The sequence below is a fragment of the Taudactylus pleione genome, unplaced genomic scaffold, assembly GCF_031769625.1.
Source record: "Taudactylus pleione unplaced genomic scaffold, aTauple2 ptg000087l, whole genome shotgun sequence".
NCBI lineage: Eukaryota > Metazoa > Chordata > Amphibia > Anura > Myobatrachidae > Taudactylus > Taudactylus pleione.
In genome coordinates, this window is record NW_028284489.1 from 5,298,661 (window position 1) to 5,370,749 (window position 72,089).

The 72,089-nt window shown below is 47.4% G+C and overlaps 1 long non-coding RNA gene and 8 pseudogenes across 1 annotated transcript; all 9 read left to right on the top strand.

The window, feature by feature from the left end:
* The first annotated feature begins 5,335 nt into the window (after nt 1-5,335).
* Nucleotides 5,336-29,770, top strand: LOC148529043 (uncharacterized). The gene is made up of 8 exons (XR_015877857.1): nt 5,336-5,432; nt 9,850-9,943; nt 14,079-14,172; nt 18,307-18,400; nt 22,536-22,629; nt 26,767-26,860; nt 27,984-28,077; nt 29,685-29,770. It is a non-coding gene; the product is annotated as an uncharacterized LOC148529043 (long non-coding RNA).
* LOC148529044 (5S ribosomal RNA) lies at nt 10,901-11,019 on the top strand (annotated as a pseudogene).
* LOC148529045 (5S ribosomal RNA) lies at nt 12,384-12,502 on the top strand (annotated as a pseudogene).
* Nucleotides 15,127-15,245, top strand: LOC148529046 (5S ribosomal RNA; annotated as a pseudogene).
* On the top strand, nt 16,612-16,730 carry LOC148529047 (5S ribosomal RNA; annotated as a pseudogene).
* On the top strand, nt 19,355-19,473 carry LOC148529048 (5S ribosomal RNA; annotated as a pseudogene).
* LOC148529049 (5S ribosomal RNA) lies at nt 20,840-20,958 on the top strand (annotated as a pseudogene).
* Nucleotides 23,586-23,704, top strand: LOC148529050 (5S ribosomal RNA; annotated as a pseudogene).
* Nucleotides 25,070-25,188, top strand: LOC148529051 (5S ribosomal RNA; annotated as a pseudogene).
* Nucleotides 29,771-72,089: the final 42,319 nt, after the last annotated feature.

Genomic DNA, 72,089 nt, shown 5'->3' on the forward strand with positions numbered 1-72,089 from the left:
CTCGCGAGGGCTGACCTTTGGCCTTGCCCTGCGGCCGAAACCCCCGATAGGATGCCCTCCTCAATTTGGACGAGGTTGCTGATGGCAAACCTGCCGTCTTTGAGGCTGCCATGGAGGATACAATTTTGTCCAGTTCTGGACCAAAGAGAACACCTCCTGTGAATGGAAGGAATTCTAGGGCCCTTTTTGGACCCGGCATCTGCCCTCCAATCTTTCAACCAGAGGATCCTACATGCCACCATGGACTCAGCTGAAACTTGAGAGGAAAGGATCCCTGCATCCAAGGCGGCATCACCCAAATAAGAGGCCCCTTCTCTAATAAAGGAGATCATATCCAGTTGCTCCTTAGAGGCATCTGGTAAAGACTCCGTTAGAGTCTTGGCCCACTCCTCAATAGCTCTTGCTACCCAGGCAGTGGCCATAGCTGGGCGGGTGGCCGTTGCTGCCAGCGAAAAAATAGATTTGAAACAAGTCTCCTATCCGTGGTTTCCTTCAGCGAAACTGCTGGGATTAGCAAAGTGGTGCCACATGTGCATCAACTGATGGTGGATTCTCCCACTTGGCACAGTCCTCTGCTGGAAAAGGATATAGAAGCGCCATTCTTTTAGACGAATGGCTTATCTTATCCGGACAGACCCAGGCTTCCTCCATAAGTTCTGATAAATGTTAAGACTTTGGGAATTCTGCCTTAACCACCTTCTGGCGCTTGAACATGGGGGCTTTCCTAAGTGGAAGATCCCCGTCCTCGATATTTAACACCGATTTCACAGCCCTTATCAGAAAGGGGACATCGGCTACTGGGAAATGATCATCACCCCCCTCGGAGCTAGACTCCTGCGAAGAGTCCTGTGCTTGTTCCTCGGAGGAGGCGGCACTGGAGTACTCACCCATGTAAGGCAGTACATGGCGCCTAGATTTAGGCTGCTTTGGCTTGACAGCCTGAGGCTGAAAAACCCCCGAGGATGATGCCATAACCTTACCAGCAGCAGGGTCCATCCAAGGCGGCCACATCATGGGCATAGGATGCATCTGCTGAGGCAAACCCCAAACCGGTGGTACCGGGGCAGCCAGCCGTTCCGCCACCTGAACCATAACCTGAGAAAATTATGCCCAAGGAGGCTCAGGGCCTGAAACAGGCAAACTTAATTGGTGTGGTGGCTGTCTGAAACAGTTCCCACAAAGCCCATTTTGTATAAAGTCCTGTGAGGACAAACTTGCCATGCAGGCTACACAGGATATCAGTAACGGGGCTCCCGCCACCTGACCCTCAGACTCCTTAGATATATCAATTATGCCACTGGTTCTGAGCATATATGTGCTGCTTTCTACTCTCAAACCACACACCTGTAGCAAGGGAAGGGGAAAGACAGTGACAGTATACAGGAATTACAGTTCTTTTACAGAAGAAACAGTATCCATAAACAACAATCACATGTCATGCATAAATACTCTGCGAGCCATATGCATATAAGCTCTCACTACCACAATCAGCCCAAGCTTAGGTAGGATAGAGCCCTGTAAAAACCTAGACCAGCAGTAGGCAAGGTATACAGCAAGACTGCCCAGCGTCCTCTCTTGTAGGAGCAGCGTTCAGAGAGCAACTGACATACACGCTGGCTGCCCTATATGGAGGCAATCCACAATCAACTGTGCCAGAGGACTGAACTAGCGTGTGGACTGGAGGAGGGGCCGCTGGGGAAGCGTACCTCCCCTATGCTGCTTGGACCTGCACGGTAAACTGACCTGGCCGCCGCCACAAGCCCCGGCTGGTCAGGAACATCAAATCCCGGCGGTCTAGGCTAGGAGAACAAGCCGTATGCCTTCTGACTGTAGCGCGCCTCCGGCCAGTCTCACCAGCGGAGGCCGGACCGCCACGTGGTCCCGGCATCAGCGGCCGCCGCAACCACCTGCTTATCTGCCATTCCCTTGATCCAGTTGCGGTCAAGGGCATGAGAGCCCCTGCCGAATCCACAACCATGGACCTGCTAAGGCTAGCGGTGCAGCGCTGGAGGTAGTTGCAGCATGTGGCCGGTGCGCCTCCAATCAGGCGCGAGGCTGCTTCCAGGACAGCTCAGACCACCCGCTGAGATAGAGAGTAAAACTCTCTCTATTTTTTTTTTTCTTACTCGTCTGCAGGACTGCTCCCGCAGTCCCACTGTCTATGTGGTGAGCACACCAAACAGGAAGAACTTGCTACCTGAGGCAGGGGGTGGGGTATATGAGGAGGAGACCCGGTGCATCCTGGGAGCAGAGAGCTCGTTTGTGTTCACACCAAACAGGTAGAACTGGCTACCTGAGGCAGGGGGTGGGGTAAATGAGGAGGAAACCCGGTGCATCCTGGGAGCAGAGAGCTTGTTTGTGTTAACTGTTTGGTGACCGGGATTCATACCCCAACGTAATGGCTGTGGACCCCGAAGAAGAAAAAAAAAAGTTTTAAAAATCTTATTAAATTTTATTACAAACACGCACATAATATCACATACCCCCCCCACCAAAATACATTGCATAGCACCTCTATTCCCCCTCTCCTCCCACATTGCTGGCACATTCTGTCCCTCTCCTCCTCCCCCCCCCCCCCCGCATTGCTGACACATTCTGTCCCTCTCCATCCAGCCACCCCCCAATGCATGTCAGGTATAAACACATAACGCTCTTTTATAGCCAGCCATATGTGCCCCTCAACATTGGTGGTGAGTGGGGGGAGGGGGATACTTACCGTATGAAATAGCTTGTCCGGGTCTCTGCAAGCGCGGGAATGACTGGAGTCCGGTGGGGAGTGTAGTGGGAGGGGCCGTCATTCTTCATTCATTTTGCCAAACATGAACGATTTTCTGAACGAAAACCATTATGTTGGACAGTCAGAATGAACCATGAACACAAGCTACAAACGGGAGCACGCTTGGACGATTTTCATTCAGCCCTAAAAATGAAAAAGGTTTCAACAATATCGTTATAGTTGAATCGTTCATAAAAATTTGATACATGTCGAGAGGGAGAGAGAGAATTTAAAAGACAACAGACCACCAGGTAGCAAAAGTCAGTTTCAAAGCTGGCGCTTTTTCATCATTGCCCTGATGATGCTGCGCCAGCATTGAAACGTTGGCTTTTGCTACCTGGTTGTCTGTTAAGTCCCTGAGTGACTCTGAAGAGAGTGGTTACCATCATCTTCATGGTGGAGGGCAACGGGGTCAGATCGCTGCAGTATGCAGTGAGTGTCAGAAAATATATATATATTTTACACACATATACGAACACACGTGTAAGCATATAGTCACATACATAAATACATAACGATGTAGAAGTTAGCTTCTTATTCAGCCAGCGTCTTATTCGAGCTCCAGCGTCTTATTCAGAACATGTTAAATTAAAATATTTTTATCAAATAGAAACAATAAGCTTACATTGAATAAACAAAATATGGTATCTATTACACAAATTCCAATTGTACTTTGCTTGGCCCACAAAGTTTTTGGGCATTAAATAGGGTGGTAAAGTGGGCAGAGGGACCAGAATTTCTATATTTGAATAAGTAGCTGTAGTTGTGCAAGGGTTAACTAGCCTTGGGCAACAAATTTGACACTTGGAATCCACAGAGGGGGGTCACTTACATATGACCCACTTGCAATTGGCCTTGCCCAACAAGCTTTTTGGCATGAAATAGGGTGGTAAACTGGGCACATGGACAAGATTTTCTATATATGAATAAGTAGCTGTAGTTGTGTATATGATTCTATACCATAAAATTTGGATCACAGAACGGTCACATTTAAGATATGAATTTTGGAGACTGCAGAAAGGTTATTATTCACTAAGAATAGATAAATGGATGTAGTCTGCATCCTGGTGTGCGGTATACCGCCGATCAATATACCAGTGCAAGAACCCCAAAGGTAAGTGTCCGGGAATAGTGGGAGTTTTGGGACTAGGGTAAGGCACCAGGGGCAGGGTTAGGTTTATGGGGGTTGGGTTTAGGCACTAGGGGGAGGGTTAGGCAAAAAGGGAGGATGGTTAGGTTTACGGTGTGGGGAGAGGTAGGTTATGGTACTTACATTATCTTGTCGGTATTCTAACTGTCAAGATGCCGCTGTCGGTACTCTGACCGTCGCCATCCCGACCGATGGAATCCCATACCCAACCCTAGATAAATGTGGTTAAACCCCTGCACACTTATAGCTTCTTATTCAAAATGACAATATCTAGTGCCTGTGCCAGATTTACTGCCCTATACATGCCTAAAATCTTGTTGGGCAAGGCCAATTGCATGTGGGTCATATGTAAGTGACCCCCGTCTGTGGATTCCAAGTGTCAAATTTGTTGGCCAAGGCTCTTTAACCCTTGCACAACTTATTCATATGTATAAATTGGTGCCTGTGCCCACTTTTATGCCCTATTTCATGCCCATAAACTTGTTGGGCAAGGCCACTTGCAAGTGGGTCATATGTAAGTGACCCCCCTCTGTGGATTGCAAGTGTCAAATTTGTTGCCCAAGGCTAGTTAACCCTTGCACAACTACAGCTACTTGTTCAAATATAGAAAATCTGGTCCTTGTGTCCACTGTACCACCCTATTTCATTTCCAAAAACTTTGTGGGCCAAGCGAAGTACAATTGAAATTTGTGTAATAGATACCATATTTTGTTTATTCAATGTAAGCTTATTGTTTCTATTTGATAAAAATGTTTAATATAACATGTTCTGAATAAGAAGCTGGAAACTGAATAAGAAGCTAACTTCAGCCTGGTAATACAGATGGTATATTTCTTGTGAGTGTTGAAACAGTGAAAATGAAACTAGGGCTGGGACACAGCGTGTAAGGAGTGAGAGCGATAACGCATGAAGGAGCCGGGAGCTGCAGTCTGAGACTGACCTCGGCATAGAGAGACACTAACACCGGCACCCCGCGCCTCACTCTCTCCGGTCACTGACAGCAATTACGAACCTCAGTCACCCGGCCCTGGGGGCTCTGTACTTGATACAAAGTATGTGTGCAGCCAATGTCATACAGCTCCATACTGCTCAGCACAGCCACTGCTGCAGCGGCACAGAGGAATCCCAGCGGCGGCAGAGGCAGCCATTAAGGAGAGGCGGGCGTTCTAATCTGGCGCTGCCCCCCAGCAGCCAATAGATGGCAGCCATGGCGGGCCAATCGCGGCCCCGCTGCGTCTCATCTCGCCCCGCCTGCTGCGTCTGACGTCAGACGCGGCCGGAAGGTAGAGCCAATCGGTCGGCGGCAGAGCAAATAAAAACACCACGTGGCAAATGTTCCTGCGCGCGGGAAAGAGACCGGAACTCGTCGCGAGCAACAAGGACGGTGACGCTGGTGGCTGCGTGAAGAAACGGCAGAAGAATGCAAGTGAGGAGCGGAGAGTGCTGCGGGGGCGGGATGCAAAAGAGCTTACGAAGCTCCCCCCCGCAGCCTCTCCCATCGCACAGGTAGTCTCTCTTTCTGTTATTAACGCCTTCCTAGATCATCAGGGTAGTCGGGCACTAGGCCCGTGGCCACAGTCAGGCATTAGGCCTGTGGGGAATTAGGCGGGCACTAGGCCCGTGCTCTGTAGAAGGCCCTAGACCCTTTAGGTTGGTGTTGTCCCCAATTAGGTGTATAACCTGGGTGCTATGCCCAGGTCACAAATTGTGCCATCGTTAGGTGGGCTCTAGGTCTGTGGCCAGAGAGGTGGGCACTAGGCCCAGATAACAATAAGGCCACCTTGTCACTGAACTGGGCACTAGGCGTAGTTCTTATAAGGTACCAGAAGGCAGATTCTAGGCCTGAGCCCATTGAGTGGCTCTGAGCCTTAGACCCTGACCACTACTGTAAGTAGACAGGAGCCTAAGCCCCATTGAATAAAATGACCCCGGCATTAGGCCCAAGTCCCCTTTTTTGTGCACCGCAGTTAGGCCCGAAAGGCCTGAGCCCAGTACATAAAGTGGTCCTGGACATTGGGACCCAGGCCACTAGGTTAAGCTGTAAGTAGGCAAGCCTGAGCCTGTGATTGACTGGGCATTAGGCCCAGGTTACAATATAATTATGATCTTCACTTGAAACCGGGTGTGGGTAAATGCATTGAAAAATCCGGAAACCATGAAGTGTATTGAAAAAGCCGAAAATCTTATTAAATGCAATGAAAAAGCCGGAAACCTTATTAAATGCATTGAAAAAGCCGGAAATCTTATTAATTGCATTGCATAAGCCGGAAATCTTATTAAATGTATTGAAAAAGCCGGAAACCATGAAAAGTGTATTGAAAAAGCCGGAAATCTTATTAAATGTATTGAAAAAGCCAGAAATCTTATTAAATGCATTGAATAAGCCGGAAACCATACTAAATGCTTTGAAAAATCAGAAACCATGAAAAGTGTATTGAAAAAGCCGGAAATCTTATTAAATGCATTGAAAAAGCCGGAAACCATGTAAAGTGTATTGAAAAAAATCTGGAAATCATATTAAGGGCCAGATCCAACTAGGTGTAAAAAGCTGCAGTTTGTCAAAGTTTACAATTGTGCAAACTTTTCACCAAAAATGTGTATCATGCTATCCTATTAGCTGCGGCTTTTCGTACATGCAAACTTTGTAGATTTTTTTAATACATGTGCTATGATTTCCGACTTTTTCAATACATGTAATATGATTTCCGGCTTTTCTAATACATTTATCATGATTTCCAGCTTTTCTAATACATTTACTATGATTACCGGCTTTTGTAATACATTTACTATAGATTTCCGGCTTTTTCGATACATGTAATATAATTTCTGGCTTTTCTAATGCATTTACTATGTTTCCGGCTTTTACCCTCTTCCCTTGGAATCCAAAATTCATTTTCTATTTGGAGTGGTTCTCTGCTGTGGTGTGTTGGTCTGGCACAGGAGGAGGAAGCCTGATTTCCCAAACATCTCTGCTGGGCTGCCAGATGACAGCCATTCCTGGCAGGATCCTTTTTGTGGCATAGGCAGCTCTCTTCAGCTCAAGCACCATGTGTCTCATATACAGTATACTCACTATTTCTGCCAATTTTGGTACATTCTAGGAAAGACATTGCTGCAACACAGCTGTCTGCAAGTATTTTTATTGGAATTAAATTGACTTTAATGAGGCCCCTCCCTCTGTACGGTTACCTGATTGCTTACTTGGCAGTAGATGCACTCTCACTGTCTAATTATTGCAGTTCATATTTCCAAGCACTTGATGGAAAATAGATATTTATAATACAAACTGAAGCCTAGCCAGGAATCCTGTTATTATAATAGAGGTGGGACAGACTATGGTGTCCTTTTATTTAAGGAAGCTGACCCTGGTATCCTGCTGTTATAATAATGTTGCTGCAGGCTGTGGTGTACAAAGCTAGCACATGTTTGTTATAGCAACTACTGTAAAAAACTTATTATATATTGTACTCTCACCAGGTGCTCCCTCTTCCTCTTTCCCCATGTTCGTACCACTTCTGTGCTCTCATGTACTCTGCCCTTCCACCTCTGTGGCACCTGTTTCCCTCTCCCTATGTTTGTACCCCTTCTGCTCTCCTATGCCCCCTCTTACCCTCTCTCCCTGTCTGTGCCCCCTCTTACCCTCTCTCCCTGTCTGTGCCCCCTCTTACCCTCTCTCCCTGTCTGTGCCCCCTCTTACCCTCTCTCCCTGTCTGTGCCCCCTCTTACCCTCTCTCCCTGTCTGTGCCCCCTCTTACCCTCTCTCCCTGTCTGTGCCCCCTCTTACCCTCTCTCCCTGTCTGTGCCCCCTCTTACCCTCTCTCCCTGTCTGTGCCCCCTCTTACCCTCTCTCCCTGTCTGTGCCCCCTCTTACCCTCTCTCCCTGTCTGTGCCCCCTCTTACCCTCTCTCCCTGTCTGTGCCCCCTCTTACCCTCTCTCCCTGTCTGTGCCCCCTCTTACCCTCTCTCCCTGTCTGTGCCCCCTCTTACCCTCTCTCCCTGTCTGTGCCCCCTCTTACCCTCTCTCCCTGTCTGTGCCCCCTCTTACCCTCTCTCCCTGTCTGTGCCCCCTCTTACCCTCTCTCCCTGTCTGTGCCCCCTCTTACCCTCTCTCCCTGTCTGTGCCCCCTCTTACCCTCTCTCCCTGTCTGTGCCCCCTCTTACCCTCTCTCCCTGTCTGTGCCCCCTCTTACCCTCTCTCCCTGTCTGTGCCCCCTCTTACCCTCTCTCCCTGTCTGTGCCCCCTCTTACCCTCTCTCCCTGTCTGTGCCCCCTCTTACCCTCTCTCCCTGTCTGTGCCCCCTCTTACCCTCTCTCCCTGTCTGTGCCCCCTCTTACCCTCTCTCCCTGTCTGTGCCCCCTCTTACCCTCTCTCCCTGTCTGTGCCCCCTCTTACCCTCTCTCCCTGTCTGTGCCCCCTCTTACCCTCTCTCCCTGTCTGTGCCCCCTCTTACCCTCTCTCCCTGTCTGTGCCCCCTCTTACCCTCTCTCCCTGTCTGTGCCCCCTCTTACCCTCTCTCCCTGTCTGTGCCCCCTCTTACCCTCTCTCCCTGTCTGTGCCCCCTCTTACCCTCTCTCCCTGTCTGTGCCCCCTCTTACCCTCTCTCCCTGTCTGTGCCCCCTCTTACCCTCTCTCCCTGTCTGTGCCCCCTCTTACCCTCTCTCCCTGTCTGTGCCCCCTCTTACCCTCTCTCCCTGTCTGTGCCCCCTCTTACCCTCTCTCCCTGTCTGTGCCCCCTCTTACCCTCTCTCCCTGTCTGTGCCCCCTCTTACCCTCTCTCCCTGTCTGTGCCCCCTCTTACCCTCTCTCCCTGTCTGTGCCCCCTCTTACCCTCTCTCCCTGTCTGTGCCCCCTCTTACCCTCTCTCCCTGTCTGTGCCCCCTCTTACCCTCTCTCCCTGTCTGTGCCCCCTCTTACCCTCTCTCCCTGTCTGTGCCCCCTCTTACCCTCTCTCCCTGTCTGTGCCCCCTCTTACCCTCTCTCCCTGTCTGTGCCCCCTCTTACCCTCTCTCCCTGTCTGTGCCCCCTCTTACCCTCTCTCCCTGTCTGTGCCCCCTCTTACCCTCTCTCCCTGTCTGTGCCCCCTCTTACCCTCTCTCCCTGTCTGTGCCCCCTCTTACCCTCTCTCCCTGTCTGTGCCCCCTCTTACCCTGTCTGTGTCTGTGCCCCCTCTTACCCTCTCTCTGTGTCGTCTTACCCTCTGTGTCCCCTCTTACCCTCTCTCCGTGTCTGTGCCCTTTCTGCTTACCCGCTCTCCGTGTCTGTGCCCTTTCTGCTTACCCTCTCTCCATGTCTGTACCCTATCTGCTCACTCTCTCTCTCCATGTCTGTACCCCTTCTGCGCTCCTGTGCCGTCCTTACCCACTCCATGTCTGTATCCCATCTGCTATCCAATGCACTATCCCTTTCCAGCCCTCTGCCCCCCTGTTCCCTTTTCCCTGTGGGATCTATTCACTAAGCCTTAGAGAGAGCCAATCCACTCCGGTCAGTTTACAGGCTGCATTTAAAAAATGAGTGAGGAGCTGATTGGCTGGGACTTATCTTTCTCCATTTTATCTCTCCAAGGTTTAGTAAATAGGCCCTCATGTCATTCTCAGTGCAAAATATGCACTATATCGCATTGCTACACGCTACAGGGAGTGAGGCATAAATTGTGATGGGATCCCAGAAACTGTGGAGCAGGACCCCCATTTTTGCTCGCTCAGCGCAATAACTGCAACCTAAAAGTCTGTCCGCAGACTGGAATATGAGCTTCAATGCGTAGAACGCTGCAGTTGTGTTAATGGTTTAACAGATACAAAATGTTGGTGAGTTTATACTGCCATAAGTCGCCTCTGCCTATTTACATTTATTTTATTAACTCTTTAATGAACTGACAAGTGGTAAGAAGTAAGATCTAAAATAAAAATTGTTCCTCCCCTACAGCCACACCACACTGGACATGCCCAGTCTCGTCGGATCTTGGAAGCTATGCTGTGTTTGACCTGGTTACTACTTGTTACCTGACAGTACTTCAAAGGTTAGTAGCAATTATGTAGGTGGCAAAAGCAATGGTATTTTAATCCGATATATCGTTTTATCCTCTGCAGTGCGTATCTAATTGAGTCCCCTTGTCTTGTATAGATATTAATTTGTTAGGAGTAGCACATAGCAAATTAAGTTAAAAGCATATGTAGCAAGCATGTATATGAGTAACTTTTCTTAGTAAGTTACCACATATACTTTACTTGATCTCCGGTGTTTGAGCGTGGCCACGGCAGCATAAATGCTTGTTGTTCCAGAGATCATGTTTGCTGTATTAGAAAAGCTGTCACTGTATGTGAAGGGGTTAAACGGCTCTGTGTGCTCTCTAGTGTAACGAGCAGCTTGCTTGTTCCAGCTACTGTCAGCGCACCTGCAGCTAAGAGCGTTGGAGTGGAAGTCTGGGGTGCTCCGAGCTGCCCTACATGAGAATTGGGTCTCAGACGGCATACAGAAGGGCTGTGGAGGTAGACGAGCTTGAATACAAACGGCGGGATGGGACGTCACATCCTGCTGTCTTGTGTCCTATCTCGCCTACCACTACAGCCCTTCTGTTTGCCGTCTGAGCCCATTCTCTTTGTTAAGGCAACTTGTAGCAGGCCGGACTTCGCCACGATGCTCGTTGCTGCTGGAGTCCTGACCACGGCTGTAACAAGCAAGCGTCCGCTACAGTTGGGACCTCACAGAGAGAAGCCGTGAACTCTGAAACAATAAGCATTTATGCGCGCAGTGAATCTTTATGTTGTGTTCACCTACAGCCATAACCACACTGGACATGCCCAAGCTATGCAGTGTCGGGACTGGTTAGTACTTGGATGTGAGACCACCTGGGAATACCAGGTGTTGTAGGTAATTATATTCTATAATATTCTTTTCTATGACTATTTACACGGTTTATAGTTAATGAATTTACTGGTGGTGAGTAGTAAAAGAGGTCTATGAATAAGCTTTGATCACCTACGGCCATACTACACTGGACACGCCCAATCTCATCTAATCTTGGAAGCTAAGCAGTGTTGAGCCTGGTTAGTAGTTTTGTGGGAGACCACCGTGGAATACCAGGTACTGTAGGTGATGTTATACTGCCATAACAGTCTATTCTATGACTCTTTACATTCATTATATTACCACCAGTAATGTATTTAATAATCTTAGAAGTAAGGGTTCTAAGACAATTTGTTGCTCACCTACAGTCACGGTAATAACAATTATATGAAAAAAAAGGGAGGGCTGCAGAAACGCCTTTCCCTTGGCGCTATGTATTTAGTTTGTATTTGAAAGAGCGTACCCAGTTGCAAGTGCACAATGCTTGCAAGGCCTTGAATAATAAATACAGAACACAACATAAAGAATCTCTCCGCTATAGTTCAAGGATATAAATATTATAATATATGAATAAATATATATGTGGTTCCTTTTAATATAGTAGAAACTTGGGCATATATATTTTTTACTTGATCAATGTAAATCCAAAAAATATTTAAAACGGGTACATAATATTCCACAGATGTTAAATATTATAATATAATGTAACACTGTCAATAGTAGCAATTATGTAGTTGGCAAAAGCAATGGTTTGTTAATCCCAGATATCGTCTTATCCTCTGCAGTGCATATCTAATTGAGTCCCCTTGTCTTGTATAGTTATTAGTTTGTTAGGAGCAGCACATAGCAAATGAAGTTAAAAGCGTATGTAGCAAGCATGTATATGAGTAACTTTTCTTAGTAAGTTACCACATATGCTTTACTTGATCTCTGGTGTTTGAGCGTGGCCACGCTAGCATAAATGCTTGTTGTTCCAGAGATCATGTTTGCTGTATTAGAAAAGCTGTCACTGTATGTGAAGAGGTTAAGCGGCTCCCAAGTGTAACGAGCAGCTTGCTTGTTCCAGCTGCGGTCAGCGCACGTGCAGCTAAGAGCGTTGTGGTGGAAGTCTGGGGTGCTCCGAGCTGCCCTACACGAGAATTGGGTCTCAGACGGCATACAGAAGGGCTGTGGAGGTAGACGAGCTTGAATACAAACGGCGGGATGGGACGTCACATCCTGCTGTCTTGTGTCCTATCTCGCCTACCACTACAGCCCTTCTGTTTGCCGTCTGAGCCCATTCTCTTTGTAAGGCAACTTGTAGCAGGCCGGACTTCACCACGATGCTCGTTGCTGCTGGTGTCCTGACCATGGCTGTAACAAGCAAGCGTCCGCTACAGCTGGGAGCTCACAGAGAGCAGCTGTGAACTCTGAAACAATAAGCATTTATGTTTTGTAAGCTATGCAGATGCAGTGTTGGGCCTGGTTAGCGGTAGACCACCTGGGAATCCCAGGTGTTGTAGGTAATTTTATGCTACTATAACGTTCTTTTCTATTACTATTTATATTTATTATATTAACTTGATAATTACTGGTGGTGAGTAGTAAAAGAGGTCTATGAATAAGCATTGATCACCTACGGCCATACTACACTGGACACGCCCAATCTCGTCTGATCTTGGAAGCTAAGCAGTGTTGAGCCTGGTTAGTAGTTTTGTGGGAGACCACCGTGGAATACCAGGTACTGTAGGTGATGTTATGCTGCCATACAGTCTATTCTATGACTTTTTACATTCATTATATTACCACCAGTAATGTATTTAATAAGCTTAGAAGTAAGGGTTCTAAGAGAATTTGTTGCTCACCTACAGCCACGGTATTAACAATTATATGAAAAAAAAGGGAGGGTCGCAGAAACTCCTTTCCCTTGGCGCTATGTATTTAGTTTGTATTTGAAAGAGCGTACCCAGTTGCAAGTGCACAATGCTTGCAAGGCCTTGAATAATAAATACAGAACACAACATAAAGAATCTCTGCGCTATAGTTCGCAAGGATATAAATATTGTATGAATAAATATATATGTGGTTCCTTTTAATATAGTGGAAACTTGGACATATATATTTTTTACTTGATCAATGGAAATCCTAAAAATATTTAATATGGGTACATAATATTCCACAGATGTTAAATATTATAATATAATGTAACACCGTCAATAGTTAGTAGCAATTATGTAGTTGGCAAAAGCAATGGTTTGTTAATCCCAGATATAGTCTTATCCTCTGCAGTGCGTATCTGAGTCCCCTTGTCTTGTATAGATATAAGTTTGTTAGGAGTAGCACATAGCAAATGAAGTTAAAAGCATATGTAGCAAACATGTATATGAGTAACTTTACTTAGTAAGTTACCACATATACTTTACTTGATCTCTGGTGTTTGAGCGTGGCCACGCTAGCATAAATGCTTGTTGTTCCAGAGATCATGTTTGCTGTATTAGAAAAGCTGTCACTGTATGTGAAGAGGTTAAGCGGCTCCCAAGTGTAACGAGCAGCTTGCTTGTTCCAGCTACGGTCAGCGCACCTGCAGCTAAGAGCGTTGGGGTGGAAGTCTGGGGTGCTCCGAGCTGCCCTACATGAGAATTGGGTCTCAGACGGCATACAGAAGGGCTGTGGAGGTAGACGAGCTTGAATACAAACGGCGGGATGGGACGTCACATCCTGCTGTCTTGTGTCCTATCTCGCCTACCACTACAGCCCTTCTGTTTGCCGTCTGAGCCCATTCTCTTTGTAAGGCAACTTGTAGCAGGCCGGACTTCGCCACGATGCTCGTTGCTGCTGGTGTCCTGACCATGGCTGTAACAAGCAAGCGTCCGCTACAGCTGGGAGCTCACAGAGAGCAGCCGTGAACTCTGAAACAATAAGCATTTATGTTTTGTAAGCTATGCAGTGTTGGGCCTGGTTAGTGGTAGACCACCTGGGAATCCCAGGTGTTGTAGGTAATTTTGTGCTACTAAAACGTTCTTTTCTATTACTATTATATTAACTTGATAATTACTGGTGGTGAGTAGTAAAAGAGGTCTAAGAAGAAGATTGATCACCTACGGCCATACCACACTGGACATTTACCAATCTCATCTTGTAAGCTATGCAGTGTCGGGCTTGGTTAGTACTTGGATGGGAGATCACCTGGGAATACCAGGTGTTGTAGGTGATTTTATACTGCCATAACAGTCTCCTCTGACTTATTTACATTTATTTTATTAACTCTTTAATGAACTGACAAGCGGTAAGAAGTAAGATCTGTAATAAAAATTGTTCCTCCCCTACAGCCACACCACACTGGACATGCCCAATCTCGTCGGATCTTGGAAGCTATGCTGTGTTTGACCTGGTTACTACTTGTTACCTGACAGTACTTCAAAGGTTAGTAGCAATTATGTAGTTGGCAAAAACAATGGTTTGTTAATCCGATAGATCGTCTTATCCTCTGCAGTGCATATCTAATTGAGTCCCCTTGCCTTGTATAGATATTAATTTGTTAGGAGTAGCACATAGCAAATTAAGTTAAAAGCATATGTAGCAAGCATGTATATGAGTAACTATTCTTAGTACGTTACCACATATACTTTACTTGATCTCCGGTGTTTGAGCGTGGCCACGCTAGCATAAATGCTTGTTGTTCCAGAGATCATGTTTGCTGTATTAGAAAAGCTGTCACTGTATGTGAAGGGGTTAAACGGCTCTGTGTGCTCTCTAGTGTAACGAGCAGCTTGCTTGTTCCAGCTACGGTCAGCGCACCTGCAGCTAAGAGCGTTGGGGTGGAAGTCTGGCGTGCTCCGAGCTGCCCTACACGAGAATTGGGTCTCAGACGGCATACAGAAGGGCTGTGGAAGTAGACGAGCTTGAATACAAACGGCGGGATGGGACGTCACATCCTGCTGTCTTGTGTCCTATCTCGCCTACCACTACAGCCCTTCTGTTTGCCGTCTGAGCCCATTCTCTTTGTAAGGCAACTTGTAGCAGGCCGGACTTCGCCACGATGCTCGCTGCTGCTGGAGTCCTGACCACGGCTGTAACAAGCAAGCGTCCGCTACAGTTGGGACCTCACAGAGAGAAGCCGTGAACTCTGAAACAACAAGCATTTATGCGCGCAGTGAATCTTTATGTTGTGTTCACCTACAGCCATAACCACACTGGACATGCCCAAGCTATGCAGTGTCGGGACTGGTTAGTACTTGGATGTGAGACCACCTGGGAATACCAGGTGTTGTAGGTAATTATATTCTATAATATTCTTTTCTATGACTATTTACACGGTTTATAGTTAATGAATTTACTGGTGGTGAGTAGTAAAAGGTCTATGAATAAGCTTTGATCACCTACGGCCATACTACACTGGACACGCCCAATCTCGTCTGATCTTGGAAGCTAAGCAGTGTTGAGCCTGGTTAGTAGTTTTGTGGGAGACCACCGTGGAATACCAGGTACTGTAGGTGATGTTATACTGCCATAACAGTCTATTCTATGACTCTTTACATTCATTATATTACCACCAGTAATGTATTTAATAATCTTAGAAGTAAGGGTTCTAAGACAATTTGTTGCTCACCTACAGTCACGGTAATAACAATTATATGAAAAAAAAAGGGAGGGCTGCAGAAACGCCTTTCCCTTGGCGCTATGTATTTAGTTTGTATTTGAAAGAGCGTACCCAGTTGCAAGTGCACAATGCTTGCAAGGCCTTGAATAATAAATACAGAACACAACATAAAGAATCTCTCCGCTATAGTTCAAGGATATAAATATTATAATATATGAATAAATATATATGTGGTTCCTTTTAATATAGTAGAAACTTGGGCATATATATTTTTTACTTGATCAATGTAAATCCAAAAAATATTTAAAACGGGTACATAATATTCCACAGATGTTAAATATTATAATATAATGTAACACTGTCAATAGTAGCAATTATGTAGTTGGCAAAAGCAATGGTTTGTTAATCCCAGATATCGTCTTATCCTCTGCAGTGCATATCTAATTGAGTCCCCTTGTCTTGTATAGTTATTAGTTTGTTAGGAGCAGCACATAGCAAATGAAGTTAAAAGCGTATGTAGCAAGCATGTATATGAGTAACTTTTCTTAGTAAGTTACCACATATACTTTACTTGATCTCTGGTGTTTGAGCGTGGCCACGCTAGCATAAATGCTTGTTGTTCCAGAGATCATGTTTGCTGTATTAGAAAAGTTGTCACTGTATGTGAAGAGGTTAAGCGGCTCCCAAGAGTAACGAGCAGCTTGCTTGTTCCAGCTACGGTCAGCGCACCTGCAGCTAAGAGCGTTGGGGTGGAAGTCTGGGGTGCTCCGAGCTGCCCTACACGAGAATTGGGTCTCAGACGGCATACAGAAGGGCTGTGGAGGTAGACGAGCTTGAATACAAACGGCGGGATGGGACGTCACATCCTGCTGTCTTGTGTCCTATCTCGCCTACCACTACAGCCCTTCTGTTTGCCGTCTGAGCCCATTCTCTTTGTAAGGCAACTTGTAGCAGGCCGGACTTCACCACGATGCTCGTTGCTGCTGGTGTCCTGACCATGGCTGTAACAAGCAAGCCATCCGTTACAGCTGGGAGCTCACAGAGAGCAGCTGTGAACTCTGAAACAATAAGCATTTATGTTTTGTAAGCTATGCAGATGCAGTGTTGGGCCTGGTTAGCGGTAGACCACCTGGGAATCCCAGGTGTTGTAGGTAATTTTATGCTACTATAACGTTCTTTTCTATTACTATTTATATTTATTATATTAACTTGATAATTACTGGTGGTGAGTAGTAAAAGAGGTCTATGAATAAGCATTGATCACCTACGGCCATACTACACTGGACACGCCCAATCTCGTCTGATCTTGGAAGCTAAGCAGTGTTGAGCCTGGTTAGTAGTTTTGTGGGAGACCACCGTGGAATACCAGGTACTGTAGGTGATGTTATGCTGCCATACAGTCTATTCTATGACTTTTTACATTCATTATATTACCACCAGTAATGTATTTAATAAGCTTAGAAGTAAGGGTTCTAAGAGAATTTGTTGCTCACCTACAGCCAAGGTATTAACAATTATATGAAATAAAAGGGAGGGTCGCAGAAACTCCTTTCCCTTGGCGCTATGTATTTAGTTTGTATTTGAAAGAGCGTACCCAGTTGCAAGTGCACAATGCTTGCAAGGCCTTGAATAATAAATACAGAACACAACATAAAGAATCTCTGCACTATAGTTCGCAAGGATATAAATATTGTATGAATAAATATATATGTGGTTCCTTTTAATATAGTGGAAACTTGGACATATATATTTTTTACTTGATCAATGGAAATCCTAAAAATATTTAATATGGGTACATAATATTCCACAGATGTTAAATATTATAATATAATGTAACACCGTCAATAGTTAGTAGCAATTATGTAGTTGGCAAAAGCAATGGTTTGTTAATCCCAGATATAGTCTTATCCTCTGCAGTGCGTATCTGAGTCCCCTTGTCTTGTATAGATATAAGTTTGTTAGGAGTAGCACATAGCAAATGAAGTTAAAAGCATATGTAGCAAGCATGTATATGAGTAACTTTACTTAGTAAGTTACCACATATACTTTACTTGATCTCTGGTGTTTGAGCGTGGCCACGCTAGCATAAATGCTTGTTGTTCCAGAGATCATGTTTGCTGTATTAGAAAAGCTGTCACTGTATGTGAAGAGGTTAAGCGGCTCCCAAGTGTAACGAGCAGCTTGCTTGTTCCAGCTACGGTCAGCGCACCTGCAGCTAAGAGCGTTGGGGTGGAAGTCTGGGGTGCTCCGAGCTGCCCTACATGAGAATTGGGTCTCAGACGGCATACAGAAGGGCTGTGGAGGTAGACGAGCTTGAATACAAACGGCGGGATGGGACGTCACATCCTGCTGTCTTGTGTCCTATCTCGCCTACCACTACAGCCCTTCTGTTTGCCGTCTGAGCCCATTCTCTTTGTAAGGCAACTTGTAGCAGGCCGGACTTCGCCACGATGCTCGTTGCTGCTGGTGTCCTGACCATGGCTGTAACAAGCAAGCGTCCGCTACAGCTGGGAGCTCACAGAGAGCAGCCGTGAACTCTGAAACAATAAGCATTTATGTTTTGTAAGCTATGCAGTGTTGGGCCTGGTTAGTGGTAGACCACCTGGGAATCCCAGGTGTTGTAGGTAATTTTGTGCTACTAAAACGTTCTTTTCTATTACTATTATATTAACTTGATAATTACTGGTGGTGAGTAGTAAAAGAGGTCTAAGAAGAAGATTGATCACCTACGGCCATACCACACTGGACATTTACCAATCTCATCTTGTAAGCTATGCAGTGTCGGGCTTGGTTAGTACTTGGATGGGAGATCACCTGGGAATACCAGGTGTTGTAGGTGATTTTATACTGCCATAACAGTCTCCTCTGACTTATTTACATTTATTTTATTAACTCTTTAATGAACTGACAAGCGGTAAGAAGTAAGATCTGTAATAAAAATTGTTCCTCCCCTACAGCCACACCACACTGGACATGCCCAATCTCGTCGGATCTTGGAAGCTATGCTGTGTTTGACCTGGTTACTACTTGTTACCTGACAGTACTTCAAAGGTTAGTAGCAATTATGTAGTTGGCAAAAACAATGGTTTGTTAATCCGATAGATCGTCTTATCCTCTGCAGTGCATATCTAATTGAGTCCCCTTGCCTTGTATAGATATTAATTTGTTAGGAGTAGCACATAGCAAATTAAGTTAAAAGCATATGTAGCAAGCATGTATATGAGTAACTATTCTTAGTACGTTACCACATATACTTTACTTGATCTCCGGTGTTTGAGCGTGGCCACGCTAGCATAAATGCTTGTTGTTCCAGAGATCATGTTTGCTGTATTAGAAAAGCTGTCACTGTATGTGAAGGGGTTAAACGGCTCTGTGTGCTCTCTAGTGTAACGAGCAGCTTGCTTGTTCCAGCTACGGTCAGCGCACCTGCAGCTAAGAGCGTTGGGGTGGAAGTCTGGCGTGCTCCGAGCTGCCCTACACGAGAATTGGGTCTCAGACGGCATACAGAAGGGCTGTGGAAGTAGACGAGCTTGAATACAAACGGCGGGATGGGACGTCACATCCTGCTGTCTTGTGTCCTATCTCGCCTACCACTACAGCCCTTCTGTTTGCCGTCTGAGCCCATTCTCTTTGTAAGGCAACTTGTAGCAGGCCGGACTTCGCCACGATGCTCGCTGCTGCTGGAGTCCTGACCACGGCTGTAACAAGCAAGCGTCCGCTACAGTTGGGAACTCACAGAGAGAAGCCGTGAACTCTGAAACAACAAGCATTTATGCGCGCAGTGAATCTTTATGTTGTGTTCACCTACAGCCATAACCACACTGGACATGCCCAAGCTATGCAGTGTCGGGACTGGTTAGTACTTGGATGTGAGACCACCTGGGAATACCAGGTGTTGTAGGTAATTATATTCTATAATATTCTTTTCTATGACTATTTACACGGTTTATAGTTAATGAATTTACTGGTGGTGAGTAGTAAAAGGTCTATGAATAAGCTTTGATCACCTACGGCCATACTACACTGGACACGCCCAATCTCGTCTGATCTTGGAAGCTAAGCAGTGTTGAGCCTGGTTAGTAGTTTTGTGGGAGACCACCGTGGAATACCAGGTACTGTAGGTGATGTTATACTGCCATAACAGTCTATTCTATGACTCTTTACATTCATTATATTACCACCAGTAATGTATTTAATAATCTTAGAAGTAAGGGTTCTAAGACAATTTGTTGCTCACCTACAGTCACGGTAATAACAATTATATGAAAAAAAAAGGGAGGGCTGCAGAAACGCCTTTCCCTTGGCGCTATGTATTTAGTTTGTATTTGAAAGAGCGTACCCAGTTGCAAGTGCACAATGCTTGCAAGGCCTTGAATAATAAATACAGAACACAACATAAAGAATCTCTCCGCTATAGTTCAAGGATATAAATATTATAATATATGAATAAATATATATGTGGTTCCTTTTAATATAGTAGAAACTTGGGCATATATATTTTTTACTTGATCAATGTAAATCCAAAAAATATTTAAAACGGGTACATAATATTCCACAGATGTTAAATATTATAATATAATGTAACACTGTCAATAGTAGCAATTATGTAGTTGGCAAAAGCAATGGTTTGTTAATCCCAGATATCGTCTTATCCTCTGCAGTGCATATCTAATTGAGTCCCCTTGTCTTGTATAGTTATTAGTTTGTTAGGAGCAGCACATAGCAAATGAAGTTAAAAGCGTATGTAGCAAGCATGTATATGAGTAACTTTTCTTAGTAAGTTACCACATATACTTTACTTGATCTCTGGTGTTTGAGCGTGGCCACGCTAGCATAAATGCTTGTTGTTCCAGAGATCATGTTTGCTGTATTAGAAAAGTTGTCACTGTATGTGAAGAGGTTAAGCGGCTCCCAAGAGTAACGAGCAGCTTGCTTGTTCCAGCTACGGTCAGCGCACCTGCAGCTAAGAGCGTTGGGGTGGAAGTCTGGGGTGCTCCGAGCTGCCCTACACGAGAATTGGGTCTCAGACGGCATACAGAAGGGCTGTGGAGGTAGACGAGCTTGAATACAAACGGCGGGATGGGACGTCACATCCTGCTGTCTTGTGTCCTATCTCGCCTACCACTACAGCCCTTCTGTTTGCCGTCTGAGCCCATTCTCTTTGTAAGGCAACTTGTAGCAGGCCGGACTTCACCACGATGCTCGTTGCTGCTGGTGTCCTGACCATGGCTGTAACAAGCAAGCCATCCGTTACAGCTGGGAGCTCACAGAGAGCAGCTGTGAACTCTGAAACAATAAGCATTTATGTTTTGTAAGCTATGCAGATGCAGTGTTGGGCCTGGTTAGCGGTAGACCACCTGGGAATCCCAGGTGTTGTAGGTAATTTTATGCTACTATAACGTTCTTTTCTATTACTATTTATATTTATTATATTAACTTGATAATTACTGGTGGTGAGTAGTAAAAGAGGTCTATGAATAAGCATTGATCACCTACGGCCATACTACACTGGACACGCCCAATCTCGTCTGATCTTGGAAGCTAAGCAGTGTTGAGCCTGGTTAGTAGTTTTGTGGGAGACCACCGTGGAATACCAGGTACTGTAGGTGATGTTATGCTGCCATACAGTCTATTCTATGACTTTTTACATTCATTATATTACCACCAGTAATGTATTTAATAAGCTTAGAAGTAAGGGTTCTAAGAGAATTTGTTGCTCACCTACAGCCACGGTATTAACAATTATATGAAAAAAAAAGGGAGGGTCGCAGAAACTCCTTTCCCTTGGCGCTATGTATTTAGTTTGTATTTGAAAGAGCGTACCCAGTTGCAAGTGCACAATGCTTGCAAGGCCTTGAATAATAAATACAGAACACAACATAAAGAATCTCTGCGCTATAGTTCGCAAGGATATAAATATTGTATGAATAAATATATATGTGGTTCCTTTTAATATAGTGGAAACTTGGGCATATATATTTTTTACTTGATAAATGTAAATCCAAAAAATATTTAAAACGGGTACATAATATTCCACAGATGTTAAATATTATAATATAATGTAACACTGTCAATAGTAGCAATTATGTAGTTGGCAAAAGCAATGGTTTGTTAATCCCAGATATCGTCTTATCCTCTGCAGTGCATATCTAATTGAGTCCCCTTGTCTTGTATAGTTATTAGTTTGTTAGGAGCAGCACATAGCAAATGAAGTTAAAAGCGTATGTAGCAAGCATGTATATGAGTAACTTTTCTTAGTAAGTTACCACATATACTTTACTTGATCTCTGGTGTTTGAGCGTGGCCACGCTAGCATAAATGCTTGTTGTTCCAGAGATCATGTTTGCTGTATTAGAAAAGCTGTCACTGTATGTGAAGAGGTTAAGCGGCTCCCAAGTGTAACGAGCAGCTTGCTTGTTCCAGCTACGGTCAGCGCACCTGCAGCTAAGAGCGTTGGGGTGGAAGTCTGGGGTGCTCCGAACTGTCCTACATGAGAATTGGGTCTCAGACGGCATACAGAAGGGCTGTGGAGGTAGACGAGCTTGAATACAAACGGCGGGATGGGACGTCACATCCTGCTGTCTTGTGTCCTATCTCGCCTACCACTACAGCCCTTCTGTTTGCCGTCTGAGCCCATTCTCTTTGTAAGGCAACTTGTAGCAGGCCGGACTTCGCCACGATGCTCGTTGCTGCTGGTGTCCTGACCATGGCTGTAACAAGCAAGCGTCCGCTACAGCTGGGAGCTCACAGAGAGCAGCCGTGAACTCTGAAACAATAAGCATTTATGTTTTGTAAGCTATGCAGTGTTGGGCCTGGTTAGTGGTAGACCACCTGGGAATCCCAGGTGTTGTAGGTAATTTTGTGCTACTAAAACGTTCTTTTCTATTACTATTATATTAACTTGATAATTACTGGTGGTGAGTAGTAAAAGAGGTCTAAGAAGAAGATTGATCACCTACGGCCATACCACACTGGACATTTACCAATCTCATCTTGTAAGCTATGCAGTGTCGGGCTTGGTTAGTACTTGGATGGGAGATCACCTGGGAATACCAGGTGTTGTAGGTGATTTTATACTGCCATAACAGTCGCCTCTGACTTATTTACATTTATTTTATTAACTCTTTAATGAACTGACAAGCGGTAAGAAGTAAGATCTGTAATAAAAATTGTTCCTCCCCTACAGCCACACCACACTGGAAATGCCCAATCTCGTCGGATCTTGGAAGCTATGCTGTGTTTGACCTGGTTACTACTTGTTACCTGACAGTACTTCAAAGGTTAGTAGCAATTATGTAGTTGGCAAAAACAATGGTTTGTTAATCCGATAGATCGTCTTATCCTCTGCAGTGCATATCTAATTGAGTCCCCTTGCCTTGTATAGATATTAATTTGTTAAAAGTAGCACATAGCAAATTAAGTTAAAAGCATATGTAGCAAGCATGTATATGAGTAACTATTCTTAGTACGTTACCACATATACTTTACTTGATCTCCGGTGTTTGAGCGTGGCCACGCTAGCATAAATGCTTGTTGTTCCAGAGATCATGTTTGCTGTATTAGAAAAGCTGTCACTGTATGTGAAGGGGTTAAACGGCTCTGTGTGCTCTCTAGTGTAACGAGCAGCTTGCTTGTTCCAGCTACGGTCAGCGCACCTGCAGCTAAGAGCGTTGGGGTGGAAGTCTGGCGTGCTCCGAGCTGCCCTACACGAGAATTGGGTCTCAGACGGCATACAGAAGGGCTGTGGAAGTAGACGAGCTTGAATACAAACGGCGGGATGGGACGTCACATCCTGCTGTCTTGTGTCCTATCTCGCCTACCACTACAGCCCTTCTGTTTGCCGTCTGAGCCCATTCTCTTTGTAAGGCAACTTGTAGCAGGCCGGACTTCGCCACGATGCTCGTTGCTGCTGGAGTCCTGACCACGGCTGTAACAAGCAAGCGTCCGCTACAGTTGGGACCTCACAGAGAGAAGCCGTGAACTCTGAAACAACAAGCATTTATGCGCGCAGTGAATCTTTATGTTGTGTTCACCTACAGCCATAACCACACTGGACATGCCCAAGCTATGCAATGTCGGGACTGGTTAGTACTTGGATGTGAGACCACCTGGGAATACCAGGTGTTGTAGGTAATTATATTCTATAATATTCTTTTCTATGACTATTTACACGGTTTATAGTTAATGAATTTACTGGTGGTGAGTAGTAAAAGAGGTCTATGAATAAGCTTTGATCACCTACGGCCATACTACACTGGACACGCCCAATCTCATCTAATCTTGGAAGCTAAGCAGTGTTGAGCCTGGTTAGTAGTTTTGTGGGAGACCACCGTGGAATACCAGGTACTGTAGGTGATGTTATACTGCCATAACAGTCTATTCTATGACTCTTTACATTCATTATATTACCACCAGTAATGTATTTAATAATCTTAGAAGTAAGGGTTCTAAGACAATTTGTTGCTCACCTACAGTCACGGTAATAACAATTATATGAAAAAAAAGGGAGGGCTGAAGAAACGCCTTTCCCTTGGCGCTATGTATTTAGTTTGTATTTGAAAGAGCGTACCCAGTTGCAAGTGCACAATGCTTGCAAGGCCTTGAATAATAAATACAGAACACAACATAAAGAATCTCTCCGCTATAGTTCAAGGATATAAATATTATAATATATGAATAAATATATATGTGGTTCCTTTTAATATAGTAGAAACTTGGGCATATATATTTTTTACTTGATCAATGTAAATCCAAAAATTATTTAAAACGGGTACATAATATGCCACAGATGTTAAATATTATAATATAATGTAACACTGTCAATAGTAGCAATTATGTAGTTGGCAAAAGCAATGGTTTGTTAATCCCAGATATCGTCTTATCCTCTGCAGTGCATATCTAATTGAGTCCCCTTGTCTTGTATAGTTATTAGTTTGTTAGGAGCAGCACATAGCAAATGAAGTTAAAAGCGTATGTAGCAAGCATGTATATGAGTAACTTTTCTTAGTAAGTTACCACATATGCTTTACTTGATCTCTGGTGTTTGAGCGTGGCCACGCTAGCATAAATGCTTGTTGTTCCAGAGATCATGTTTGCTGTATTAGAAAAGCTGTCACTGTATGTGAAGAGGTTAAGCGGCTCCCAAGAGTAACGAGCAGCTTGCTTGTTCCAGCTACGGTCAGCGCACCTGCAGCTAAGAGCGTTGGGGTGGAAGTCTGGGGTGCTCCGAGCTGCCCTACACGAGAATTGGGTCTCAGACGGCATACAGAAGGGCTGTGGAGGTAGACGAGCTTGAATACAAACGGCGGGATGGGACGTCACATCCTGCTGTCTTGTGTCCTATCTCGCCTACCACTACAGCCCTTCTGTTTGCCGTCTGAGCCCATTCTCTTTGTAAGGCAACTTGTAGCAGGCCGGACTTCACCACGATGCTCGTTGCTGCTGGTGTCCTGACCATGGCTGTAACAAGCAAGCCATCCGTTACAGCTGGGAGCTCACAGAGAGCAGCTGTGAACTCTGAAACAATAAGCATTTATGTTTTGTAAGCTATGCAGATGCAGTGTTGGGCCTGGTTAGCGGTAGACCACCTGGGAATCCCAGGTGTTGTAGGTAATTTTATGCTACTATAACGTTCTTTTCTATTACTATTTATATTTATTATATTAACTTGATAATTACTGGTGGTGAGTAGTAAAAGAGGTCTATGAATAAGCATTGATCACCTACGGCCATACTACACTGGACACGCCCAATCTCGTCTGATCTTGGAAGCTAAGCAGTGTTGAGCCTGGTTAGTAGTTTTGTGGGAGACCACCGTGGAATACCAGGTACTGTAGGTGATGTTATGCTGCCATACAGTCTATTCTATGACTTTTTACATTCATTATATTACCACCAGTAATGTATTTAATAAGCTTAGAAGTAAGGGTTCTAAGAGAATTTGTTGCTCACCTACAGCCACGGTATTAACAATTATATGAAAAAAAAAAGGGAGGGTCGCAGAAACTCCTTTCCCTTGGCGCTATGTATTTAGTTTGTATTTGAAAGAGCGTACCCAGTTGCAAGTGCACAATGCTTGCAAGGCCTTGAATAATAAATACAGAACACAACATAAAGAATCTCTGCGCTATAGTTCGCAAGGATATAAATATTGTATGAATAAATATATATGTGGTTCCTTTTAATATAGTGGAAACTTGGGCATATATATTTTTTACTTGATAAATGTAAATCCAAAAAATATTTAAAACGGGTACATAATATTCCACAGATGTTAAATATTATAATATAATGTAACACTGTCAATAGTAGCAATTATGTAGTTGGCAAAAGCAATGGTTTGTTAATCCCAGATATCGTCTTATCCTCTGCAGTGCATATCTAATTGAGTCCCCTTGTCTTGTATAGTTATTAGTTTGTTAGGAGCAGCACATAGCAAATGAAGTTAAAAGCGTATGTAGCAAGCATGTATATGAGTAACTTTTCTTAGTAAGTTACCACATATACTTTACTTGATCTCTGGTGTTTGAGCGTGGCCACGCTAGCATAAATGCTTGTTGTTCCAGAGATCATGTTTGCTGTATTAGAAAAGCTGTCACTGTATGTGAAGAGGTTAAGCGGCTCCCAAGTGTAACGAGCAGCTTGCTTGTTCCAGCTACGGTCAGCGCACCTGCAGCTAAGAGCGTTGGGGTGGAAGTCTGGGGTGCTCCGAGCTGCCCTACATGAGAATTGGGTCTCAGACGGCATACAGAAGGGCTGTGGAGGTAGACGAGCTTGAATACAAACGGCGGGATGGGACGTCACATCCTGCTGTCTTGTGTCCTATCTCGCCTACCACTACAGCCCTTCTGTTTGCCGTCTGAGCCCATTCTCTTTGTAAGGCAACTTGTAGCAGGCCGGACTTCGCCACGATGCTCGTTGCTGCTGGTGTCCTGACCATGGCTGTAACAAGCAAGCGTCCGCTACAGCTGGGAGCTCACAGAGAGCAGCCGTGAACTCTGAAACAATAAGCATTTATGTTTTGTAAGCTATGCAGTGTTGGGCCTGGTTAGCGGTAGACCACCTGGGAATCCCAGGTGTTGTAGGTAATTTTGTGCTACTAAAACGTTCTTTTCTATTACTATTATATTAACTTGATAATTACTGGTGGTGAGTAGTAAAAGAGGTCTAAGAAGAAGATTGATCACCTACGGCCATACCACACTGGACATTTACCAATCTCATCTTGTAAGCTATGCAGTGTCGGGCTTGGTTAGTACTTGGATGGGAGATCACCTGGGAATACCAGGTGTTGTAGGTGATTTTATACTGCCATAACAGTCGCCTCTGACTTATTTACATTTATTTTATTAACTCTTTAATGAACTGACAAGCGGTAAGAAGTAAGATCTGTAATAAAAATTGTTCCTCCCCTACAGCCACACCACACTGGACATGCCCAATCTCGTCGGATCTTGGAAGCTATGCTGTGTTTGACCTGGTTACTACTTGTTACCTGACAGTACTTCAAAGGTTAGTAGCAATTATGTAGTTGGCAAAAACAATGGTTTGTTAATCCGATAGATCGTCTTATCCTCTGCAGTGCATATCTAATTGAGTCCCCTTGCCTTGTATAGATATTAATTTGTTAAAAGTAGCACATAGCAAATTAAGTTAAAAGCATATGTAGCAAGCATGTATATGAGTAACTATTCTTAGTACGTTACCACATATACTTTACTTGATCTCCGGTGTTTGAGCGTGGCCACGCTAGCATAAATGCTTGTTGTTCCAGAGATCATGTTTGCTGTATTAGAAAAGCTGTCACTGTATGTGAAGGGGTTAAACGGCTCTGTGTGCTCTCTAGTGTAACGAGCAGCTTGCTTGTTCCAGCTACGGTCAGCGCACCTGCAGCTAAGAGCGTTGGGGTGGAAGTCTGGGGTGCTCCGAGCTGCCCTACATGAGAATTGGGTCTCAGACGGCATACAGAAGGGCTGTGGAGGTAGACGAGCTTGAATACAAACGGCGGGATGGGACGTCACATCCTGCTGTCTTGTGTCCTATCTCGCCTACCACTACAGCCCTTCTGTTTGCCGTCTGAGCCCATTCTCTTTGTAAGGCAACTTGTAGCAGGCCGGACTTCGCCACGATGCTCGTTGCTGCTGGTGTCCTGACCATGGCTGTAACAAGCAAGCGTCCGCTACAGCTGGGAGCTCACAGAGAGCAGCTGTGAACTCTGAAACAATAAGCATTTATGTTTTGTAAGCTATGCAGTGTTGGGCCTGGTTAGTGGTAGACCACCTGGGAATCCCAGGTGTTGTAGGTAATTTTGTGCTACTAAAACGTTCTTTTCTATTACTATTATATTAACTTGATAATTACTGGTGGTGAGTAGTAAAAGAGGTCTAAGAAGAAGATTGATCACCTACGGCCATACCACACTGGACATTTACCAATCTCATCTTGTAAGCTATGCAGTGTCGGGCTTGGTTAGTACTTGGATGGGAGATCACCTGGGAATACCAGGTGTTGTAGGTGATTTTATACTGCCATAACAGTCTCCTCTGACTTATTTACATTTATTTTATTAACTCTTTAATGAACTGACAAGCAGTAAGAAGTAAGATCTGAAATAAAAATTGTTCCTCCCCTACAGCCACACCACACTGGACATGCCCAGTCTCGTCGGATCTTGGAAGCTATGCTGTGTTTGACCTGGTTACTACTTGTTACCTGACAGTACATCAAAGGTTAGTAGCAATTATGTAGTTGGCAAAAGCAATGGTATTTTAATCCGATAGATCGTTTTATCCTCTGCAGTGCGTATCTAATTGAGTCCCCTTGTCTTGTATAGATATTAATTTGTTAGGAGTAGCACATAGCAAATTAAGTTAAGAGCATATGTAGCAAGCATTTATATTACCGTGTTTCCCCGATAATAAGACAGTCTTATTTTTTGGGGGGGTCAAAAAAACACCATAGGGCTTATTTTTGGGGTAGGGCTTATTTTAATTTGGATATTTAAATTAATGTTGAATGCAGCCTGTGCTCTCCCTCCCCCCCCCTGTTGTTGATTGCAGCCTCTGCCTCTCTCTCCCCACCTATTGTTGAATAGTCTGTGCCTCTCCAGCCCAAACCCCCACCACGGTGTTGATTGCAGCCATTTCCCACTTACCTTTTTACAATAAGAAGAATCGGGAGGCGGCTTCTTCTTTCACGATCCACGGCTCCTCCGTAGTCCACCTTCAGAGGCGCGCCATGACGTCACGTGCGCCGACTCCAGCAGTCTGACTACAGTACCCATAAGCTGGTGGAGGAGCGACCCGAGTAGCCTCCTCCAGCTCTTTCATTTACCGTAGTACCATACGGTACTACATGCGGGGGGCGGAGCTGGCTAGTGTAGTGCAGGGACCCGGAAAAATTTGATTTTAATAGGTCTTACTTTCGGGGTAGGACTTATTTTGGGCCATCCATCAAAACTAAGGATAGGTCTTATTATCGGGGTAGGTCTAATTATCGGGGAAACACGGTAGTAACTTTCCTTTGTAATAGTTACCACATATACTTGGCTTGATCTCCGGTGTTTGTGTGGCCACTCTAGTATAAATGCTTGTTGTTCCATATATTTCGTTTGCTGTATTGAAAAGCTGTCACTGTATGTGAAGAGGTTAAACAGCTCTGTGTGCTCCCAAGTGTAACAAACAGCTTGCTTGTTCCAGCTACACCTGCAGCTTAGAGCGTTGGGGTGGAAGTCTGGGGTGCTCCGAGAATGCTTTGCATTCCGGAACTTGTTACATCTGACAGCATCGCATACACTATAGAAACCCAGATATCTGCTGCTAATCCTTCATGACTCTTTATGGGGATCTTTGAATGATAAATGGGCCCCTTTATGTTTAGTGTGCATTGGACGATTGTTTCAGCATTTCACATATAAACTGATACTTTCGATTATTGGTGCTGTAGGTCAAGAACGAAAATCTTTGCTTCATTCTCCCGATAATAAGCAGTGTGTTTGCATTCTTGATGATCTGCCCATATTTACTATGCATTTTCCTGATTACCTCATCATCCTTATGGGCGTACATATGCAAATTCAATGTGAATGAGTATATACACTACATGTAAATATACAGTAGAGCACCATATTGGAATCTGAGTTATATAATTTTTTTTATTTTTAAAACCGCTAATTCGTCTCCGCCTTTACTATCACCAGGGCCCACATGGCTCAACTACAGTATACATTAATCTACTACTTATAGTTCATTGTGGATGTGAAGATTTTATATATTCAACAGCTCTGTATATTAGTGTTGTAATCCTTTGGTTTTTTTTTTCCTCTTCCTCCCCACAGAACAAGTTCTTCAAATAGCCCTCTTTCGGTTCACGTATTGACTGTTTTTCTATATTTTGTTTTCTTTTTAAAATAAACTTTTTTTTTCTACACCGTTTCTTGTCTTTCAATTTAACAGTATACAGTAGAAAAAAATTATGTAAAGTAAACTTATTTTACAAATTTGGAAAGAAAAACTCAGCACAAACACAGCTAGGTGTAATGAAGACAGATGTAGGGGGTGCAGCTGCTGTGGGGTCCAGAGCTGATGTGGGCCCATCTTCCATGTCAAACTTACATATATAAATTTTTCACTATTGGGTGGTACATAGGGACCCTTACAAATCTTTTACTATAGGGCCTCAATGTACTGTACCTATTGTAGTTACACGCCTGGCTGAAGGTTTAAAAAATGTGCACTCTTAAAGGAACTCGACAATGCTCTCTACATACAGTAGGATAGTGCTGTAAAGGGTGTGCTGTAGATACTGTAAGCTTTATTAAAAACCAAATAGTGATGTGCTTAATCAAACAGGGATCTGGAGTAAATTCACAGCAGCTGACATACAAAGCAGACTGCCACAAAACTCAAAAGGCACAATAAAAATAGAAGTGTTTGCGCTTGGGATCACTAAAGCAAAAAAGCAGAATAGAGCAATACGTTTACCAAATGTTTAATAATGGATTACACATAAAAAAAAACTTCTGTTTCTGAATATTAAAAGAACAATCAGCAGGTGCAAATAAGCATCAGTACACACAAGAAATGTATATATGGCAATCCTGAAATTAAGTTTAAAAAAGATCAAAATACATAATATAGAGTCCTGCTTAGCAGAAAAAAGATGCTTGTGAGTTCGGATTGTAAAAGAATGTCACAATTGGCATGAGCATGGTGATATAGATGCTTTCCTGTTTCCAGAGGGAAAGCCAGCAAGAAAAGGGTATTCCTAAGCACAATAGACTCACCGCTCCCCTTCTGCTAAGCAGTGGTAATCCAGATATCCCTGGAGGCTTATATGGTGTTAAAGTGATAGTGTGGATGCAGTGTGCCTCTTGTGAGAACCAAGATTGTTACGCTGCATGGGGGAAATAGTGTATCTCCTGTGTTGAGCTGGAGAACACTGGTACAGCGCAGTCTCCCTCCGGCAAAGGCACATGCAGCGGGGATGCTAATTACAGCAGGCAGGTCTGCCGCTCACTGTGGATGCAATCCACAGGGGGTCTAGAAATTCTAGCAAGGAGCCTGGGTACTCGATTAATCCTTGTTGTATGCACTGCCACCAGGGTGTGAGGCAGTGGATGGATAAATCCCTGCTGGAAAATGTCTCAGTGTAATCTGTTTGAAGTTTCAAAGGAACAAATGCAGGTGTCAGAGCTCTCAACGTGTTTCTCCTCTCACAGGGGTTTTATCAAAAGGCTGAGATGGTGAGCTTTATTGTCCACAGATGCAATATATATATGAAAGCTGTACTGTAGCTGTTAGTGTTGGTGCAAATAACTGGTCTAGTTGTCTGAAAAAAACAAGAACAGATGATTGGAGTCCAGGGGCAGAGAGGCAGTGATCGCGCTGAGCCAAAAGAAATGTGGGTCCCAGGGACCCCTCACTTTAGAAAAATGGGGTCCTACCTGACCTTTTCTGGGTCCCATCTAAATTAAGATTTTATGTAAATCTAACAATTTAGCAGCTACAAGCCTGTAAATCATGTAGCAGATGACATTGGCCAAAGTAGAAAAAAGACAAAACACATTGGCCCTCACATGAAGAAAAAAACACACATTGGCCCTCACATGAAGAAAAAAACACACATTGGCCCTCACATCAAGAAAAACACACACATTTGGCCCTCACATCAAGAAAAACACACATTTGGCCCTCACATGAAGAAAAACACACACATTGGCCCTCACATCAAGAAAAACACACACATTGGCCCTCACATGAAGAAAAACACACACATTGGCCCTCATATCAAGAAAAACACACACATTGGCCCTCACATCAAGAAAAACACACACATTGGCCCTTACATGAAGAAAAACATACACATTGGCCCTCATATCAAGAAAAACACACACATTTAGCCCTCACATCAAGAAAAACACACATTTGGCCCTCACATCAAGAAAAACACACACATTGGCCCTCACATCAAGAAAAACACACACATTTGACCCTCACATGAAGAAAAACACACACATTGGCCCTGGTAGTAAATTATTTGTGCTGCTGTATCACTGCATCACTTTAGCGGGAGGTGGCATGCACCTACGTGATTTCATGTCGACGCATCCCCGTCTCTGAGTCACGCCAGGATCGAGCTTAATCTGAGTCTCCTTGAAAAGTCCAGCATTGTCAGGCTACAAGGATGCAGCACTGTGGGGCCCAGTATAAATTAAACAAGGCTGGGTGGGCAGAGGGACACATGATAGCAGGCAAGGGCAGACATGGGGGTTGGGGCAGAGGCACATATGGGGAAGAACTGTGTTGGGACAGCGCTATATTCTCATCAGGGCCTGGCAGCAGTGACATCAGATTCTCTGCTCGTCATTACTGCGCCTGCTGCAAGGAGCTCTGTGTACATTGGTGTGCTGAGCTGGCTCAGGAGCTATTGTGCACACCACACTGAGCTCCGCATGAAAGGCCACCAATCACTCGATGCTGCTGAGAGTATGGACAGCTGCCCAGGCAAACCCTCTTGCCCCCATGCTGCAGACATAAGTGAACACTAATGGCAGCCCTGGTGCTGGTCCCGATGCCCTACTGCAGCCGTGCTACTTCGAGGGGCAAACGCAGTTTTCCTTGAGGGGGGTTTCCAAATGTTTGCAGGGGGAAACCTATTTAACAAGTATCACAGCAGTTACCAACACAGTTCCTACTCTGTTATATATTTATATAATGCATCCTGGGACACATGATTAATAACATCTGCCTCTCCTGTGTCCAATTATCTATCGTGTCCATTCTCCCTCATTTCTGTGTTATTTAACCTCCCTCAGGGGCCTATTTATTAAATAATATTAGCGGCATATCCCCAAAATGAAGGATCCCCAAAATGTATGAAGGCGGGACTACGGAAGATATTTTCAAGTCTGCTGCAGTCCCTCCATTTCCTACAGCAGAAGCAGCCCCCATAGATTTCTATGGGGGCCGAAAAGCTGTCAGATTCATCAAGCTCCGGAATACTTTGTTTAGCCCCAGCCACTAACACCATTTGAAGATGGCGTTAGCTGCTGTAGCCTGTGGCTTACATTCCGCAGAAACTACCAGAAGAGGTGTCCTCTGGAACTTTCCCCAGCATCACTGCCGCACATGTGTGGCCAGTAAACCACGCATGTGCAGAACAGCCTGGTTCCCGAAGGAGAAATGAAATGATCACATTGCAGGGGCTGTCCCTGCTGGTGATTAATTGTATGTCCAGGGAGATCTGTGATTTCTTACTACCACAAATAGCCGAGTTAAGAGGTTATAATTATCGGGTCTAAAATCCAATAATTAGTAAATATGCAGCTTATTGTCTCTCTACATCTCTTTAGTGCACTTACAAATTTACTCTCTAACCCCCATCTCCAGTCTCTCAAACCCTGCTTTTGTTTTCCCCTCCCAGCAGGAACAGGAATGACCTGTAACAGACCAGAATGCCTTATGCATGTTTCTACTTCAGGGTCCATAGGGGGTCCACAGGGTTGACCTTGGGGCATAGCTGGATCTGGATCCACGGGCACCATGCAGGTAAAGCTTTAGCTGCTCTTGGGTCCATCCTCCTCTATACCCCGCCCCCGAGCCACAGGCACCTCAGTTTGAGTTGGTGCCCGGCCGGAGTCAGGTCACCCTGCGCAGGGGGGCTGCAGGAGCAGCCCCCAAAGCTTTTTAATTTAAAAAAAAAAAAGCCTGTTCGTTTTTATTTTTAACTTCAGTGTGGCAGCGAAGGGCTGTCTGTACAGACGCCCATGCTGTCACTCTTACTCCCTGCTGGCGCCGTGTCGCCAGTATCGCACTGGGGATCGTGGCGGGAGGCCAGAGTCCGTACTAGCCGGACTCTGGGGACCTTCCTGGACTGCTGCCGGAGTCGACAGGGAGAAGGTAAGCCGCGAGTCGCTGATTAGCGGCGGCTCGCGGGTCTTACTATAAATGCAGTCCTTTGCCCCCGGTTCTAGGGGACAGACCGGGGGCTGCTAGCGGTGGCGGCGGGCTCCCCCTCCATCGGAGGAATACCCCGCCAGTCCACTAGACCACCAGGGTTATTTAGCGGCAAGCGGGATGCCGGCAACCCAGGTGTTAATAGCTAGCCAGGGGAGGAAACCTTCCCTGTTTAGCGGTTCCTCCCCTCAGTTCAGTGCTCCTTTCAGCTCGTAGTCTGGCGTCGCTGAGCTGCAGTTACTCGGCCACTCCTCCTCTGAGGTCTCTGGGGGCCATTTTCTCTGTGGCAGCGCAGATCTCTCAGGGAGCACGCGGACCGGTCCTCCTGTGTACCTCTCCCCCCAGTCAAGGACAGTGTACACAGCGCTATAGCCCTCCCAGTCACTGAATCTGGGAGGTTGATTGTAGTGGAAAGGTGCAGTGAGTATATATTCTCTGCATGGTATGTGACTTTTGCTAATGCTGCCTGTCTGTGCTTATTTCTACTTACTGTCAGCTTATACCTATCCCTTTACTTCTCCTACAAGCCCTACAGGTGTGGGGGGGAGAGGCATTTCTACAGACCTCACTTATATAAATCACGTATTTGTGAGGTCCGTCACATACAGTTGTGTGTTGCACAGTACCATATTGTGGGCTGTTCAGCACACTGGTGAGTGCGCTTGATTCTGCTCTGTTGCCAGATATATTTATTTATATAATATATTTTGTCATGTCGGAAGAGGAGATTGAGCACTCCGTGGCTCCGGTGTTGGTCTCCTGTGGACGCTGTTCTGCAGGAGTGGATAGGGATGATTTGTCACAGGATGGCCTGTGTAGATCGTGGCAGGTGGTTCCTGGCCCATCAAAACCTATGACGCAGGAACCACCATGGGCGATGTTTTCTCAGGTGATGGTGTCAATTGCAGACCGTCTGTCGGTCCCGACTGCTGTCACTACTAGGGCGTTGCCCCAGCCGGCCATTCCCCGGGTGTCTCGCAAGTATTGCGGAGCCCCCCGGGTCTCATTCTGATGGTCCTTATGCGGGGTTACCTATGTATATACAGGCTTCCCCTGTGACGCAGCAGTCTGTGGTGCCCTTCCAGGCCCCTGTGGTGGCTCCTCCACCCTGGGTGGATGTGCTCTCCAACTCTACAAAATTTGGCGGCCGCGTCTTCAGCTTTTCAGTTAATGTTGCAGAGTGACATGCCTTCAAGGGCGTCAAAACGCACACTAATGATGCAGGCGGCGCATTTGTCAGACTCCGAGGGGTCCTCAGATGATGGGGAGATTCATGAAGACACTGACTCGGTCCAGGAGGTAGATACTAAGTCGTCCATTAATGTGCGAGCACTGGTTAGGGCAGTGCGAGCCATTCTAACAGAGGATGAGGCACCAGCTCCTAAGTCGAAGTATCCTAGTTTCAAGAAAACTAAGGTGGCTTTTGCGGTGTTTCCCCTGTATGATCAGTTGACGGATCATATGGCGGTGGCTTGGCAGGCGCCCAGTAAGAGATTTCTGCCACAGAAGCGGTTGGCTTCTAATTATCCTTTTCCTGAGGCATATTGTAAAAAATGGGAAACTCCACCGGCGGTGGATTCCCATGTCACCCGTTTGATAAGGAGCGCTACTCTGCCATTACCGTCTATATCCTCGCTGAAGGATCTCACGGACAGAAAAGTTGAGACTTGCTTAAAGTCCATTTACTCCCTCTCGGGCAGTGGCCCGACCATCCATGGCCATCTCCTGGGTGGCCAAGGCCATTGAGGGTTGGGCCAACGCATTAGAGGATACCTTTCCGGACGATGCACCAGATGTCCAGAGGGCGTTGTTAGGACAGATGAGAGACACTGCTTCCTACATTGGAGAAGCCTCTTTGGATGCTAGTCTGCTGACTTCTCGGGTATCGGCTGCAGCAGTGTCTGCCCACCGATCCATATGGCTGAGGTCCTGGAGAGCGGACGCTGATTCAAAGAAAGGTCTGGAGGCCTTACCTTTCAATTGAGAATTGCTATTTGGTCCGGACTTAGACAAAATAGTGGATACCCTGGCTAAATCCAAGTCAGCTTTCCTTCCTTCAGCAGCAACGCCTGCCAAGGTCCGGTGCTCGGCCTTTCATTCCTTTCGGGTTCAGGGTAAGGCAAAAGGTCAGTCCTTCCCAAGGCAGTCGGCGGCTAAGACCGCCTCTAAACCCAAGAAGCAAGCCTGGAGTGCTCGCGGCCCTTCTTCCAAGCAGGAGGATAAACCTGCTGCCTGATGGGACGGGCCTCCCTCTGGGGGACCTCAGAGTTGGAGGCAGACTTAAATTTGCCCAGTGTTGGCACAATACCACCACGGATGCCTGGGTTCGAGAAGTAATCTCAGGGGTACGCCCTGTCTTTTCGGTTCAGGCCGCCCCACCAGTTTTTTTGCACGAGTCCTTCTCTGGACAAGACCAAAGCTTCCCAGATTCAGGTGGCTATACAGTCCTTTCTACAAGCAGGGGTCATTGTTCGCGGGATGGGGTACTATTCTACTTTTTCTGGTACAGAAGCCCAATGGTTCTCATCACCCTATCCTGAATTTGAAGTCTCTGAACAAATACCTCAGAGTTTCCAAGTTCAGGATGGAAACGTTATATTCCATCATTCTGGCGATGGAACCTGGGGATTACATGGTCTCCCTGGATATCCAGGATGCCTATCTCCACGTGCCCATAGCACCTGCACACCAGCGGTATCTGAGGTTTGCTATCCTGCAACATCACTACCAGTTTCGGGCGTTGCCTTTTGGCCTTTCCACGGCTCCGAGGGTGTTCACAAAGGTGATGGAAATTATGGCCGCCCACCTTCGGGGCCAGAGTATACGGCTGCTGTCGTATTTGGACGATCTTCTGCTGGCGAGCTCCCCGGAGGTACTTCTTTGACATCTCCTCCTGACCATTGCTTGTCTTCAGGCACACGGGTGGTTGATAAATTGGAACAAGTCATCTCTGATCCCATCACAACGGATGGTCCATTTGGGAGCCCTTCTGGATTCTCGTCAGCAGAGGATTTTCCTGACTCCAGAAAAGGTGTCGTCCTTACAACTGAGGATACAAAGTTGCCTGAGCAGTTGCAGGGTGTCAGTCCACTCGGCAATGAGAGTCCTGGGGTCCATGGTGTCGGCATTCGACATGGTGGAATTTGCCCAGTTCCATTCCAGGCCCCTGCAGGGGCAGATTCTGTCCGAATGGAATGGGTTACCTGACCAGATCCAATCCCAGACGCTGGTCTTGTCCCCGGAAGTGCGCCGGTCTCTAGCTTGGTGGCTTCAGCAAGCTCATCTCATTGAGGGTCGCCCCTTTTGGGTCCCGGACTGGGTTCTGCTCATGACAGATGCCAGTCTCAGGGATTGAGGGGCAGTGACCAGCTCGTTGTCTCTTCAGGGCCGCTGGTCTGCGGAGGAAGCAGTTCTTCCCATAAATGCTCTGGAGCTGCGGGCCATGTACAGGGCTCTGCTGTCGTCTGGCACCGCTCTTCACGGAAGGGCGGTATAGGTGCAATCTGACAACGCCACCATGGTGGCGTACATCAATCACCAGTGAGGGACTTGCAGTCGAGCAGCGATGTTGGAGGTGTCTCGCATCCTGGCTTGGGCGGAGAGCCACCTTCCTGCAATCTCGGCAGTCTTCATCCCGGGAGTCCTCAACTGGGAGGCGGACTAACTCAGCCGTCACGACGTGCACCCAGGGGAATGGTCGCTTCACCCGGAGGTGTTTCAACTTCTCGTGGACAAATGAGGACTGCCGGAGTTGGACCTGATGGCTTCTCGTCACAACTACAAGTTGCCCGTTTACGGCTCAAGGACAAGGGACGCAGGCGCAAGTCTGGTGGACGCGCTGTCGGTGAAATGGACATTTCACCTAGCGTACATGTTTCCTCCGATCTCCCTGCTGCCTCGGGTGCTAAGAAAAATCAAACAGGATGGAGGCACGTTTCTGCTGGTGGCTCCAGCATGGCCCAGACGTCCTTGGTACTCTGATCTCAAGATCAACATCCATCGACGTTCCGTACCTTCTACATCAGCGTCGGGACCTTCTGTCTCAGGGGCCCTGCCTTTACCCGGATCTGGGTCGACTGTCTTTGACGGCGTGGCTCTTGAGACAGCCATCTTAAGGTCCCGGGGGTTTTCAAGCTCTGTCATCAGTACCATGCTGAGAGCCCGTAAACCAGCCTCAGCTCAGATTTACCACAAAGTGTGGCACACTGGTGTGAGTCCAGAAACTTTGATCCTCAGGTGTTCAGGGTTTCTAGGATTTTGGCATTTCTTCAGTCAGGTCTTGACTTAGGCTTACGTCTGGCCTCTCTGAAGGTTCATGTGTCGGCTCTGTCTGTGTGGTTCCAACGTAGAATCGCTACACTGCCGGATGTTCACACCTTTTTCCAGGGTGTTCTTAGAATCCAGCCTCCTTTTGTGGCTCCATGGGACTTGGCGGTGGTTCTTCGGGTCCTGCAGGTCCTTCCGTTGACCTCAAGTGGTTAACACTTAAGACTGTTTTTCTCCTGGCAATTGCTTCAGCCAGGAGGGTATCTGAGTTGGGGGCGCTTTCCTGTAGTCCCCCTTCTTAATTTTTCACGAGGACAGAGCGGTGCTTCACACTCGTCCTGAGTTTTTGCCTAAAGTAGTCTCTAAGTTCCACATCAATCAGGAACTTGTGGTGCCTGCTTTTCATTCACCTGATCTTACAGCTGGTGAGACTTTGTTGGACGTTGTCCGTGCTCTCAGAATTTATGTGGACCGGACTGCTTCTGTAAGAAGGTCCGATTCTTTTTGTCCTCTTTGGTTTTCGTAAGAGGGGTTGGCCTGCCAAGAAACAAACTGTTGCCCGTTGGCTTTGTTCTGTTATTCGTGAGGCTTATGTACAGGAAGGTTTACCTGTTCCAGCCTCTGTTAAAGCTCATTCCACTCGGTCTATGGGTCCTTCTTGGGCTGCTAGACGTGGTGCCTCCGCGGTTCAGCTGTGCAAGGCAGCCACTTGGTCTTCCATTCAGATGTGTTTGAGGTTTTATGCGTTTGACACCTTTGCCTCTCAGGATGCATCCTTTGGGCGCAGGATTCTCCTTTCTGCACAGGAGCGTCCCTGCCCTTAGTTGAACTGCTTTGGGACATCCCCAAGGTCAACCCTGTGGACCCCCTATGGACCCTGAAGTAGAAAACAAGAGATATGGTAAGAACTTTTATCTGTTTCTACGAAGTCCATAGGGTCCGCAGGGCGCCCGCCCTGACGCGCCTGGCTTCAAAAAGGCTGTGTTGCTGGTCAGCGGTTTTCCGTCTCCCATTTCTGAGAGTATGGTTTTCTTGTGTGTTCCAGTCTTCCTTCTCTCTGTTTAATCTCCTCCTCCGGCCTGGGCTGCTTACCAATTGAGGTGCCTGTGGTCGGGGGCGGGGTATAGAGGAGGATGGACCCAAGAGCATCCTGGGAACCCCCCCCCCTCCCTGTATGAGCGCAGCCGGCCTCGAGCACCAGTCAACGGCTCACCAAACCCGCACCTGCTACCCGCTTAGGTGCTTACACTTCCTGGAGGTATTCACACCAGGTGCAGGGGCTGTCACGCTGTGCCACGGAGCCGCATGTCACTGTATTGCCACTGGCTGCTCGATCTAGTAAGGCTCTGGCCCAACTCCGGTCTCCTGCTTTTTATTTTCGGAAGCCGAGCCACGGACATTAATCATTTCGAGATTGGCCGCAGCGGAGCGCGTCCCCGGGGACCCACCAATTTTGATAAAGTGAGTCCCTGGTTCTCGATAACTGGTAAAATACGCGCTATAGCACGTATTTGCGAACACTGGCTCAGAGGCCAAGGAGGATGTGTGACACGTATGCAAGTACAGTAGATGAGAACACGAGGGAGGAAGGCCCTGCTCATGGAGCTTACAGTCTAAAGGGAGGCGCAATATACTGTATAAGGAGTGAGCCAGTGTACAGTAAAGGGAGCTAAGGGCAGACAGCAGGAGTGAGTATTGATGGGTGACAGTGAAGTGGTGGACAGATGTTTTTATGGACAGGTGGGCTTTTTGGCACCTGCTTGAAGCAATGCAGGTTGAGGGGGTAGTCTGATGGAAAGAGGGAGATTGTTCCAATGGTGTGGGCAGCTCGGGGGACATACAGTAACATGTCTACTCTTCAGTGCCTACTTTACTAACTACAGTATAGTATGTCAGTCTTTCATACTCTACTCAGGACTCCTAACATTTCATATATCACAATGTGTGGAACTTTGAGTTATAGTGAGACTAAAATACTGTACACCACTAGTTCTGAAACTCGGTCCTCAGGACCCCAAACGGTGCATGTTTTCCAGGTCTCCTCACAGAATCACAGGTGAACTAATTAGCTCCAACTATGGATATTCTAAAAAATCTGAGTAATGACTATACCTGTACACCTGCTAGGTGCCCTGGAAAACGTGACCTATGTGGGGTCCTGAGGCCGGAGTTTGAGAACCACTGCTTTACACAATAGCAACAGCTTGTGTATCTGGAAAATTAGAACTGTTAAGGCTACTTCGCACAACGGTTTTGTCCGTCAGGCAAAAAAAAAAACACTTTTTTTTACCGTTTTACTTTAGTGGAAGTAACACAAATTAAGTTGCCATGTTATAGCTGTGATAACCACTTAGACAGCTGCCATTCATGGTTTCAGTGTTAAAGATTGATTAGAGATACCAACACACGGCACTAAACCGTGTGAATGGGACTGATCCACAGGGAAAATAGTCAGGTTTTTCTTCTTCCTCCATTAGAGGGCATAGTGATGACTCTGAGTATAGCCTGGAGAGTAGAGTCTGGGCACGAAACGGTTCATGAAATTTGCAAACAAGCTCAGGCTCCTCTCCTCTATACACCGGCCCCAGCCACTGGAACCTCAGTTTTTAGTTTGGTGCCAAGGCAGGAGCTGGGCACCATTTTCAGGGGGGGATGTTTTTATGTCTTCCTATATTTTACTTTTAGTTTTATAGTGTTTACTACAAAGAGTGGGCAGTGTATGGCATCCTATAGCCGGTGGCCACAACACTGGCTTACACCGCCGGAGCAGGAGACCTTCGGCGAAGCTGACAGTGGAGGCTCCTGGTCTGACCGCACTGCCCACTAGACCACCAGGGAATATTACATGGGCAGGGGGCTGCTTGATGGCAGTGGCAGCCATTTCCCTGGGGTTCTATCAGCCGGGGGAGATGGGTGCTTTCCTGTAGCACTTCCCCCAACTCTGGTGCGCACTCTGTGGCCAGCAAGCCCCAGGCAGATTTACTCCTCAGTGAGCGGGCATTTTACCACAATGCTTGCCTCTGTGCTGGACAGAGAAGTGGGCTCCAGTCTCCTTTCATACCATGCTCCCAGCAGCTAGCTAGTTAAATTGTTCCTTCATGCTACTTGTGGCCGGCTTGTTGAGCTTCATTAGCCCATATTCTGCATTCAGCTGTGTTTTTTAATAAGTGTACTTGTGGTTACTGGTCACTGGAACATCCTTGGCAGGGGTGAGTACCCGTTTGGCTCTGCGCTCTCGTGTATTATTGGTGTGTGGAGGTTCTATTTCAGGGTCCATAGGGGGTTCACAGGGTTGATCTTGGAGGGTATAGCTGTATCTGGATCCACAGGCACCACGCAGTTAAAGCTTTTGCTGCTCCCAGGATGCACAGGGTCCATGCTCTATACCCCGCACCTGAGCCACATGCACCTCAGTTTTAGTTGGTGCCCGGCCGGAGTCGGGTCCCCCTTAGTGTGAGGGGGCTGCTTAGCAGCCCTTAAGCCTATGTTTAGAGTTTTTTTTACTTTAATTTTTTTATTTTTAAACTGACTATTCAAAGCGGCAGCATCAGACTCCATTGGACGTCCAAGCTGCCGCTCCTACACCCAGCTGGCGATGCTAGTTACAGATCTGGGGATCACGGTGGGACTAGCTGGGCTCTGGGGACTCCCACGACTGCTGCCGGATTGCCGGGGATCAGGCAAGCCGCGGTGACCCATGTGTATATGCAGTCGCATGCCTCCAGTCTCTGGGGATATACCGGAGGCGCTAGCAGTGACGGCGGGCTCCCCGTCTCCGGAGGAATACACCGCGGGACCACTAGACCACCAGGGAATAATGCCGGCAGCGAGAGCCATCGTTCCTGGGGTAAATTGCTATCCAGGGAAGCCAGCCTTCCCTGTCTAGCGGCTCCTCCCCCTCAGCTCAGCGCGACTTTCCGCTCGGGTCTGGCGACGCTGAGCTGCATTCCTCCTGCGGCCACTCCTCTGAGGTTTCCGGCGGCCATCTTCTCTGGCAGCACCGCAGAACTCCCAGGCAGCGCGTGGACCTGTTCCCCCTGTGTACCTCTCCCCTGGTAGGACAGCATACACAGCATTATAGCCCTCCCAGACACTGAATCTGGGCAGGTTGATTGTAGTGACAAGGTGCAGTGAGTATTAACTTTCTGCATTGTATTTAACTATTGTTAGTGCTGACTGTTTGCTTTTTTCTACTTACTGTCAATCTATACCTATCCCTTCTACAGCCCTGCAGGTGTGTGGGGAAGGGGTTTTTTCGGACCTCACTTATATAAATTCATGTATTTGTGAGGTCGGTCACATACAGTTGTGGGCTTGTGTGCTGAATACTTGTGGGTGCGCAGGAGTCCAACACTGAAGTGGCACGCTTCTGTTGGTGGCTCCGGCTTGGCCCAGATGTCCTTGGTACTCCGATCTTCGGAGCCTCTCCATCGACGCTCCATTCCTTCTGCCTCAGCGTCGGGACCTGTTGTCTCAGGGGCCCTGCCTTTACCCGGATCTGGGTCGTCTGTCTTTGACGGCGTGGCTCTTGAGACATCCGTCTTAAGGTCCTGGGGTTTTTCCAGCTCTGTCATCAGCATGATGCTTCAGGTGCGCAATCCTGCTTCCGTCAGGATTTACCAGAGTGTGGCATACTTATTTTCAGTGGTGAGTCCAGAAACTACGATCCGCAGGCATTTTGCGTTTCTAGGGTTTTGGCATTCCTTCAGTCTGGTTTGGAACTAGGCTTACACCTAGCTTCTTTGAAAGTTCATGTGTCTGCACTGTGTGTGGTTCCAGCGTAGGATCGCTACTCTGCCAGATGTCCGCACCTTTTTCCAGGGGGGTCTCAGGATTCAGCCTCCCTTTGTTCCCCCTGTGGCTCCTTGGGATTTGGCGGTGGTGCTTCGGGCCCTACAGGGTCCTCCATTTGAACCTCTTGAGTCGGTGGAGCTCAAGTGGCTGACGGTTAAAACTGTTTTTCTCCTGGCTATTGGGGTGGGCCTGCCAACAAACAAACTTTAGCCCGTTGGCTTCGTTTGATTATTTGTGAGGCTTATGCATGGGAGGGTTTACCTGTTCCAGCCTCTGTTGAGGCTTTCTACTCTCTGTGGGTCCCTCGTGGACTGCTAGCCGTGGCGCCTCGGCTGTTCAGCTATCTAAGGCAGTCTTGTGGTCTTGTATCCAGACTTTTCTGAGGTTCTATGCGTTTGACACTTTCGCATCTCAGGATGCATCCTTTGGGCGCCGAATTTTCCTTTTCAGCACAGGAGCGTCCCCTGCCCTTAGTTGAACTGCTTTGGCACATCCCCGAGGTCAACCCTGTGGACCCTCTATGGACACTGAAGTAGAAAACAAGAACTTACCTTTGTTATCTTTGTTTCTACGAAGTCCATAGAGTCCACTGGGCACCCGCCCTGACACACCTGGCTTCATATGGGCTTGGTGGCTGGTCACCAGTTTTCAGTCTCCCTTTCTGTGAGTTTGGTTCTTGTGTGTTCCAGTCTTCCTTCTCTGTTTTTTCCTCCTTCGGCCTTGGCTACTTACCAACCGATGTGCTTGTGGCTGGGGCGGGATATGGAGGAGGATGGACCTGTTGCATCCTGGGAGCAGTAAAAGCTTTAACTGCGTGGTGCCCGTGGATCCAGATACAGCAATACCCCAAGGTCAACCCTGTGGACCCTATGGACTTCGTAGAAACAGATGACAAAGGTAAGTTCTAACCATATCTCTTTTTTTTTTTTTCTGCGACTCAGGATGTCTACAAACAAACATTCCAAGGAAGTTAGTGCCGCATTATTGAGCACTTGTAAGAAGTGTCTAAATGTAATTTCTCCTCCGATCTGGAGCACGATGGCCTGAGTGCCAGTTGCTTAGACTTAGGGTGATTTTGTCCACAAATTCCAGCCAAGAACTGTCTTGGGCATCACAGCTGACTCGGATAATAGTTTGTAGACCGCATGTCCGTTCCACTGCCGTCTGTCCCTGTCGCTGTGCAATAGTTTCCCTTGACGCAGCAACCCCGGTCCAGGGGTTGGCTCAGGTGTTAGCATCCTTTCAACAAATGCTACATAAGGATAGGTCTCCTAGATGTAGGCTCCACGCAAATTCTTCACTCCGTTATCTTGTGGAGGCTCAGAGGTGTCTGCAGATGACGAGGCTAGGTCTTCCATTACCTCCGGTATGGAGATGTCTTCTGTCCCAAAGGAGGCTATCTCCCCAGTAGTTGTTGAGGCTCTTATCTGCGCAGTAAAGTCCATTCTACTAATGGAGGACTCTGACTCGGCCAATAGCTAGTGAGCTGGGGCACAGTAATAATGAGAGTTGAGCAACAGGTTCAATTCCTGTCTGTGATGCTTACTTTGAAACCTCTTAGATCCAAGACACCTGTCTAAAAAAAAAAAAAAAAGACTGTTGCAGAAATTCTGTCTTGAGCACAGCTGCAAGACCTCTTACCGGATGAGTGGACTCACCCTAGTAGACGCTTTTTGGTTTCCAAGCATATTGCTTAAACTATTCCAGCAGCAGATTGAGCAAATTAGGAGTCTCCTTCCCCATTATATGCCCATATTACACATCTTATTAATTCATCCCTCCTGCCTATCCCTAACATGACAACTCTGAAATATCTTACATATAGGATGCTGAAATCATAAGTTACTTTGTCAAATGCAGGTGCTCTCTCATCCAGGCCTTGTAGCAGCTTAAATGGCAAGATGTCAGGTGCTGGGCCAACACTATTGAGGAAGGACCTACCTCTGGCACGCATATAGGTGTCCTGGCCTCCATGGTTGCATATGTTAGAGAGGCAGTTTCTTATCTCTGAAGTGCCCGTAGATTCACGAATTTTAACTTCTAAAATGTTGGCTTCTGCATTTGCAGCCACAAGAGCACTTTGTGCATGGGGATGGCAGACACGGAATCCAAACATGTACATCCGGGCACCAGCGCCTGCTCCTTACCCTCCAGCAGTGGCTTAATACCAGTGCACCAGCACTTGCTTCTTACCCCTCCAGCAGTGGCGCATGCTTGATTGCCACCCGCAGTGGCTTAACATCCGGGCACAAGCACTTGCTTCTTACCCTCCAGCATGGCTTAATGTCTGGGCATCGGCAGCTGCTTCATCCCCAACTGCAGTGGCTTAACATCCAGGCACCAGCGCCTGCTTCTTATCCTTCAGCAGTGGCTAAATCCCAGGGCACCAGAACTTGCTGCTTCTCCACCAGCATAGACTTAATACCAGGGCACCAGCACTTGCTTCTGACCCCCAGCAGTGGGTTAATACCAGGTCTCCAGCACTTGGTTTTTACTCTACTGCAGTAGCTTAATGTCCGGGCACCAGTATGCTTCATCCTCATCTGCAGTGGTGAAAATCCGGGCACCAGCACCTGCTCCTATTTCTCCTGCAGTGGCTTAATACCAGGGCACCAGCACTTGCTTCTTACCCAATAGCAGAGACTTAACACAAGGACACCAGCGCTTGCTTCTTACCCTTCAGCAGACGCTTACCTGGGCACCTGCGCTTGCTTCTTCCCCCTTAGCCAAGCATAATACTAGGGCCCAAACACCAGCTTCTTACCCTCCAGCAGTAGCTTAAAACCAAGGCACCAGCACTTTATTCTTACCCTCCAGGTGAGGTTTAATACCAGGGCACCAGCGCTTGATTCTTAACCATTAGTAATGGCATTAATGTCCAGAAACCGGCGCATGCTTCATCCCCACCTGCAGTGGCTTAACATTCGGGCATGAACGTCTGCTCCTTTCCCTCCAGCAGTAGCTTAATACCAGGTCTCCAGCACTTGCTTCTTACCCTCCTGCAGTGGCTTAACATCCGGGCACCAGAGCCTGTCCCTCAGCCTACAGCAGTGACTTAATACCAAGGTACCAATGCTTGCTCCTTACCCTCCAGCAATGGCTTAATGCCAGGGCACCAGCACTTGTTTCTTCCCCGTTAGCAAAGCATAATACCAGGGCACAAATGCCTGCTGCTTACCCTCCAGTAGTGGCTTAATACCGGGGCACCAGCACTTGCTTCTTACCCACCAGCAGTGGTGCAATGTCCAGGCGCCTGTCGTTGCTTAGTATATGGGCACCAGCCCAGCTTCTTCTCCAGCAGAGGCTTCATGTTTGGACACTAGCGCTTGGTTCTTTCCCCTTAGCCAAACCTAATAATGGCATCAGCATCTGCTCCTTGCCCTCCAGCAGTGGCTAAAAAACAGGGCTAAAGTGCATGCTTACCCTCCAGCAGTGGCACTGGTGCATGCGTTATCCCACCCTGGAGTGGCTTAAAATCCAAACACCAGTTCCTGCTCCTACTCCTCCATCAGTGGTTTAATAACAGGGCACCAGCACTTGTTTCTGACACCCAGCAGAGGCTTAATACCAGGGCACCAGTGCTTGCTTCTTCCTCCATAGCAAAGCATAATACCAGGGCACCAATGCCTGCTTCTTATCCTCCAGCAAAGGCTTATTACCAGGGCACCAGCGTGTACTTGATCCCCACTTGCAGTGGCTTAACATCCGGGCACCAGCTTCATACTACCCAGTGGCTTAATGTCCAAGTATGGGCACGTGCTTGAACCACACATGCACCAGCACTCACTTCTTAGCCCCCAGCAGAGACTTAATGTCCAGGCACCAGCACTTTTTTCTTTCCCCCCCCCCCTTAGCCAAACCTAATACTAGGGCACCAGCATCTGCTACTTTCCCTCCAGCAGGGGCTTAATACCAGGGCACCAGCACTTGCTTCTTCACCCTTAGCCAAGCATAATACCAGGGCACCAATGCCTGCTTCTTATTCCCCAACAGAGGCTTTATACCAGGGCACCAGCACCTGATTCTTACTTCCTAGCAGTGATTTAATACCAGGGCATCAGCACTTCTTACATAATAGCAGAGGCTTAACACCAGGGCACCAGCACCTGCTTCTTAGCCCCCAGCAGAGGCTTAATGTCCAGGCACCAGCACTTGCTTCTTCCCCCTTAGACAAACCTAATACCAGGGCACCAGCACCTGCTCCTTAACCTCCTTAGTGGCTTAATACCAGGGCACCAGTGCTTGCTTTTTACCTCCCAGCAGTGGCTTAATACCACGCACCAGCATTTGCTTCTTTCCCCCCCCAGCAGAGGCTTAATACTAGGGTACCAGCACTTGCTACTTAACCTCCAACAGTGGCTTAATACCAGCACAACAGCACTTGCTTCTAACCCCCCAGCAGGGGAAGCAGTCAGGAAGCCAGCGAACGCAATGCCAATAGCCGGCTTCCTGGCTTTCTAATCCCGGCGAGTGTCAAATGACAGGCATCGAAATCCCGACGCCTGTCATTAGACCTATGTCGGTAACCCGACACCTGGCTTACCGATCGAAGGTAAGGGGGGCGGGGGGGTGGCTTGCTTATTACCAAGGCAACACTTAAGACTTAAAACCAGGGAAAAATTGCTTGCTTCTTACCCTCCAGCAGTGGCTTAATGTCCTAGAACCGGCGCATGCTTCATCCCCACCTGCAGTGGCTTAACATTTGAGCATCAGCATCTGATCCTTAACCTCCAACCCTGGCTTATAAAGTCTCCAGCACTTGCTTCTTATCCCCCAGCAGATGTTTAATACCAAGGAACCAGGACTTGCTTCTTACCCCCCAGCAGAGGTTTAATACCAGGGCACCAGTGCTTGCTTCTTTCCCTCCAGCAGTGGCTTAATTTCCAGGCACCAGTGCATTCTTGATCCCCACCTGCATTGGCTTAACCTCAGGGCACAAGCACCTGCTACTTTCCCTCCAGCAGTGCCTTAATGCCATTACACCAGCGCTTGCTTCTTATCCCACAGCAGAGGCTTAATACCAGGGCACAAGTGTTTGCACAGCAGTAGCTTTAATACCAGGGCACCAGCGCCTGCTTCTTGCCCTCCTAGCAGTGGCTTAATACCAGTGCACCAGTGCTTGCTTCTTTCCCTTCAGCAGTGGCTTAATTTCCAGTCACCAGTGCATGCTTGATACCCACCTGCATTGGCTTAACCTCAGGGCAAAAGCACCTGCTACTTACCAGAGGCATGCTGGGCCGGGGGGCAGGGTGACAGATGCCCCCCGGGCTGGTCCCATTTTCTGCACTTAGGGCCAGCCGCTGGTCCCTGCAGAATGGGCTGTGCTTGGCTGTGCTTAGCGGGAATAGAGCAGAGTCAGACATGGCCCCACCCGCTTATGTGCTGACTCTCTCTCCTTCTGCCTGCTTTCTGACAGAAGCGGCCTTGCTCATTCAGCATCAGCCCCAGAGAGGATATGCGAAGCAGTCCCCTCACTGCCTCTAATGCACGGCTCATGCTTTCTCCTATCCCCGGTGGCAGCTCCCCTCTACCTATAATACCCAGCACCTTGCCCTCTTCTCCAATTTCCACCCACTTGGCACCCAACTCCTCCTGGCTCCTCTCAACCCCTTTTACTTGCTGGGGCACCGAAAGGGGGGCTGGAGGGGCCGGGTCTGACTGCGCTCCTCTATCTGCACTGTCTGTGGGGGGGGGGGAGCGGTCACACCTCCCTCCTCCAGATTTGTACTGTGCAAAAATGGTTTTTTTTTCTGAGGGGGCATTGCCACGGCTCCCGTGAATAGGCCACGCCCCTTGTATTTTCTACGGCCCTGATTACACGAGTGGTACCTGGCTTCCGTGTCCTGTTCCAACCTACTACTCCTGATCCTGGCTCTCCTCTAATACCCAGCACCCCTCCTCTTCCTCCTATGGCAGCCAATTTATCCTATCCCTGGTTCTCCTCTAATACCTATTACCATCACCCCTCCTCCTCCTTCATTACCAGCCTACTCCTCCTGTGTTCTGTCCCCATTTCTCCTCTAATACCAAGCACCCCTCCTCCTCCTCCTATGACATTTCTCCTGTACCTGGCTATCCTTTTATGCCTATTACCCAGCATCCCTCCTCTTCCTCCAATACCAGCCTACTCCTCCTTTGTCCCTGGCTCCGCTTCCTACACATCAAGAAGAAGAGGGGCCATAAGGAACTGCAGCCAGAGTCAGAGCCCCCATCCAGTTCCCATAGAATAACATAAAGGTAAGAGAAAAGCCAGTCTACACACACACAGACAATATATGAATATGATACACATTACACGCACACACTTGCTATGCAGGAGCTGCAGCTAATAGAAGAGGGCAGAACTGGGTTTCATTAGGCCCATTTTCATAGCAGCAAAATGCGAAGACCCATCCGATATAACGAGGATGTAACTCTGGCCCAGCGGTTATCACTAACGCTGTCTCTGTGAGTTACGTTTAATAAATAACAGGGATAATTTTGTTGGGAGGTATAGTGTTGCATTAAAGAAATGCTTTATTTCAAGAATCAAGCATTTGTTTTTTTAATTCTGATGACATATCTGTAGAACAGGGAGTACCATCTTGATAGTTAAAAATTAGGACTGACACTCATGGGCCAGTGCTTTGTGCATGCCCCCCAAGCTAAACTTTGCCAGCCAGCCCCTGCTACTTACCCTCCAGCAGTGCCTTAATGCCATTACACCAGCACTTGCTTCTTCTCCCCCAACAGAGGCTTAATTCAAGGTCACCAGTGCTTGCTTCTTAGCCTCCAGCAGTGGCTTAATGTCCAGGCATCGGTGTGTACTTCATTCCCACTTGCAGTGACTTAACATCCGGGCACCAGCACCTGCTTAACATTCAGGCACAAGAGCCTGCTTCTCCCGAAGCAGGGCTTAATGTCCAGACACCAGCACTTGCTTCTTATCCCCCAACAGAGGCTTAGTACCAGGGCACCAGTGCTTGTTTCTTACCCTCCAGCAGTGGCTTAATGTCCGGGCACTGGCATGTACTCCATTCCCACTTGCAGTGGCTTAACATCCGGGCACCACCACCTGCTTCTTACTACCCAGAAGCTTAATGTCCTGGTATGGGCACATGCTTGATCAACACATGCAGTGGCTTAACATCCAAGCACCAGCACCCGCTTCTTTGCCCCCACCAGAGGCTTAATGAATGTCCAGGCACCAGTACTTGATTCTTCTCCCTTAGCCAAACCTAATACCAGGGCACCAGCACTTGCTTCCCACCCTTTAGCAGAGGCTTAATACACCAGCACCAGCCCTTGCGGTTTACCCATCAGCAGTGGATTAATGTCCCAGAACTGGCGCATGCTTCATCCCCAACTGCTGTGGCTTAACATTTGGGCATCACCATCAGCAGTGGCTTAATACCAGTGCTCCAGGACTTGCTTCTTACACCCCAGCAGAGGCTTAATACCAGTGCACCAGTGCTTGCTTCTTTCCCTCCAGCAGTGGCTTAATTTCCAGGCACCAGTGCATGCTTGATCCCCACCTGCATTGGCTTAATAGCAGGGCACAAGTGCTTGCTTCTTACTTCACAGCAGAGGATTGATAGCAGGGCACCAGTGCTTGCTTTTTACCTGCCCAGCAGTTGCTTAATGTCCAGGCACCACTGCTTGCTTCTCCATTAGCCAAGCGTAATAACAGGGCACCTGCTCCTTACCCCCCAGCAGAGGCTTAATATCAGGGCACCAATGTCTGCTTCTTACCCCAGAAAAAGCTTAATACCAGGACACTAGTGCTTGCTTAATGTACACTGTCGAAGCCAGATGATTGGCTGAGACCAGATCTTAAGTTAATATTGGGCAACGCCATCTTGTGTTGCCCATGACGATCCCATCTTCCGTCGTCAGCATGAAACCATTGAGTACAATGCTTTTAGATTATTAGTGTTGTGCCTTTCTTTTTGAATGCAATACGAATTTTAGTGTTTTGGAACCACAATTATGGTCTGGGCAGCGATTATTTCTCTCTAGCTATTTAAGGGTATTCATAGTTGGGGGCTCGCAGTTGATATCACGCCACCATGATTCGCACGATAGCAAATGGACCTTGATTCCACACCTAAGGGTGGAAGGCACAATAAGCAGGCAAGAACGCACTGTGTTCAAAACCCTGCTACCATTCAGTGTTGTGGAATCATTGTATTTTATTGTGTAATCTTAAGGGGCACTGATTAGGTACCAGGGGACAGGAGAGAAAGGTTTGTTTCTTTTGTCTGTCCGTGCTTTGTGTGTTAGTCGTATTATCGTGTATGCGACTAGTCGCACTATAGCGTAATTTTTATTTCTGCACTTTTGTGTATCAGTTGCATTATTGTGTATGCGATTAGGCGCACAATAGTGTATACGTGTTTCCGGTATTGCTGCCACTTGTTCAAACAAATTGTTTGCATTGTTGTATTGATAGCATGATTACATTGTTTTGAGTCTCTTAATCATACTGCCATATCTGAGAAAAAGTAATTTATTTTCTGCACAGAAAAGGTGCATGATAGCTGTATTTGTGATAAGAATAGGGGTACTGTGTGTTCCCTGTTGCTAGGGGTACTGTGTGTTCCCTAGAGCTAGATTACTGTGTTTCCTAGGGTACACATAGCAGGTGTATTGTAGAATAGGGGTACTGTGTGTTCCCTATGACTAGGGGTACTGTGTGTTCCCTATGACTAGGGGTACTGTGTGTTCCCTAGAGTTAAAATCGGCTCTGTGTGATTGCAAAATCCATTGATCAGTTAGGTTCTTTGGGCATTGCGATTGAACGCACGGTTGGGGCAGACCGTGATTGTGAACTGAGTTGTGGTGGAGGAAATCACTGAAAAGGGTAAGGGTTATTGGAACTCTTAAATTCTAGCAGTGGAAAGTACTCGAAAAGGGATTTGGTTAAGGGGTACTGTGTGTTCTCTATCCGAAAGGCAGGATATTGTATAGGCGGCATTCTGCTGCTTGTTGTGTAGGTTGACTGTAACGATTAGCGAGTTGGTTGTACACAGCGGGTGAAGGTGAGTGGACGCAGCCTGTGAGTGTGTATGCACGTCAAGGTAGTGTTGCCGAAAGTACATAGTAGTGCAGGCGCACGTCCACCGCCCTACGCGGTGGAAGGTGAAGATACAGCCCATACCAAAAATTATAAAAATGTAACATGTAACTTGTACCTTCTCCTGAGTAAGTATAAGGAAAATTTTATGAAGCAGATGATGAACCTGTTGTAATGTCAGCCATTTCTCATGCAGTTCAAATGTTAAATGTTCCTCCACAGCAGGTACAGGAAGTGGCCTCACCAATGGTAGTAGAAGTGCTACCACCTACAGAAGCCGTAGCGGGAGCTGGTGGAAATACTATTATATGTTGCAGTAATAGACTGAACCCCCCCAAGTACCAAGGCCAAAGGTAACGGTGTGGTAGGCATGCATCCAGTCCGGACAATAACAGTTCCCAATGGGAATCCGGATGCATGTGGTGTGCCTACAAGGGAGGGAGCAATGCGCATTGTCCATGGACAAGAGCGGAGCTACATTCCATAATGACAGATTTCACTGACCCTAGAAAAGAGTTAGCAAAATGTCAGAGATTTATACAAGATTAAGGTAATACTCATGAGTCAACCAACAAAGATTGGCGAGTGGTATTATGGGCATGTCTTACACACATTACCAACGTGAAAAAGTTTATCACGGCTTGTGTATGGGATGGAGATAGTCCCTTAACTGACGAAAGTAATCAGGACAACATAACCCGCATAATCACCCAATTGGCCGTATATTTTCCAGTGGTAGTTAACTGGAGTAAAATGTATACAATTAAGCAGAAGGAGAGTGAGTCTTCAGGAGATTATTTCACCAGAGCGCTGCAGACTATAACCCAGTACACTGGGATAGTGGACATAAAAGATAGCATGCACCACAGAGTAATGGTCATCACAGTACTTATGGATGGTCTTAAAGACAATCTAAAGACCAGGGTTCAGACCTCACATCCTGGTTGGAGGGGAATTACGGTAGACACCCTCAGGGAAACTTCTATTGAATATGACAAAAACATCCTCAGGAAGCGTGAAACACCGAGTGAGAAGCTAATGGTTGTTAGCATTCAAGCTCTTGAAACAATGCATCCACAGCACCAGACACCTCACCTGCGCAGCTATAAGTTTTCCATACATATCATGCGCAGTCACAAATTACACAGCCATACCACACATCTCACACTGCAACAAAATACATATCAACATACCTTGCCTCAGAACACATTCCACACACAGCCACAACCCCCATATCCACATCCTCAGTCATTATCTTTCCACACTTCCCAACCCACACAACAACAACCTTTCAAACCATACCCACCACGAAGGTGTTATAACGACAACCAGAAGGGACACCAAATTAGGGACTGTAAAGCAAGGAAACAGGGACCACCTAACCAGAGAGCTCCAAAACATTCCCAGAATGCAGGAAACTTCCAGCAATCGCCTGCTCGCATAGTGGCAGTAAATGCTTTATTGGAGCAGGACAGTCAGCTCTAGGGGTCAGGTCACACCTGTAGTCTACAGCCAGTCAGGTTAACTGGGAGTACTAGGGATGAACCTGTAGTGACAGTACTAACCTACTGGGAAGGGATTTGTTGTGTAAAATGGGATGTCATTTATTGTACCCTGATGGTATATTTTTAGATATCCCAGAGAGAGTTGCGCATGAGGTAAGGGATATATTGGACACTCCACAAAGGTTAATGCTTCACTCTACCATCTTAGAGCAAAGTCCATCACAGATAAAAGAGATGTTATCTCAAATACCGGGTTCCCTTTGGACCAAAGATGGACAGGGCACTGGATTAATGGCAAATGTAGCTCCTGTAATGATCAACTTAAAGGTGGGAAGACAGGCTTCAAAAATCCCTCAGTACCCTTTAAAACCAGGGGGGGTGTATCCCATAATTGAGAGATTGTTCCAGCAGGGGATTTTAGTCCGTACAGCTAGTGTAGCCAACAGTCCCATCTTTCCTGTGAAGAAGAGTGGTGGGAGTGGTTATAGGCTAGTACAGGATCTTAGAAGGGGGTAATAAGGTAGTTGAGAGCCATTCCCTGTAGTGCCAAATCCAGCTATAATTCTCTTGCAGATCCCACCAAATGCAACCCATTTTACTGTTATTGACCCCTGTTCTGCCTTCTTCTCTGTCCCTCTTCAAACTGACTGTCAGTATTTGTTCGCCTTCACATACAAAAGGGGTACAATACACATGGACACAATTTCCCCAGGGCTTCATAGACAGCCCCAGTATCTTCTCCCAGGCCTTACACAACGGTTTACAATCCTTTCAACCTGCCAATGGATCTGTTCTAAAACAATATGTTGACGATTTGTTGTTGTGCTCAGATTCGTTTGTCATGTTTAAATGATACTAAACTACTGTTGCTTCATCTCTCACAGACAGGACACAAGGTTGCTAAGGACAAATTACAGCCATGCCAGACTAAGGTTAAATACTTGGGACACTGTCTAACCCAGGACCTATGACATTTGACAACCGTCTGAATACAGGCCAGACAGACCATGACACTGCCGCAAAATCAACAGCAAATTCGTACCTTCTTGGGAATGTGTGGATACTGCAGAATGTGGATCCCAGGTTTTTCTATTTTGGCTTTACCATTGCAGGACTTATTTCTTCCTCAAAACCCGACCGTGTCACACACACTGAGGAAACAGAGCAGGCTTTCCTTAATCTTAAGGATAGTCTGACAAGAGCACCTGCATTGGGAATACCAGATTACGAAAAACTTTTTGATTTATATTCTACAGAGGCTAATGGCTGCGCAGCAGGTGTCCTCACACAAAACATGCTGATGCTAGTAGACCCTTGGCATACTACAGTGCACAATTGGACACTGTGGCAAGATCACTACCAACGTGTTTAAGAAGTGTAGCAGCAACTGCTCTTTTGGTCAGTAAGAGTGAGGATGTAGTATTAGGCCATGATTTATACACCCCATGCTGTATCTGCTTTGCTGAATTCTGCCCAAACCAGACATGTTTCCTCAGCTAGGTTCGCGAAATGGGAACTAGCTCTAATAGCACCTGCATATAACACCATTAAATGGTGCAGTACGTTAAACCCAGCAATGTATTTGCCATATGTGCCTCAGGATGCACAAGGGGTGGAGAGAGGTGAGTCGCTGGTGGAAGGTGTGTTTTGCAGGTATACTGATGCTCATGTTCGTATGGAATATTTGAATCAGACCTTTACTGCAAGACCTGACATATGTGATACACCTTTAGAAAATGTAGATGTGACATTTTACATGGATGGGAACTGGATGACACTGGATAGTTATGTACAGGTGATGCTGTTGTAAATGACGAGGACTTTATAGAAGCCGAACTCCTTGGTCCACCTCACTCGGCCCAAGTGGCGGAGCTAGTGGCACTAAGAAGAGCGTGTGAGTTGGCAGAAAGCAAATCTGCGAACATATACACTGACTCTAGGTATGCCTCTGGGGTCGTACACAATTTCAGAGCTCTATGGCGTCTTAGAAATTTTATGACAGCAGCAGGCACACAAGTAGCACACTCAAAACATATAAAAGGGCTATTGACAGTGATCCAAATGCCAAAGGCAGTGGCCGTCTTCAAGTGTAAAGCCCATACATGTGAGGATTATCCGGTGTCACTGGGCAATAAGGCGGCAGACTAAGCTGCCAAATGGGTAGTAGGGTTAAGAATGAATACACAGATTGATGAAATGATGATGTTTCAAACTATTGATATGCAGAAATTAATTGAGATGCAAAATTTGTGTTCCATTCAGGAAAAGGCAGTCTGGAGATCCAAGGGATGTGGGCAAGAGTCCTACCCAAGCTTGGCTGAGGCAGCACATGGTCTGACTCATCTAGGTAAACAAGGTATGTGCAAGTTGATCAGAGCATATTGGTGTGCACCAGGCTTTTCTTCTCAAGCTGAGAAAAGGGCAATGTCCTGCCTGACCTGCTTGAGAAACAATGTCGGGAAGAAAATACCGACTGAGCCATCTCTCATCCCTCCGACAGACGGACCTTTTCAGGTAATACAAATTGATTTCATCCAAATACCACCCTGCAGGAAACTCAAGTATGTATTAGTTTGTACAGGTGTGTTCTAATTGGGTAGAGGCATATCCAGCTGCCACTAATACTGCTGCATTTACTGCTAAAAAGATCATTCAGGAATTTGTATGCAGGTACGGTATCCCTAGAATCAAAGAAAGTGATAGGGAGACAATCTCATCTGATTGTAAGTCCACAGGAAGACTTGAAGAGTAACAATGAGGTTACTGTAAAGTATCTTATAACAATGAGTAAACAGTTGAAGCAGCAGAAATTTAAATTGTTGTCACCTGATATGCAAGAAACACACTGTCACGATGTTGAACCTGGAGAATTTGTGATCTGAAATTTCTTACGTTCAGGTTGTCTGACAGATAAGTGGGATGGTCCGTATGAAGTGTTGCTGACAAGTATGACATCTTTGAAAGTGGCAGAGAGAGATACCTGGGTCCATTTCACTCACTGCAGGAAGGTCAACTATCTGGTGGAGATACAAGGAGGAGTCGAGGCAAATAACACAGAACTGTCAATTGCGAGCTTGTTGCGGGAGAGTTAAAGACTGCAGTGAGATACCTGAGCTTGGGAAATTTAAAGCCCATTATTCCAGCAATGGAGTGGCGGGCTTGGGTTGCGTTCCTATTTTCTGCCAGAGTTCTCATCATCCTTGTTTGGTTCGGGATGTCTTGTTTCTGTAACTGTGGACAGATTATGGAGGCAGAGATCGATGGTGATACCGATGGAGTTGAGTCGGGAGAAGCAGCAATACATTCACAAGGGCGGTGTCTGACCAAACTCAGTACAGTAATTAAGAGATCTGTCATTCTAGAAACTCGAAGTCAGTGTGAAGGTCAATTGTCTGAGGAATACTATATGTGTGCAAACTGTGGATCTCTAATTGATGAAAAGTGCATCCAGCGATGCCAGTCCAACAGTAACCTGTATTTGGGTGAGCATCCTTTAGAGGATTACCATTTCTTAGTGGCTAAGGTCTTAAACCAGACTGAGTGTTGGGTTTGCACTCATGTGCCTCAGGGACAACATAATGTAAGTTTAGTACCACTCCCGTTAAATGTCTGAGGTTCTTGGATTACTTAAGGGGAAAATGCTGGACGGGAAATTCGTTAAGTCCAAGCCTCCAAATTTTAAGCTCCATCAGTACCAGGTGGATAGATCCCTGTTATGTCTAAACATCACCAATTCCAATAAACCAGGAAATTGGGAGGTATCCGGGAACAATCAGACAATGACCTTTTCACACACAGCTGATAATCAGTAGATGGTGGACTTATGTGCAATATTACCAGTGGTAGACACTTCCGGTATAAGTATACACTTAGTTCCACCAAGGTAATGGTTGGCAGAGTACCAGAAGGGTACTGTGCAGTTATTGTACAACCTAAAACATGTATTAGTCAAATGGGAAAATCTGCGGTAGGATTGAGGTCAGAGAATTGTGTCCGATGATAATGATGCATTCTATCCCTTATGTACTCCCAGTTGATGTGTATTTTATATGTGGAAGGAAAGAGGTTATGATGCTTGATATTCATAAAAACACTCCATCACCATATCTTCACACACAGGGCCTGATTCTGAGCCGGACGCTCTGAAAGAGCGCTCGCTCTGAATCAGGGCGTTTTTTTTATTTTTTTTGGTGCGGCCTCCGGGCCGCTCGCATAGTCGTGGGTGACCGCTAGCGGGTCTGAATCAGGCCCTGAACCCACTCATCTCTACTAATAACATAAATGGATGATCATGATGATATTCAAATAGTAGAAAGTAGAAAGCGTTGTAGAATATAAAAAAGAAAATTTTGACAAAAATTCACTATCTCCATGTATGCTTATTGCAAGGCTCTGTGCACAGAACACCATATACAAGTATATTTATACATTAGGAACAAATAGAAAAAAAAGCCAATTTTAGGCCCAAATCCCAGGATGCCACTGATCCCTATCCCAGGATTGGCCTCCCTACCAGGCACATATACTAATGTTATCACTAGAGATGTGCGCCAACTCTCGTGTTTTGGTTTTGGATCTCCCCTCCCTGGTTTTGGATTTTTTTTCCTTGGTAATTTGTTTTCGTGTTTTGGATCTGGATTTTGTTGTTAAAATAACCATAAAAATGGGTCTGTTTTTGTTCCTACGGTATTATTAATCTCAATAACATTTATTTCCAGTAATTTCCAATCAATTTTGACCACCTCACAATATTATCTGCTTTATCTAGTTAAGGCCAAAAGGTTGCATCCAGCTAACTGGCTGATTAAGCTAAGTGACACAGTGGGCGGCACTAACTTGTGGCAGTTCAGTTTCTAATTTCCAACATGGATACAGTGTGTTATACAGTGTGGGTTGGATACACCAATAGTGCACTTACTGTGACTGCAGTGTCGGCACAGCAGGGTTGCTGACAGGGTCCTCAGTACAATGAATGGTGGTGCTGGCAGTGTCTTCAGTGAAGGGTACCGGTGATGTCACCAGTGCGGGGGTACCAGCGATAATTTTAGTGCAGGTTTGCTGTCTGCGTCAGCAGTGCGGGGGTGCCAGTGGTGTCTTTAGTGCAGGTTTGCTGGCTGTGTCTTTAGTGCAGGGGTTGCTGGCAGTGTCCTCAGTATATGGAATGGCAGTACGGGGGTGCCAGCGGTGTCTTTAGTGCAGGTTTCCTGGCTGTGTCGGCATAGCGGGGGTGCCAGCAGTGTCCTCAGTGCAGGTTTGCTGACTGAGTCGGCATTGCAGGGTGTCGGCAGAGCCGGGGTGCCAGCGGTGTCCTCAGTGCATGTGTGCTGACAGTGTCGGCAATGCAAAGGTACTGGTGGTTATCTCAGTGTGGGAGTGTCGGCAGTGCAGGGGTGTTCTCATTGCAGGGTGTCGGCAGAGCGGGGGTGCCAGCGGTGTCCTCAGTGCATGTGTGCTGACAGTGTCGGCAATGCAAAGGTACTGGTGGTTATCTCAGTGTGGGAGTGTCTGCAGTGTGGGGGTCGCTGACGGTGTACTCTACGTGGGGCTGGCAGTGGGGGATGCTGCCAGTGGGGGTGCCGGCAGTGTTAGGTGGCGGGGGATGGCGGGCGCCATCTTTTTCTCTCTCCTAGTGCATTTTCAATGGACTTAATGCTTATTGGCTGAAAGCCATGACACATGGCTCTTTCAGCCAATCAGCGTTAAGCCCACTCAAAACTAAACCTCACGACCCGACAGCGGGGTCACGAGGTTTTTGCCTCGGGTGAGGGATCCGGGGCAGGCAGGGAGATCCGAGCTGCGCTCAGATCGCTCCGGATCCCCAAAATTTGGGTGGGTTCGGGTCTCTGAGATCCTAACCCGCTCATCTCTAGTTATCACCTGGCGCAAACCTGGCACATATACTACTGTTATCTCCTGGCATACACCTGGCACATATAATACTGTTCAGTGGCGGCTCCAGAGGTGGGGCTGCAGCATAGTCCTAAATAAAAATAGAGGAGCCACACCAATTGCCAGTGAGTCCCAGCCGGCGATGATTTGCAGCATTTGGAAGAGCAGTTATTGTAGCTCCCTTATCTGAATTTTGGACAGTGCTGCAGCCCCACCTCTGGAGCCGTCACTGCTACTGTTATCTCCTGGCGTAAGCCTGGTACATACACTACTGTTATTTCCTGGCATACACCAGTCACTTATGCCCTTGAGGCGTACATCAGGAGAGTAGTATATCTATAATGAGTGTGGGGCACATGGGCCCCACACCGCACACTCTGCACCCATAGTATTACTTACCACTCAGGAGTCCCACTTCGGTGCAGGGTTCTGGTGCTATAAAAATGACTGGAAAATGGCCGCCGCAGCCATTTTCCCATCATTTGCGCATGAGCAGTACAGGGAAAATGGCCGCCACGCCCATTTTCCTGGTGACCTGTGCATACTCTATAGACTCTGGGTGCACTCTAGTGCCCAGAGTCTATAACTCCAGTGCTGGTCATGCACAGCTCAGTGTGCTGCCAGCCGCCGGACAGAGAGGAGGGGGCCTGTGTCGGAGACTGCACATGGGCCCCTTCCTCTCTAGAAATGCCCCCGGTACACCTGGTACATATACTACTGTTATCTCCTAGAGTAAATCTGGCACATTTAGTACACATATACTCATACTTGCCGACAATCAGTTCCCTCCTTCCGGGAGGGAGCTGATTGTCGGCTAACAGCGGGGTGTGTGCCCGGCCATTGACGTCACGGTGGGGTGGATCGCGTCATCATGGCCCTGCCCCCTCATCACAATGCCGTTATTTTCGGCATTGTGAAGCAGGGGGCGGGGCTACAATTACACGATTCAGAATGAATCGCATCACCGAGATCCCCCCCCCCCCCCCCCCCCCCCCCCCGGCTGTTGAGGTTTTTAGTTTATTCTGGTTGGAAGTCGGGAGGATTGCTGGCTGCCGGGAGGCCAGGAGCAGCACCCGAAAATCTGGAGGCTCCCGGCCAAATCAGGAGGGTAAGCAAGGCTGCATATACTACGGTTATATCCTGGCGTAACCTGGCACATATACTACTGTTATCTTTTGCAGGGAGGTGGGGACGAGGCAGATGTTGCACCTGCATTTGTGGAATAAAGTGCATTGTATTGTACATCAACCCCCTAATGCATAATTTTCAAAAGCTAATCGGGCCAGTGAACTACATATGTACAAAATAGCCAATGTCTACAGTACATATTTGCCTACCTTTTGGCTGCCTTCTCTGAGAGGAGTCCACCAGGTCATCACTGTGGGGGCAGGGCTTAGTGGGTCTGGGCTTGGAGCTCGGATGAGGAGGACTGATCTGGTGGCATTGATGATGCAATGTCATCATCCCAGCCCCACCCTTGTAATGCAATGCAGAGATTCCCATCATTGTGGAGAAGGGAGCAGAGCCACGATGACGTGATTCCCAGCTAATTGCATCATTGGCTGCATGTGTTGCCCACTTCACATGGAAAGTGGGTCGCCAGAGAACCCCAGCCCCCGGGACACTTATCCAACTTTCTACTTCAGGGTCCATAGGGGGTCCACAGGGTTGACCTTGGGGTTATAGCTGGAACAGGATCCATGGGCACCACACAGTTAAGCTTTTAGCTCCCAGGATGCACTTGGGTCCTCCTCTATACCCCGCCCCCGAGCCACAGGCACCCCAGTGTAAGCTGGTGCCCGGCCGGAGTCGGTCACCGCGCAGGGGGGCTGCAGGAGCAGCCCCCAAAAGCTTTTATTTTAAGTTAAATTTTATTTATTTTTAATCTATTTTTACTACAGACGGCAGCGAAGGGCTGTCTGTACAGACGCCCACGCTGCCGCTCTGATCCCCGACTGGCGCCGCGACGCCAGTACTGATCTGGGGATCGCGGCGGGAGGACAGAGTCCGTACTAGCCGGACTCTGTCTACCTCCCAGGACTGCTGCCGGAGTCGCCGGGGATGCAGGTAAGCCGCGCGTCGCTGGCTAGCGGCGGCGCGCGGAATGCCTTAAATGCAGTCCTTTAGCCTCCGGTCCGGGGGACAGACCGGAGGCTGCTGGCAGTGGCGGCGGGCCCCCCCCATAACCCGTGGGACCACTAGACCACCAGGGATAACCGGCAAGCGGGAAGCCAGCATCCCTGGGGTTAATGGCCAGCCAGGGGAGGAAGCCTTCCCTGTCAGCGGCTCCTCCCCTCAGCTCAGCGCGCCTTTCAGCACGCAGTCTGGCGTCGCTGAGCTGCAGATTCCTCGGCCACTCCTCCTCTGAGGTCTCCAGCGGCCATTTTCCCAGTGGCAGCGCAGATCTCAGGGAGCACGCGGACCGGTCCCCCTGTGTACCTCTCCCCTGATTAAGGACAGCGTACACAGCACTATAGCCCTCCCAGACACTGAATCTGGGCAGGTTGATTGTAGTGTAAAGGTGCAGTGAGTATATCTTCCTGCATGGTATGTGACTTTTTGCTAGTGCTGCCTGTCTGTGCTTATTTTCCGCTTACTGTCAGCTTATACCTATCCCTTTACTTCTCCTACAAGCCCTGCTGGTGTGTGGGGGAGGGGCGTTTCTACTGACCTCACTTATATAGATCACGTATTTGTGAGGTCCGTCACATACAGTTGTGTGCTACTCAGTGCCATATTGTGGGCTGTTGTTCAGCACACCGGTGAGTGCGTTTTACTTCTACCCTGGTGCCAGATATATAATATATTCTGTCATGTCAGACGAGGAGGTTGAGCGCTCAGTGGCTCCGGTGTTGGCCTCCTGCGGACGCTGTTCTGCAGGAGTAGATAGGGAGGATTTGTCACAGGATGGCCTGTGTAGTCGATGCCAGGTGGCTCCTGGCCCATCCAGACCTTCTCTGGCGCAGGAACCACCGTGGGCGATGTTTTCTCAAGTGCTGGTGTCTATTGCGGACCGTCTGTCGGTCCCGACTGCTCTCCCTACTAGGGCGGTGCCCCAGCCGACCATCCCCCATTCCCCGGGTGTCCCGCAGTTATTGCGGAGTCCTCCTGGGTCTCAATCAGTTGGTCCCTTTGGGGGGTTGCCTATGTATATACAGGCTTCCCCTGTGCCGCAGCAGCCTGTGGTACCTTTTCAGGCCCCTATGGCGACGCCTCCACCATGGGTGGATGTGCTCTCCAACTCCGTGCAAAATTTGGCGGCCGCTTCCTCGGCTTTTCAGTCAATGTTGCAGACTGACATGCCTTCTAGGATTTCTAAACGCCCACTCATGGCACGGGCTGCTCAGGTATCGGACTCAGAGGGTTCCTCAGATGATGGGGAGGTCCCTGATGACACTGACTCGGACGCCTCGGTCCAGGAAATGGATACCAAGTCGTCCATTAATGTGCGAGCACTAGTTAGGGCGGTGCGAGCTATTCTTCTTATAGAGGATGAGGCACCGGTTCCTAGGTCGAAGTTTCCTAGTTTCAAAAAAACTAAGGTGGCTTCTGCGGTGTTTCCCCTGTCTGATCAGTTGACGGATCATATGGCGGTAGCTTGGCAGGCGCCCAGTAAGAGATTCCTTCCTCAGAAGCGGTTGGCTTCTAATTACCCCTTCCCTGAGGCACATTGTAAAAAATGGGAAACTCCACCGGCGGTGGATTCCCATGTCACCCGTTTAACTCGGGGCGCCACCTTACCATTACCGTCGATATCCTCGCTGAAGGATCCCACGGACAGGAAAGTTGAGACTTGCTTAAAGTCTATTTACTCCCTCTCCGGGGCGGTGGCCCGACCGTCCATGGCCATTTCCTGGGTGGCCAAGGCCATTGAGGGGTGGGCCAATGCATTGGAAGATACCTTCCCGGACGACGCTCCGGATGTCCAGCGGGCGTTGTTGGGACAAATGAGGGACGCCGCTTCTTACATTGGAGAAGCTTCTTTAGATGCTAGTCTGCTGACCTCGCGGGTATCGGCTGCAGCGGTGTCTGCCCGCCGATCCTTATGGTTGCGGTCCTGGAGAGCGGACTCTGATTCAAAGAAAGGTCTGGAGGCCTTACCTTTCAATGGGGAATTACTATTTGGTCCGGACTTGGACAAAATAGTGGACACCCTGGCTAAATCCAAGTCGGCCTTCCTCCCTTCGGCGGCACTGCCTGCTAAGGTTCGGAGTTCGGCTTTTCGTTCCTTTCGGGTTCAGGGTAAGGCGAAAGGTCAGTCCTTCCCGAGACAGTCTGCGAGTAAGACGGCCTCTAAACCCAAGAAGCAAGCCTGGAGTGCTCGGCGCCCTTCTTCCAAGCAGGAAGATAAACCTGCGGCCTGATGGGACGGGCCTCCCTCTGGGGGACCTCAGAGTGGGAGGCCGACTTCTTCTATTTGCCCAGTGCTGGCACAATACCACCACGGATGCCTGGGTTCGAGAAGTGGTCTCCCAGGGGTACGCCCTGTCTTTTCGGCACAGACCACCCCACCAGTTTTTCTGCACAAGTCCTTCTCAGGACAAGACCAAGGCGTTACAGGTTCAGGAGGCTATAGAGTCCTTGCTGAAAGCAGGGGTCATTGTTCCCGTTCCTCTATCACAACGAGGGACGGGGTATTATTCGTCTCTGTTTCTGGTGCAGAAACCCAATGGTTCTCATCGCCCTATCCTCAACTTGAAGTCTCTGAACAAATTCCTCAGAGTTCCCAAGTTCAGGATGGAAACGTTACGTTCCATCATTCTGGCGATGGAACCGGGGGATTACATGGTGTCCCTGGACATCCAGGACGCCTACCTCCATGTTCCGATAGCATCTTCACACCAGCGGTATCTGAGGTTCGCTATCCTTCAACACCACTATCAGTTCCGGGCGCTACCCTTTGGTCTCTCCACGGCACCGAGGGTGTTCACGAAGATTATGGCGGTCATGGCCGCACATCTTCGGAACCAGAATGTACGGCTGCTGCCGTACCTGGACGACCTCCTGTTGCTGGCGAGCTCCCCGGAGGTACTGCTTCAACATCTCCACCTGACGATCGCTTGCCTGCAAGCACACGGGTGGTTGATAAATTGGAAAAAGTCCTCCCTGATTCCATCACAGCGGATGGTTCATTTGGGAGCCCTGCTGGATTCGCGTCAGCAAAGGATCTTCCTGACTCCGGAGAAGGTCGCCTCACTACAGCTGCGGATACGCAGTTGCCTGAGCCGTTGCCGCCTGTCGGTCCATTCGGCTATGAGAGTTCTGGGGTCCATGGTGTCGACATTCGACATGGTGGAATTTGCCCAGTTCCATTCCCGGCCCCTGCAGGGGCTGATTCTATCAGAATGGAACGGGTTACCTCACCGGATCCGCTCTCAGGTGCTGGTGTTGTCTCCGGACGTTCGGCTATCTTTGGCTTGGTGGCTTCAGACAGCTCATCTGGTCGAGGGGCGCCCATTTTGGGTCCCGGACTGGGTCCTGCTCACGACGGATGCCAGTCTCCGGGGTTGGGGGGCAGTGACCGGCTCTTTGTCGCTTCAGGGTCGTTGGTCAGCGGAAGAAGCACTTCTCCCCATCAACATCCTGGAACTGCGGGCAGTATACAAGGCCCTGCAGTCGTCCGGCCCCGCTCTTCACGGAAGGGCGGTACAGGTGCAGTCCGACAACGCCACCACGGTGGCGTATATCAATCACCAAGGCGGAACTCGCAGTCAGGCAGCGATGTCGGAGGTGTCTCGTATCCTGTCTTGGGCGGAGGGTCACATTCCAGTGATCTCGGCGGTCTTCATCCCCGGAGTCCTCAATTGGGAGGCGGACTTCCTCAGCCGTCACGACGTGCATCCCGGGGAATGGTCGCTTCACCCAGAGGTGTTTCAGCTACTCGTGGACAGGTGGGGACTGCCGGAGCTGGACTTGATGGCCTCCTGTCACAATCACAAGTTGCCCGTTTACGGGTCAAGGACAAGAGACGCAGGTGCAAGTCTGGTGGACGCGCTGTCGCTGACATGGACGTTTCACCTGGCGTATCTGTTTCCTCCGATATCCCTGCTTCCTCGGGTTCTGCGGAAATTCAAGCAGGACGGCGGCATGCTCGTGCTGGTAGCTCCGGCCTGGCCCAGACGTCCTTGGTACTCCGATCTGAGGAGCCTCTCCATCGACGTTCCGTACCTTCTTCCTCAACGTCGGGACCTGTTGTCTCAGGGGCCCTGCCTTTACCCGGATCTGGGTCGGCTGTCTTTGACGGCGTGGCTCTTGAGACAGCCGTCTTGAGGTCTCGGGGCTTCTCCAGTTCGGTTATTGGTACGATGCTCAGGGCACGCAAGCCTGCTTCAGCACGGATTTATCACAGAGTGTGGCACACTTACTTTCAGTGGTGTGAGTCCAGACTTTATGATCCTCAGGTGTTCCGAGTTTCTAGGATCTTGGAATTTCTTCAGTCAGGATTGGATCTCGGCTTACGCCTTGCATCTCTGAAGGTTCATGTGTCCGCCTTGTCCGTGTGGTTTCAACGGCGGATTGCAATACTACCAGACGTTCACACCTTTTTCCAAGGTGTTATCAGGATCCAGCCTCCCTTTGTGCCTCCGGTGGCTCCTTGGGACTTGGCGGTGGTGCTACGGGTCCTGCAGGGTCCTCCGTTTGAGCCTCTTGAGGCGGTGGAGCTCAAGTGGCTGACATTTAAGACGGTTTTTCTCCTGGCAATTGCTTCGGCCAGGAGGGTGTCTGAATTGGGGGCGCTTTCCTGTCGCCCTCCTTTCCTAATTTTCACCAGGACAGAGCGGTGCTCCGCACTCGTCCTGAGTTTTTGCCCAAAGTGGTCTCGAAGTTCCATATTAATCAGGAACTTGTTGTGCCAGCTTTTCAGTCCCCTGATCTTTCAGCTGGTGAGACTTCCTTAGATGTGGTCCGGGCGCTTAGAATTTATGTAGACCGGACGGCTTCGGTTAGGAAGTCTGATTCCTTGTTTATCCTCTTTGATTTTCACAAGAGGGGTTGGCCTGCCAACAAACAAACGTTAGCCCGTTGGCTTCGTTCCGTTATTTGTGAGGCTTATGCACAGGAGGGCTTACCTGTGCCAGCCTCTGTTAAGGCTCATTCCACTCGTTCTGTGGGTCCCTCTTGGGCTGCTAGACGTGGCGCTTCTGCTGTTCAGCTGTGTAGGGCGGCCACTTGGTCTTCAATTCAAACGTTTTTGAGGTTCTATGCGTTTGACACCTTTGCCTCTCAGGATGCATCCTTTGGGCGCCGGGTACTCCTTTCAGCACAGGAGCGTCCCCGCCCTTAGTTGTACTGCTTTGGGACATCCCCAAGGTCAACCCTGTGGACCCCCTATGGACCCTGAAGTAGAAAACAAGAGATATGGTAAGAACTTACCTTTGTTATCTCTGTTTCTACGAAGTCCATAGGGTCCACAGGGCGCCCGCCCTGACGCACCTGGCTTCAAATGGGCTGTGTGGCTGGTCACCGGTTTTCCGTCTCCTATTGCTGTGAGTATGGTTTCTTGTGTGTTCCAGTCTTCCTTCTCTCTGTTCCATATTCTCCTCCGGCCTAGGCTGCTTACCAACTGGGGTGCCTGTGGCTCGGGGGCGGGGTATAGAGGAGGACCCAAGTGCATCCTGGGAGCTAAAAGCTTAACTGTGTGGTGCCCATGGATCCTGTTCCAGCTATAACCCCAAGGTCAACCCTGTGGACCCTATGGACTTCGTAGAAACAGAGATAACAAAGGTAAGTTCTTACCATATCTCTTGTTTTCCAGGTGACAGAGAGCGCCAACTAATTTTTGGGAGCCTCCCAGCCATTCCAGGAGGGTAAGCAAGTATGGAGTATGCCAACAGCGCTTCAAGATGGTGAAAAATTACGAATGGAAAAATCACTTTGTATATGCCCATGAAAGTCAATGATGTATGTGTGTGGTTGTTGGTTTAGAGTCCATGGGTCTTCAACCTTTGGCCCGCCAGCTGCTGTGGAACTACAGATCCCAGGATGCCCTGACACAGTATTAGCATGCTCTTATATCAAAACGGTGGCAGGGTATGCTCTGATGTGTAGTTTCACAGCAGCTGGAGGGCCAAAGGTTGAAGACCTAAACCTAACCCTCCTCCGCCTTGTCTGTCCGCTCGCGGCGCCCAGCGTTGGAAAAATGACAGGCATCTAGATTTAGACGCCTGTCATTTAACCCTCGACGGGATAAAGCAGTCAGGAAGCCGGCTGTCGGGCTTACGTCAGCCGGCTTCCCGATTGCATCCCATTAATTATACAGATGCTGTAATCCTTAGCGACCAATCCAATTTGACAATCTTCTTGTCTAGAAAATAACAAATATCTAATTGGTTGGTTGCACTAGTTTCCCTAAATACAGAAGGACAGTCCCAGGTTTTTTCAATTCCGTTAAAGTCCCTATTTTTCAAAATTAACCAACTGCACAAATTCATTATACATTATTATTTCCATACTTCATATGGGGTATGCAGTGTGGGGGAGTACTTGAAATAAGGTATGTTATTTAGAAAAAAAAGTACATGTGATACGATGGGCGTTGTAGTTCTCCAAGATCCGATGAAGCATTATTGCTATATGATGCTGGAATTTTTTTTTTAATGCTGGCAACACCATGAGACTGATTCAGAGATGGTTGGTAATGCAGCTGTGATCGCAATTACTCTCAATAGCGGTTGCAGAAATATGCAAATGTTAATCTCAGCCTTTTCTTTGTTTTCCACAGCATACGTTCCTAGCCTTCCCTTTGTTCTCCACAGCATACTTTCCTCACCTACTGTAGCTCAGCATGCAGTTACCTCCCTGTCGATGCCAGTGACAAGCGGCATCTCCTCACACGGCGGCCAGCACAAGTACTAGCTCTGGTAAGAAATAAATGTAAGTATTGTAGGGACTCGGGAGGATTAGGGCTGGCTATTTGTTGCTATTCTCTACTGGGTGGCTCTTCCCTCTTTACTGTATAGTCTTATTTATGTGGTGTTAAAATAGCCAATTACAACACAAGAAACTCCTGCTGTATTGTTGTCTCTAATGACTATCATCTCAGCAATGACTCCTCTGCTGCAAGAAGGTGGACAAGAGAGGGTTTGTGACAAGGTCATAATGTATCCCATTATGACCTTGTCACAGACCCTCTCTTTTCCACCTTCTTGCAGCAGATGGGCCCTTAGAGGGATTTACTGTGATATCCTGCCTAATATATCTATATATATCCATTTTATTATATTGTACATGCAGCCTGCGCCCAACAATAACTTCATGCTTATCGTGCCCATTGCAATATGCTCAGCACTGACCATATTGATACCAGAATATTCAGTCCCTAGACATTCTCACATACACACTATGCCCAGCAGGACCCACAACATACAAATTGTGACCAGAAAATACACATTTTAACCTTAAAACATAGAAGTACACAAATGCAAAATCAAAAAATTGCTCAAATGCAGAAACTTCGACAGTGTGTCCATCTCAGAATCAAATTCTTTAATCCACAGCAGGGATAACCATCAATTGTTTTCTGTTGATGAGTTCATGCCATTGATGGTAACCTCTTCATGGCCATCCCTATATACTGTGGTATTTACTAGTGATTATCTCTTACACTATGCCTGTGTTATTTACCATGAGGTGGCCACAATACCAATGTTTATGCAGCTGAGCAATTATTGGTATTCCGCAAATGCGTTTGAGTCGTATAGTGTATGATTGGTTTAATTATTGTTGCCGCTCGTGGTGAGGATTTTTTCGCAAACTGGGCTGCAAAGGAGGGTAGCGACTCAAGCGCAGGTGTGTTGTGACCATTTCCAGGACATGTCTCAGTCTGCAACTGCGATCACATGTGCAGTGAGAATGGCTCTGGCATCTCAGTTCCCGCAGCCATTCTGCATGACCAAAGAGTTATTCAGAAGTCCAATAATCAACTGACCTGTGACTGATGCTGTTAATTTTTACAGTCACTTGGATTTGCAAAGCCAACAGTGAGTAAACCTGATGATTTAATGATAGTAAAATGGACAGCGTTTGTACTGTGCACGTGGCAATTACTGACTGTGACAGCCGTCGCAGTCCACCCTAATGGCGCACATCCACATGCCAAAATACTGAGCGATTGCACAATTAAATCGTAATCGTGCAATCACTCAGTAATTGTGCACTTGTATGTCAGAAACGACCAGCGATGTGCGCTCCCGCATCGGGTGAACATGCCAGTCAATCTGTCGATAATGACAGATTGGGCATGTTCACAGATGATGGAGGGTGCCTACACTGAATGATCAATCGTTAAGTGTAGGCACAGCACAGACTGTGAAACGACTGCATGATTACAATTACGTAATTGTGCAGTTGTTTTTTGGTCTGCTAGTGGATGTGCTGCTTAAGTCACAGCAGCCGTTTAGGGATGGGGAAGGGGCGATGATGCCCAGTCTTCTTTAGAATGTGGCCATTGTTGGTCCTGTTTTCCAGGCATGCTGAGGCCAGCGTCTGTGCCTTTGATGCAGCTTCACTGACCTTGACAGAATGAAGACACCAGCCATCCTGAGTAAACTAAGATATACTCAGATGGCTGATGTTCATGCAAGGGGTACAATGTCTGCGTCCTTAGATGCAAATTTGGATCACCTCAAACACAACCCTACCCCTTTTATCACACATAACCACAAATCCCATACTATCCACAACCACCATATTACCCACAATCTTTCCCTACCGCTCAACCCACACAAGCACTGTAGGGTGAAGAAGGTAGGACCCCCTAACCAGGGTGTATCTGGATATCCGCATAAGGGATATACACAGTGTGCAGGACATTTCCAACAGTCACCAGCTCCAATTGTAGCCGTAAATGCTGTATTGGAGGGTGAGTGTCAGCGCTAGGGGTCAGGTCATACCTGTAGTCTACAGATAGTCAGGTTAACAGTAAGTACTAGGGAAGAACCGGTGATGATGGTTGATGTAGCTGCTACTAAATATCCTTTTCTTGTAGACACAGGGTGACCAGGTCAGTGATAAAATCTCCCGCCAGCTTGCAGGTGACCAGCGAGACAGTACCAGCAATGGGTGTAACGGGTAACGTGCAACATAATCCTTTAACAAAATCCAGGTCACTATCGGGCCATTGCATACCAGGCATTCTTTCCTCCTGGCAGCAGCGGCTCCTACTAACCTACTGGGAAGGGATTTGTTATGTAAGATGGGATGTGTCATATATTGTACCCCTGATGGTATATTTCTAGATATCCCAGAAAGAGTTGTGCATGATGTGAGGGATATATTGGACACTCCCCAAAGGTTAATGTATCACTCTACTGGTACAGGTAAAAATCCATCTCAGGTAGATCAAATGTAATCCCAAATTCCAGATTCACTTTGGACCAAGTTTGGACAGGGCACTGGATTAATGGCAAACGTAAGTCCTGTAATGGTAAATCTAAAAAGTGGTAGGCAAGCGCCAAAAATTCCCCAGTACCAATAAAAACAGGAGGTAGAATTAGGGGTTTATCCCGTAATTGACCGATTGTTACAGCAGGGAATTTTAGTCCATACAGCAAGTGTAGCCATCAGTCCCATCTTTCACGTGAAGAAGAGTGGTGGGAGGGTTTATAGGCTGGTACAGGACCTTAGAGGGGTTAATGAGGTAGTAGAGAGCCAATTTCTCATAGTGCCAAATCCAGCTGTCATTCTTATGCAGATCCCACCAAATGTAACCCATTTCACTGTCATTGATCTCTGTTCTGCTTTCTTCTCTGTACCTCTTCATCCTGACTGTCAGTACCTATTCGCTTTTACATTTAGGGGTGTACAATACACATGGACACGACTGCCCCAGGGTTTCATAGACAGCCCCAGTATCATCTCCCAGGCCTTACACGACTGTTTACAATCTTTTCAACCTGCAAATGGATCCATTCTAATACAATATGTGGACGATTTATTGTTATGTTCTGATTTGTTTGTCATGTTTAAATGATACTAAACTTTTATTACTTCAACTCTCACAAACAGGACACAAGGTTGCTAAGGACAAACTACAGCCATGCCAGTCCAGGGTTAAATACTTGGGACAATGCCTAACCCAGGGATTATGACATCTGACAAATGACAGAATCCAGGCAATACAGAATATGACACTGCTGCAGAGTCAACAGCAAATTCGTACCACCTTGGGAATGTGTGGATACTGCAGAATGTGGATCCCAGGTTTTTCTATTTTGGCCTTGCCATTACAGGACTTAGTCTTTTCCTCAAAGCCCAATCATGTCATACACAGAGGAATCAGAGCAGGCTTTCCTTAACCTTAAGGTTAGTTTGACAAAAGCACCTGCATTGGGAATAAATGATTATGAAAAACCTTTTGATTTGTATTGTACAGAAACTGATGGTTGTACAGCAGGTGTCCTCACACAAAAACATGGTGATGCCAGTAGCCCGTAGCATACTACAGTGCACAATTGGACACTGGCCAGATCACTCCCAACATGTTTAAGAAGTGTAGCGGCAACTGCTCTATTGGTCAGTAAGAGTTAGGATGTGGTACTACCGTGTTTCCCCGATAATAAGACACTCTTATTTTTTTTTTTTTTTGGTCAAAAAAACTCCATAGAGCTTATTTTCGGGGTAGGGCTTATTTTAATTAACATTGACAGCATCATGCCTTCAGTCTTGCTTTTATCCCCATCATGCCCTCAGTCCTGCTTTTATCCCCATCATGCCCTCAGTCCTGCTTTTATCCCCATCATGCCCTCAGTCCTGTTTTACAATTCTTTACTCACCAT